At 36.6% G+C, this 72,089-nt stretch overlaps 4 protein-coding genes across 5 annotated transcripts; 2 read left to right on the forward strand and 2 right to left on the reverse strand.

The window, feature by feature from the left end:
• Window positions 1–12,016: 12,016 nt before the first annotated feature.
• On the reverse strand, window positions 12,017–20,018 carry LOC110704007 (mediator of RNA polymerase II transcription subunit 15-like). Of its 2 annotated transcripts, XM_021881797.1 has the most exons (6): window positions 19,438–20,018; window positions 13,162–13,728; window positions 13,024–13,078; window positions 12,531–12,934; window positions 12,255–12,364; window positions 12,017–12,143 (listed from the first exon to the last, which is right to left on the reverse strand). In XM_021881797.1, the coding sequence occupies exons 2-4, from the start codon at window positions 13,722–13,724 to the stop codon at window positions 12,677–12,679; spliced, it is 876 nt and encodes a 291-aa protein (XP_021737489.1). In that variant the 5' UTR covers window positions 13,725–13,728; window positions 19,438–20,018; the 3' UTR covers window positions 12,017–12,143; window positions 12,255–12,364; window positions 12,531–12,676. The 2 variants fall into 2 exon arrangements, with proteins under 2 accessions (XP_021737489.1, XP_021737490.1); XM_021881798.1 differs by lacking the exon at window positions 12,255–12,364.
• LOC110704040 lies at window positions 16,577–18,082 on the reverse strand. The gene has a single exon (XM_021881829.1). It carries the CDS (start codon window positions 18,080–18,082, stop codon window positions 16,577–16,579), a length of 1,506 nt encoding a protein of 501 aa, XP_021737521.1.
• Window positions 20,019–24,398: 4,380 nt separating the features above from the next.
• LOC110704041 lies at window positions 24,399–38,245 on the forward strand. The gene is made up of 4 exons (XM_021881830.1): window positions 24,399–25,078; window positions 36,709–37,162; window positions 37,271–37,619; window positions 37,770–38,245. The coding sequence occupies exons 1-4, from the start codon at window positions 24,399–24,401 to the stop codon at window positions 38,243–38,245; spliced, it is 1,959 nt and encodes a 652-aa protein (XP_021737522.1).
• A 7,811-nt stretch (window positions 38,246–46,056) lies between these two features.
• LOC110704008 (beta-1,4-mannosyl-glycoprotein 4-beta-N-acetylglucosaminyltransferase-like) lies at window positions 46,057–48,513 on the forward strand. The gene is made up of 2 exons (XM_021881799.1): window positions 46,057–46,416; window positions 47,076–48,513. The coding sequence occupies exons 1-2, from the start codon at window positions 46,324–46,326 to the stop codon at window positions 48,171–48,173; spliced, it is 1,191 nt and encodes a 396-aa protein (XP_021737491.1). The 5' UTR covers window positions 46,057–46,323; the 3' UTR covers window positions 48,174–48,513.
• The last annotated feature ends 23,576 nt before the right edge of the window (window positions 48,514–72,089 follow it).

Consider the following 72,089-nt stretch of genomic DNA (forward strand, 5'->3'; position numbering starts at 1 on the left):
ATGAAATGGCTTATTCTGAATTTCTTAGGGGATTAAGGCATAATGGTTTTAAATTTAACCTGGTAAGGAAAAAGATTCGGACATACGCAGGTGTTTTGCGAGAAGCCGAAGCTTATATTGAAGCGGCGGACTTTTTTTCGCTCACAAAATCAGAAGCGCTGGCCAAGGGGGCTGAGAAGAAACAATCTTCTCAGCAAGACTCGGCCGGCCAAAAGAAAGAAGGAAAAAAGAGAAAAGAAGTCTGGGTGGCCGATGGCCAGCCGCAGAAGTCCAAGAAGGTCAAGACGTACGAGCCCCAGTATGAGTTCAACAAGGATTGTTATTCTATCTTGATGGAAATCACGGATAAGTTTGAGTTCGAAAAGCCACAGCCGCTGCGAGGCCCGGCTCAATACAGGAACAAGTACAAGTACTGTCATTACCACAAGGACTTGGACATGACACAAACGATTGTATCAATTTGAAGAGACTATTGGACAAGTTAGCCGAGAAAGGCATGCTGAATTCTTATGTGATGAAGTCCAAATTTACGTACGAATGGACAAAAAACACGTCCGAGAAAAGGTAGAAAAACGATAAGAACAAAGACAAGAAAGATGATGGGAATAACACTGATTTGGGCTTTGTGGCCGTGATATCAGGAGGATTCGCCTCAGGCGGCCCAACCATGAAAGGGATCAAGCAAGACACCTGGAACTAGGGAAAGGTGAAGCAAGAGGATACAGTAAAGGCCGAGCCCTTTCCCGAAGTAATCATCAGTGAGGCCGGCCGGGGTGAGGTCAAAGCCCTGCACAATGATCCCATGGTATTCATTATGAACATAGCCAATTTGAAGGTCGGACGAATATTTATTGATACGGGTAGCTCGGCAGACATTATCAGCCTGGCCGCCTTGAAGAATCTAAGTTCCTAGAGGATGCTCTTCAGGACATCACCCACCCGTTGGTAGGATTTGGGGGGAATGTTATCTACCCGGTGGGACGGATAGACCTACCCGTCCGCTTTGGGAAAAAAGGGGAAGGAAGAGATATGGTTGTCTGCTTCCTGGTCGTAAAAGAGCTGATTGGATATAATGTCATACTCGACCGTCCTACGCTGAATGCAGCCAAAGCAGTCATTGTACCTTATCTAATGCTGCTAAAGTTCAAGAGGACGGACGGAAAAATTGGGACAATCCAAGGTGATCAGAAGATGGCAAAGGAATGTAATCAATTGGTCGTTAAGCCTACATCACGTGGACCAAAAGTGTCCGAGCCAAAAGAAGAAGGAACCTCACTCCCAGCATACCAACTCGGCCAGAAGCGTAAGGCGGCCAAGATAGAACAAGAATTAGCAGCTAATGACTGTCGGTCGGCCAGAAGAGTTACGGCTCCAGCCGGCCGGCAGTCACCAAGATATAGTGCTTGACCCCGATCAACCAGATCGGACGGTTAGTGTGGGCACTATAGCTTTGGGTGTGCTTGGGGATTAGTTAATTCAACTGTTGAGAGAATTTAAGGATGTATTTGCATTTGACGTTGGTGAGATGCCAGGAATAAGCCCTGACCTGGTCGTGCATAAGCTGGCTCTAAACCCAGCCGTTAAGCCTGTCTGCCAGAAAAGAAGAAATCATGGAGAAGAGAGGAATCAGGCGGCCGCAGCTGAGGTAAAAAAGCTGTTGGACGCCGATTTCATTCGGCAATGTTATTACCCGGACTAGGTAGCTAATGTAGTTCTCGTGAAGAAGCCGAATGGAACTTGGGGAATGTGTGTGGATTACACCGATCTAAACAAGGCATGCCCTAAGGATAGTTTTCCCTTGCACAAAATCGACCGCCTGGTTGATTAAACGGCCAGGCATGCCCTGATGAGTTTTATGGATGCATACTCCGGATTCCATCAAATTCCCTTATGGGGAAAAGATCAAGAGAAAACAGCGTCTGTAACTGAGCAGGGGTTGTACTGTTATAAGGTTATGCCATTCGGCCTCAAGAATGCTCCAGCTACCTTTCAACGACTAGTTAATACAGTCTTCACAGATCAGCTCGGCCGGAACATGAAGGCGTACATTGATGACATGATTGTCAAGTCAAAAGAGTCGGCCAACCACCTGAAGGATCTGCGAGAAACTTTTACCGAACTCAGGCGGCATAAGATGATGTTAAATCCAAAGAAATGTGTCTTTGGTGTTCAGTCCGGTAAATTTCTCAGATTTTTTATTGATCAACGTGGAATTGAGGCCAACCCTGAAAAGATTCAAGCTATCCTGGACATGAAGTCATCAAGGACGATTAAGGAAGTACAAAGATTGAGGTTGTTTAGCAGCACTTGGTAGATTTCTGTCAAGATCAGGGGATAAGTGCCGTTATTTCTTTCAAACCATCAAGAAGAAAGCCATGTTTGAGTGGACAGAAGAGGCCGAGGAAGCATTCGTACAGCTAAAAAGCCACCTTCATACATTGCCTGGGCTCGTCAGTCCACTCAAGAATGAGAAGCTATTTATCTATCTTGCCATCTCTGAACACTCTCTAAGTGACGTCCTACTTGTTGAACGGGACGGCCACTAGATCCCATTATATTTTATTAGCCATGCACTTCACAACGCCGAGCTGAGGTACCCCCCCATTGAAAAATTTGGCTTGGCATTGTACATGGCATCGAAAAAGCTCCGGTCGTACTTCTTGGCACATTCAATTGTGGTCTACACAGACCAACCTCTGAAGAAGCCATTTACAACTTTACAGGCAAGTGGTCGTATGCTCAAGTGGGCCTTGGAAATGAGAGGCTTTGACATTACGTTTGAGCCAAGAAAATCAATCAAGGGACAAGCCTTTGCTGATTTTTTAGCTGAGATGACTCGGCCTAATCTTCGGCCGGCCGGAGACCAGGTCTGGAAGGTGTTCGTGGACGGTAGTGCAACAGCTACCGGGTGTGGTGCAGGTGTCATATGTCAGTCTCCCGAGGGAGATAAGTTTGAGTATGCTCTGAGATTTCAGTTTCAAGTCTCTAATAATGAGGCCGAGTATGAAGCCCTCCTGGCCGGCCTTAAAATGCGTAAGGCGGCAGGAGCAACAAAAGTGGATGTAACCTCGGACTTCTACTTGTAGTCGGCCTGGTGAATAGAGACTTCGAGGCAAGAGAGCCGGCTATGATGAAATACCTGAAGAATGTCAAGAAGGAGGCTAAGGGCCTAGATCATTTTACTCTGCAATAAATTCCTCGTTCTTCTAATCATCAGGCGGACGCCCTCTCTAAATTAGCATCCTCAGCATCATGTGATACCCCCAGGTCAGTATTTTGGGAGGTAAAGGAAAGAAGGAGTATTGATGCCGAGCCGGTACATATCATTGATAGAAGCTCCGCTTGGATGGACGGGATCATTTCTTATCTAAAGGATGGATTACTTCCGGTCGATCCTAAAGAGAGATGGCTGATGAAGAAGAGAGCGGCCTGGTTCGAAATAAAGCTGGGGGAGTTGTTTAAAAAGGCCATTTGTGAAGTCGTACCTGAAGTGTATTACTCCTAAGAAAGGGCATGATGTCCTGGACGACCTTCACCAGGGGCAGTGCGGCTCTCATATTGGAGGACGACCCTTGGCTGAAAAGGCTGCCCATCTGGGCTACTATTGGTCGTGCTTAAAGTCGGGCGCCATGAAAATGGTAAAAAAATGTGACAAATGCCAGAGATTTGCAACCTTGATCCATCGCCCTGCTAACAGTCTATCGGCCATAAGTAGTCCGCTCCCCTTTGCCAAATGGGGGATGGATATTTTAGGACCGTACACGATAGCATCTGGTCAAAGGCGTTATGTGTTTGTAGCAGTAGACTACTTCACAAAGTGGGTGGAGGCCGAGGCTGTACGGGGCATCAAGTGGACAGATGTTTCAGCCTTCATATGGAATAGTATCATTACACGTTTCGGCGTTCCTCAGTCTATGGTGTTCGATAATGGACCCCAGTTTGAAGCGCCTCAACTCAAGGAATGGTTGGAAGACCAGGGCATAGCTCATTGCTTTGCTTTAGTTGGCCGACCACAAGCCAATGGCCAAGTAGAAGCATACAACAAGTTGATCTCCAATGGTATCAAGCGCAAGCTTGAAAAGGCAAGCGGCCTATGGGCTGATGAGTTGGTCAATGTATTATGGTCCATACGAACAACGCCAAGAGCTCCATAGGGGAAACTCCATTCTTTTTGGAACAAGTTTTAGGAACTTGTAAACCGTTCACGAGGTGAAGGTTACACCCCTTAACGATCCAAGAGATCGTCAACTCCATAAAGTCTTGAACCAAATAGGGTTCGGAGATGAAGGTACAAATCCAACCTAAAAGAGATTGAACCTGCCCTAATAATAGGGATCTACTTTATTCTGATCGTATTCATGTGCGCTTTCGGACTAACATACAATCAATAGGATTAACCCTAAACCTGTTTAATCTATGTTGGTTGAATATTAATGCACAAATAAACTATTATTGGCGATCACTTGAATTATAATCATATTAACCCTAAACAAGTTTAATAATTATCTTATATGAGCGTGATTACAAATACCAATTCCCTTTAAACATTCATAAAAGGCGTGATCAAGCAATAACAATAAAAATCAAGCAACATAATAATAATCATCATAATAATATTATAATAATAACGATTATAATTAAAAATAATAATCATAACAATAATTATAACAACTATAATCATAAATCATAAAAATAATCATAATAATGTTAAAGCATAATAATAGCAAGATCCTAGGCATGATACTAACAAGATTAATAACAAACCCTAGCATGTTACTAAACAATAAAAATCAAAGCTTTAACCCAAACATGATACTAACGATCATAAATATTAGGAAGAACATAAAAGGCATCATAACAATCATATTTAATATTAAAGTTACCCTAGACATGATACTAGGAATATCATAATAACAACCTAAGAATTATTCCTACATCATAACATCAATAAAAACCATTAAAGAACTTACTTGGATGCCTTGTATCTCTTTCTAATAACAAAATACACACATTAGTAACTTCAAGGAAAATAATAAAACAAACAATTAAATTAAATAATTGAAATAAAGATTTGGGACCAAACCCTCAGAAATTAAACCTTTCACGTCTAGGGCGAAGGCAACTTCGAATATGGCTAGGTGTATCTAAGTCTAATGAATGCGGAATTTTTACATTTGAGAGAAGGCTAGTTTAGAAAAGAGAGAGAGAGAATAATCAAGAAAATCTTGATGAGAGTTGGTGAAAATTGGTGATTGTTGACGGGGTTTTTACGACGTTATTTATAGAGAAAATCAACCAAAAAGATAAAACAGAGTTCTGACGCAAAAAACCAAATTAGCGCCAAACGCTGACCTTGGCGCCAGACGCAAAGGCTAGCGCCAGGCGCCAAGCGTAGCGTCAGGCGCTACAGCTGGCGTTTGGCGCTGACTCAGAAATTCACGCGTTTTCTTAAAATCAGATAGAAATTGACGTACAGGAGGATAAAATTGTATTTTTCCTCAAAAACGTTCTTCGATTTTAATTAAAACTCTAAAAAGTCAACAAAAGTCAATTTAACAGTGCTAATTAAATTAGGAATGAAAAGAACCTTCTAGAAGAATCTAGAAGACTAAAACCATTCGTAATTGAATTAAGAATGATAAATCCATATTAGGCCCTCCTCTAGATCATTGGGCCGCATATAAGGTTCAAACCAGGCTCAGTTCAGTAATTTGGCCATAACTTCCTCAATATTCATCGGAATTGGGCTTATAATATATAGTTGGAAAGCTCTTTTCAAGCCCTATCCAACTACACTACTATTGGACCCATATCATGGACCAACCAAACTGGATTGACTGCTTTCTTAAAATAGGTTTTCAAAAGCAAAGAGAAGAGAAAAGAAATTAAAACTATCCGCAACACTAAAATTTCCACACTTTCACTTCATTCGATTATGATTCGACGTGAAAGGCACTCATCACTAGGTTTGGTTTTGGGGAGACACAAATGGGTGTCTACATCGCCTAAGGATGACAAGGGCATACAATCGCCGAGTGTCAAAGCGTCCGCTGAAAATGGGAGATCTGGTCCTAAGGAAAATGGAGGTTGTGGGCCGAGAAAATGAAGATGGAAAGCTGACCCCGAACTGGGAAGGGCCGTATCGAATCAGGGAAGAAGTCCGAGATGGAACTTAACGTCTCAAAGCCATGAACGGTCGACTTATTCCGCGTACATGGAACACTGACAATTTGAAGAAATATTATGTTTAAGTATTTTTTTAGAACTTAGCCAAACGCTGTATATACAGCTAGGTCTGTTGACTGAGCAATGTAAGTCGTACAACCACAACAATGTAATTTTGTCAAATTAATGAAAAGTTAAACATTGTTATATTATTTTCCATTCTACTTATGCTTATTTGCACTTTCATAGTCTACGCAGAAACACCGCGTGAAACTTATAATTAGGTTGCTTGCAACACAGCAACCCGGTTGTAAAAAAAATAAAATAAATAAATAAATAAATAAAAACGAGTGACTTGACCTTAAGTCACATGTATACGTTCGTTCCTCACTTAGACGAACAGAAAAGGTAAGGTATCCTATGAAACCCCTCTAATGGGGCAAGGGCATACCTAGGCATCCTAGCCCATCCAAACTTAGGAATTTTAAGTTGAGATAATACTTGAATTTTTTTGAGCATGTCCGAGCGATAGTTTCAACGGACAACTCGCATAAAGCCAATCAAACGACCAAATAATATGTTGATTTGGCGTATCACCTAGTCCAAGGGCAATCATTACTATGATTTGATTAACTTACTAGTAGTCATACCCCCCAAGGTATAAATTCTACCAAGTCAATCAAACCATTCAAAAAATGGACTAGGCGAACGCCGAATAAAGGGGCATACCCCCCTCATTGTACAAAAATGCAAAAACGTGCAAAAACGTACGCGTACGAAAAGGCAAAACATGCTAAAAGTATGTAAAATTTGCGAAGTATGAAGTAAATAGAAAGGAGAACTTGAATTAATAAAAGACCGCTCAAAGGGCGGCAAAATATCTTACAGAAAACCGCTCAAAAAGGCGGCAAATAAAGAAAATAAAAATTGACCAAAAATGGCAGAACAAAGAGCTGATATTAAGGGGCGATTGGGGCAGAAGTTAGATCCTTGCCTAGGACGGGCTCTTGAGAGGCGACAAGGTACGCGTCCTCAGTAGGCGCCTCCTTGCTCTACACTTCACCGTCATTGCCGGCCGCCACTTCTTCATTTTCCTCATCCTCTAAGGTAGTTTGTGTGACGTCCAGCTCAAGAGAAGGTTGCCCGGCCTTCTTAGCCTCTTCCTTGAGGCAGACAAAGTTGAGGCGTTTGGTGAAGCGATCTTGATAAAAGGTCGCCTCGCCCTCGTCCACCATGAGCTCGAACGCCTCAAAGAAGTGGCTCTTTAGCCTATCCTCAGCATTATGTTCAATGCAGACGACCTCATCCGCACTAGGGGCCCGAGGTGTTTTCAGCTGTAGAGTCAAGTCCTCAACGGACTTCTTTAGAGTTTCCACCTCGGCCTTAAGAACGTCTGCCTCGTCCAAGGCCTCCTTCAAGTGTTTTTTGGCTAAGGCCACTTCACTCCTAAGATTTCGGAGGCCTCGAACCCTTCTTTCCAACGCTGGTCGTCCAGGAGGGCCTAATCCCTCTCCTGTCTCATGGCGTCCCTAGCCACAGACTCTTGCTCCAGGGCCTGGCCAAACTTCACCAAATCTTCAGCTTACCGCGCTGCCTTGTCAGATAGCGCATTGATTTGGGTTTCAAAGTATCGGCGCTGGACGGTCGTTTCCCCAGTAATGGCATCCTGGGTTTTCTGAATCTGATCCCAGGCATGCTTCAGCTTTTCATTCTCCTTGTCCTTCTATTCAAGGAAGGCATTCAATCGTAGGAAGAGCTGCGTACAGGGAAAACGGGTTAGCTAAAAAAGAGTGAAAAACTAACTAAGTGTGAAAGTTGAAAGAAAAATTACCTCAGCACTACAATTGATCATTGGGCCAAAGAAGCCCTCATGAATCCCCCGCAGCTTGTCTCGCTGCTCAGCAGGGACAGCCCTGGCCATGGCCTCCCTCATGGCCTTCCTGTCCGCGCCCGTAAGGGATTGGCCGGGCAGCTTCATGTGTAGCTCCTCTACAATATCTATGCGCGGGCGCAAAAATAAAAGTTTAGCTTAAGCTCAATTGGGCTTATAAAAAATAAAATAAAATATGCAAAGTTACTCGAACTGACCGTCAAAGAAGCTCGAAGGGTTAAGGGGATTGAAGGTGAATGATGGGGGCGGGGCAGGCTTGTCACCCTCCTCACCCGTACGGCCAGGCTGGTCGTCGGCCGACTGAAAGGATTCAAGCCAATCAGATTCTCAGACTCTTTGTACAGGCGGAGTCACTTCTGGCCCGGTCGATTTTGCCGGGGTCGACTTACCCCTACTGTCCAATTTCTCGAACCTATCATGAACCGGCGTAGCCGCCGAATCCATGGACTTGGAGACCCCGCTATCACCCAGCCGAGGTTGTTCTCCTTTGGACTGCTTAGAGACAGTCCGCGACGTAGTTTTCGCGCAGTGGTGGAAGTGGTCTTTGAAGCGACCGTCTTCCTTTGTTTGGACGCCTTCCCGTCCTTGTCCGTCTTGGAGGCAGGGGACGACTACTTCCGCTTGGACCTAGGGGTCGGAGTCGATAACTGAAGAAAGGCAAAGGTTAGCGAAAAATGAGTAGGACACTACATTAGTGTCCGTGTCTAGCTAGGAAGGAGACCCCTCCCATCATGCCAACACGGACACAATGATACAACCGTGACAGCCTAGAAAGGAGGACCTTCCTAGCATCCCAACACGGATGAAAAGAAGAGAGCACTACAAGAAATTCGACTTTGGGCAACCACTAAACTCGAAGCCCAAAACCAGTATTTCGTCGCCCAAACCCTTGGGCAACGAAATGGGTCTAGACATGGGTCCGAAGCCCTAAGGTCGAAGCCCATTACATATTGGGCGACGAATTTTTATTTCGTTGCACAAAGGTTACTTTGTGCAACGAACAAGTTAGTTGCCTATGATCTGTTCATTTCGTCGCCCATAATATTTTGGGCGACGACCAAGTTCGTTGCCCTATATTTGATACTTTGGGCGACAAATTATTTTCGTTGCCCATAATATTTTGGGCAACGAAATTAATCGACGCCCATCTTTGCCCCAATGGCCCAATATGCGTTATGTCGTTGCCCATAGTACTTTGTGCAACAAAGTTACTCGTTGTCCATATTTGTCAGTATCGATCATATGCTTTTTAATAGGGTCGAGTGTTTTTATTATTTTCTTACTATGGGTAGTACAACCTATTAAAAAACAAATAAATCTGAAAATGAATTCAAATACCAAACATTTTGAATAATTATTATATGAAATAGTTTAATTTATAAAAACATATTAAGAAAATGTGTAAATTATAAGATAATCCCACTTTGTCAACAAGGTACATGATCCTTTAAAAATTAAATAAAATAACACTAATTACAAACTTAATTACATCGACCCCTTCTCAACGCTGCTCATATATACCACCTTCAATAGTTGCGATCATCCATCTTTCGAATTCATTGCTAGCCCATGTTATTCCTATGTAAGTGAAACATAAGTTAGTAACATCAAAATAATTATTGAAAGCATCCGATATTTTAGTATATAAATCATGCAATCATTTTCACAAAAATATATACTAGTTATTTTCACCTTGCGAATGAGGATATATCAAAGGGGATGCAAGAAGAATTTACATTTCCTTTCAAAAAAATAATATACCTTTGTCCTACAAAATTTGAGACTCAACATACCTCAGAAAAATTCATTCCAAATGATAAAGCATACCTCACGAAAATTCATTGATGATGAACACGGGCCTCCACCCAATGCTTGCCTAAAAAATCCACAAGCTTTTTTCCTGAATCTAGAATTCGACACTCAAAATGTATACTACTAAGTTGCCACAGGATCAGTTATAGGTTTGGTTATGTTATCAGGCTCTAGGTCAAGCTTTTTGACCTGAGCCAGACCAACGCACAATAGATATTGACTAGTTATATCAGGTTTTTAAAACCGGTCTATATTCAGATGAAGCTATAAATTTTGTGACTGGCTCGGAATTAAGCTTGGTAAAGAAGCTAATATGCATATGCCCAAAGATCCCAATAATAGAAATCAGATTTAAAACCATTTATCCCTACATCACACAACAATATCTTTGAACTGAAAGGGTATTTTATCAGTACTCTAACACCAGAAAGCTTGCACAAACAACGACCAGAAACCAAATCTGATGTTTGGTACAAACGCCCAGACAAATCAATCCCAACTCTAAACACATGGCACATTAACAAATTAATCTTGTTAATTACCACAGCAGCAACCCTAATAACAAATGATAAGGAAAAGAATGCTAAACTATGCCAAGTTTCTACATAAATAAAAAAAAGCAAGTACTGAAATGAAAAGTGTTATGCTAAACTATACTATGCTAAATTTTGCCAGAGCTTTATTTTTCGGAAGGGAAAGGGGATAGCATATGTACTTCATCAAAGGGAGAGTCACAAGTTCCTGCTTCAATTGTTTATTCAATTTCTAGGAGAAGAATATGATAGCACAATCAGAAAAGTAATAGTTCGTATTGCAAAATACACATCGACCTATAAAAAACTCTTTTTTATGTCAACTAATAATTATCCCTCTTTCTGAACAAGAGTTGTCTTATGTTATTGAACATACGTTAAGTGAATCAATGGAGTTTAACATTACTAACAAGCCTCATGTGTCTAAGATCGATAAGATTATCATACATAGTACTAATTGATTAGAATTTACACTGTAATTGTAAAATGGCAATAAATTACACGGGAATAACTTCATCTTCCGCCAGTATAGCTTGTAAGTTACCAAATCTGATGTTTCTAAAACTTCCTATGAAAATACAAGTAATGCAAAACCAAAGTTGCAGATAGAGGAACACAAAGGCGAGAGGGGATTCTGCATACTCAGCCGACAACTTAAAATACATATAGTCGGCTGAGCAGAGGAGTCATCTATTAACTCTACTCTTTCACAAGTTCATATAATAGCTCCATGCACTTATCTCCAGTTAAAGTTGTGGTGATAGTCAGGACAATGAGATGAACACAGTCGTGGTAAGGAAAAATAAAGGACGATAAAATATGAAGCAGAATCAACCAGCAGTGCTTCTCAATGTCCTAATGATAGTAGGCTTGTAAAGGTCGAAAAGAGGCAACAAAAGAAAAAAAGGAAAAGTTCGAGGTTTAAGGATAAGACACGTGCTATGCTAAAAAGGATGTAAGAAAGAACCCAATGCTACAGAAACAGTCAGGCTCTACAGAGGAGAGTGATGGGGATGATGATAGACACCATAGACATAGTATACAAGGACTAGGTCCAATTCCAAGAAAGAGTCAGATCTTGGAGATATTATATTTTACATGTTTATAGAAGTGAATTATATTTGACTGCATACTCCATCCAACTATTCAGTATGCTTGCTTCATAAACTTCATAAAAAGCTAATAGACACTACCAAGAACCATAACAGCAACAACACGCAACAACATATTTTTTTTATAATAACTAAAAATATATATCTCAAATAGAAGATGAGTAAGTGTCATACCTAAGTTGCTCAAACATTTTCATCATATCATCTCTGAGCTTCTTTTCACGTTTCTGAGCTTCTATGTTGATTCTAGATACGGTCGCTTTAAGCTCATCATTTGATGCTATAAGCTCTTCATTTGAGGTTCTAAGCTCTTCATTAGATTCCTTCAGGGATTCAATCTGAGATACAAGTACACCCTCACGTGTTGCGGCATACTCTTTTAATTGTTGAATCTCAGCTGATAATTTCACTCTAACTTCATTAGTTTCTCCTTCAACTCTTCTTTTCTTAGGTGGACGAGCTCCAGGACCAAGTCCCTTGACATATCCAGACTTTAGTTTGAAAACCTCCATGTATGCTGCTTTGACACTTAGTGTATCTTCACCATGCTCTTTCACTTCTTTTTCATGAAGGTTTCTAAGCGCTTCATAGTCTTTTTCAGCATTAGGTTCAAATCCCTTGTCTTTATGCCTAGCATATTAATTCAAGCACAAGAATAAACAACTCAATTCAATGATTTATAAAATTGAAAAAACTTATATAAAAAATACTAAAAAAAACCACCAAGGGACTATTGATTACTTTTTAGTTTTCTCAAATAAGGTGATGTACAGAGGATCCTGTTGAGTTTCAAGTGGATTATCTGATGATCCTTCATGTTCTTGACTACCTTGAGTTTGTTGCACATTCATCTGCATTTATGATAAGCAATGCCAAATTATACAATGAAATGTGATCAGTGCTCAAATAATAGTTACAGTCCAAAAGCTAGCAGAACTAATCTACCATGAAATTATTCATTTGCACCACTTTAAACAAATTATTATATAAATCATTGTAAAAATATTAAATCCGTACCAATTCATGGAAAATTCTTGCGGTAGACCTTGCACCATTTGCAGGAGTTTCAGTTTGCTTAAGCTTATTATCCTTGTTAACTTTACTAATACGCTACAAGCCATAAAAAAACAAGGCACTATCAGATTATCATAATATAAATTCAACTAATGGTCAGGTAAAAAAAGAGTCAAATGGAATTTTACCTTTTGCTTTTCATCATTCCAATACTCACATACTAGCCATGTCCATTGGTTAGCATCAATATTATCTGGTCTGCTATTTATAGCATCTGCAATAGACTTGTTTCTAAAGTATTTCTCTTTAAGCCTAAATCTCCAATGTTTATACAACATGGAGCACTGAAAGCTCAACGCATCAGTAACATCAGCACCAGCAACTTTATCAGGTAAATCATATTTAGCCTGCCAACGTAAATCATAATAAATATGCATCCATATATGCGAAACACATTCAGACATTTTTCATGGTCTCAAATACTTCCAAAACTTACTCGAATCTTTTTATACAGCCTCTCTTTTGCACCTGAATCCATTTTAGTCCAATTCCTGTCATGAATAAAGTAAATTTAGAGTCATAAAATTAACTTTAGCAGCATATATTCAAAAAACTTGTAAGTTAAAGCACATACAATGACTTGAGGGGACAAAATTCTTTCACCCAATTGCTACAATCACATATGAATTCATCTGCCTTTTCACCAACCACCCGTCGAAGCTCATCCATGAAATTTATTTTAATCTTTTCTTCAGAATTAGGATTCCACATCTTAGTAACATATTTCTTACCCCTAGTTGGCCCACGCCTCTTACGATCAGGAAACTTTAGTCGATGTTCAGCTTGTTCAAGCCTTCGTTTCTCCCGGTATGTCAATCTTTGCTCTCTGGACTGATCACTAGTTGATGCTTCTGCATCATGCTGCTGCTCCTGATTCGGTTGTTGTTGCTGCCCCACAATCTGCTGTTGTTGCTGCTGATGCACATTCTGCTGTTGTTGCTGCTGGACAGTTTGTTGTTGCTGCCCCACAATCTGCTGTTTTTGTTGCTGGACAGTTTCTTGTTGCTGTTCTGCATTTTGTTGTTGTTGCTGCTTTGTATTCTGTTGTTGCACATTGTGCACATGTTGCCTTGTACTTGACGCTTGCCTTGTCTTAGGCAACTGTGATGCATCCCGCTGCACTTGCTCAATTGCCATTTTCCTATAACAATTTCTTGTGCATAATATTAGTGATATTCAAATAAGTATAAAAGCAGCATAAAATTATGAAAAACTAAACTCCATCAAATCCAATCTATGTAAAGAAACATATAAATGAAAAGACTTACTCAACAAATTAGCAGTTGCATTGCAATGGAGGGAAGACCCCAAACAAGAGAGAACAAAACAAGAAAAGCAAACAAATTGAAAAAAGAAAGCTGCTACTAAACAAAGAAACTAACACAAATAACAGACTAAAACAAAGACTAGAGCTAGTTTATGTCAAGTGATTAACTTGTCACCATATTAGCTGAAAACCACTAATGCATAAAAATAGTTTTGCAAATTACTAACTAAGAGCAACAAAGATTTGATTATAGATTGTAGTAGCGCCTAAATTGCAACATTCTCCGCGGATGCTGGGTAACTGCAATTATACCAATACAATATATTTATTAATGTAGAAAAAATGATTTAAGTGACTCATTTACTTCATTTTAGTTTAGAAAACATCAATTACCAGAAACTAAGAAGGGGAATCTGTAGAACTATCGCTGTCAGATTCTATATCCTCAAGATTCTCATATATCTCATGCACGCTAGAGCTTGTATCAAGATCGTCTTCATCATCCTCTTCACTTTCCTCTTCTTGCTCATCGTCATTATCCGTGTCAACAATGTTATTAGTACATTCTAAGATGACCTCTGCATCAACCAACTCTGGTTCAACATCATCTCTTACCATATTGATTTCCTCATCACTAAGTGCAGTGAACTCTTCAAGGTTAGTTGCTCCTTCTTCCACAATATTCCATAGATCTTCATTTTGTTCAGCGTCTTCATCATTAGGGAAATCAAAAAAGTTACGTGGCTTAACTTTAATTACATATTTCCAATGTCGCTCATCATGAGAAGAGATAAAGAAAACTTGTTCAATCTGAAAGGCTAATGCAAAAGATTCATTTGTTTGCAATGTACGAGAAACATTGACAAGCGTAGACCCAAATTTATCCTTTTTAATCCCTCTTTCGTCGCTGAATACATCAAACCACTTACACCTAAACAATACCACCTTAGGACTTGTTCGGTTTTCTAAGGCATCATACTCCAGAACAATAACTTCATCTAAAGTCCCGTAAAAGTCCTTCCCTCCACTCTCTGCATCCCCTAATACAACAACGCCACTATTTTGAGTTTTTCGATGTCTTTGACGCTTTTTAGTGTGAAATCTAAACCCATTAATAACATATCCATCAAAAGTTACAACACGCTTCATTGGCCCTCGTGCCAAGCACAATAATTCTTCTGTAACTCGTTCATCCTTATCTTCCCAAAGTTGTATAATCTAATTATTTTCAATATAAATACAAATAAAAAATGAATATATGTGCAGAATTTAATGTATTTATGTGTGTATATATATATATATATATATATATATATATATATATATATATATATATAAATAAAGCACTATCTTACTCTATTCTCAAACCACTTGCAGAATTCAACATCTCGATGGCCTATGTCATTCTCATACTCACTACGAACAAAAAAAAAATGTTTAGCAACATTTAGTCCGTATAATCGTATAATAATATAATTATAATTTTATATACTTACTCAAAAAAAGGTTGTGCTTCTTCACAATTCTGCAAAACATACAATTGAGCTTTTCTCCAATCTTCAATACTCAATTGCTTTAAATTTGGCTTCCCCAATGTCTTGCCGGTGTTATAAAACACCGAAAGACTATGAAGTTGTGGATAGTTCATATCCTCATTTCGATCTAAACGATTGAATTGTGTCTCAATCTTAGAGAGATATCTAGCACAAAATACTAGTAATTCCTTCTGAATATACCCTTCGGCAATTGAACCTTCAGGATGCGCTTTGTTCCGTACAAATGATTTAAATGTCCGCATTGCTCTAATAATAAAGACTAGAATAAGTGTAATAAAATTCACTTTATTTTTAGATATTTAGACATACAATAAATTAAACTTACCTTTCAAATCGATACATCCAGCGATAATGCACAGGTCCAGCCAATTTTGCTTCTGTAGCTAAGTGTATGGGAAGATGAATCATCACATCAAAGAAAGCCGGAACAAAGATACGTTCTAGCTTACATAATGTGATTGCTATATTTGCTTCCATTCGTTCCAAGTCGGCTACTTTTAAGGTCTTAGTGCAAAGCTGCTTAAAAAACAAACTAAGCTCTCTTAAAGGTTCTAAAACTTTTTCATCTAAGACACCTTGAAAGGTCGGGGTAAGCAAATCTTGCATGAAAACATGAAAATCATGAGTTTTCATTCCTATGATTTTTCCATCTTGCAAAGAAGCACATCGAGAAATGTTAGATGAATAACCATCGGGGAATGCTAATTTCGATAAAAATGTGACAATTTTCCTCCTTTCATGTAAGGTCAAGTTGAAAGGGGCTCGCGGTATTTGATACTTGTCCCTTACTTTCTTCGGTCGAAGATCATCGTGCATTTTCATGGCTTCTAAATCCAACCGAGCATTTACAGAGTCTTTGTTCTTTCCAGGTAAGTCAAGCAATGTGCCTAATATATTTTCACAAACGTTTTTTTCCACATGCATCACATCCAAATTGTGTCGAACTAACAGATGTCTCCAATAAGGCAATTGAAAAAAAAACGCTAATCTTTTTCCACTGGTGAACAATATATCTTTCCCCTCTTTTTCGTTTCCCTTTATTATCTTTACCAAATTCCACATTAGGGTATCCATGTAGCTGCTCCAAAGCATCATTCCCTGATAATGGATTAGGTGGTGCGCGCCTTTCAACTTTCTTATTAAAGAACCTCTTATTAAGTCTCCACTTATGATCTGGTTCTAAAAAAAACACGATGACACATATAACACCATTTGTGGCCATGTTTCAACCATTCGGAATTTGTGTCTTTGTGGCAATTAGGGCAAGCCTTCGCCCCTTTAGTGCTCCAGCCAGACAAATTGGCATATGCTGGGAAATCACTAATTGTCCACATTAACACTGCTCGCATATTAAATGTCTCCTTACTATGGGCATCAAAGGTTTGTACCCCACTCTCCCATAATTCCTTCAACTCATCTATCAAAGGTTGCAAAAAAACATCTATGTCATTACCAGGAGATTTAGGGCCGGAAATTAATAATGACAACATCATGTTGTCACTTTTCATGCACATCCAAGGAGGTAAATTATAAGGTACTAACATAACAGGCCATATGCTATATCTACTACTCATGTTCGCTCCGGGATTGAACCCATCACTAGCTAAAGCCAAGCGTACATTACGTGCATCTGCAGCAAATTCGGGATATAGCTCATCTAAAGACTTCCACGATTTTGAATCTCTTGGGTGTCTCATAATATTGTCGTCATCATCACCAGCATGTCCTTTATTATGCCACCGCATGTGCATTGCGAGCTTGGAGCACATGAACATCCTTTGGAGCCTTGGAATAAGTGGAAAATGGCGCAAGACTAATTGAGGTACTCGTGTTTTTCTATGGACACCCTCATCTTCATCGTCTGAATTCTCATCATCTTGAGAAATATCCTGCTTCCATCGAGGTGCTGAACACTTAGGACATTTAACTTCATTTGCAAACTCCTTTCTAAATAAAACACAATGGTTGACGCATGCATCAATCTTAACATAATCTAACCCTAGCGCTTTAGTATATTTTTTTGCGTCATAAGAGCTTGAAGGCAAATTGTTATCATAATTAAACGCCCTATGCAATGCATTCAATAACATTGAAAAAGACTTATCACTCCACTTGTTGCTAACTTTAATGTGCAACAATGACATAATAAACTCCAATATCTTAAATTTTTTACATCCTGGATACAAGTCAGCCTCCATATCCTCCACTAATTTTTGGAGCAACATAGGAGTTTCACTAGTGCCACTACTTGATCCTATATATGTGGTTCTTTCATTTTCATTGATTGATGTAGAGTTTATAGAATTCCACGCGCTTGTTGCATCGAAAACAAATGGAGCCATGTCATCAAAAGGACGATCCTCACTCTCATTATCTGAAACCTCTGCTACATACCCTTGATCTTTATTTTTATCAATTTGCTCTACACTTTCTCCGTGACTCAACCATGGGTTGTAACTACGATCAATGCCATATACTAGCAAGTGACATAGCATGTTTTTACGAGTTTGTGACATAACCAATCTACAGTTAACACAAGGACATTTCAACATTGTTTCGCCACTTATTCCCCTAAAAGCAAACCGTAGAAATTCATTAACACCCGCTATGTACTCCTTTTTTTGTCTATCCTTTACACCATTATGATTCATCCAACTTCGATCCATATTCATTCTTACAAACAATAATTAAAAAAAAAACATTAGCGACAAAAAATGATCACATTAGATAGTTTAGCTATTAACCGTGTGAACAAGAAAATCTTACATCATTAGATTCATCACAAAAACAAACATACCAACACAAGTGATGAAAAATTTGGAGGTTTTAATTTTTTATATAATAGGAACTTCAAGTTAAACTTGAAACTTTATTACTTGCATTATTTATATTGGTCTGTTAAAGTTTAGACTTTAGACTAACTAATACTAAATCTTATGGAATGATGTCGTGCCAATTTAATTGTTTCTTAAGACATTTCTAATTGAATATTATAAATTTGGTTTAGTGCCTAGTATAAAGATATTTGAATTAAAGGGAAATATATCTTTTGAACCCTTTAGATGTAACATACCTAATTATCAATGCAAATATTAATATGGTTATTATGTTATAGTTTTAACTTTTTTTTGACACAAAGTTATAGTTTTAACTGGAATGAGATTGTATAGTGAAAGAATTATGGGGAATCTTTCCTTCCTCAATTCATTAAGCATCCTTGGCTTATATACAAGATTACAAGCGTGAAGTTAGGCAGAGTATACAAACTGATTAGCTAGGAATTAGCTAGAGTATACAAACTGATTAGCTCTAATTAAGGGATACATCTAAAGCTAATTATACTCCTAACATATATAACAAATATACAAAGTCAGAATATATCCCAATATATTCTAACATATAGTTTAAAGATTCTTAACAAGCAGCAGCTCAATTTTTAGGCAAAGACAGCTCAATTACATCAATCTCATTCCATTTTTAAGTATCAAAAGATTGTGCAGGTAGTCAAGTTATCCATCTTTTCTTTTAATACTTTAAATTAGACCCACTGTATGAGAAAAATCCCAAGATATGTCCAACAGAATGAATATTATCAATGCAAATATTAATCTGATTATGTAAATTACATGTAATGATCATTTTAAGTATTGCCTAGATATAAAGTATAATCAATCAACTAAAATTGCAAGAAATTCTCAATGAAAATCACAATAAAATTGTAAATAAAACAACAATACAATTTACTACAAAATTATCAAGAAACTAAACATATCTGAACCAAAAACACATAATCGCAACAAAATTGAAAGAGAATAAACAACGAACCAAAACCATTGTTAACATGATTCATTGATTAATCAATCGAATTTTATAAAAACGCTCAAATTTCCTATAATTCGACAAATAAAATGGGATTTCTACCTTGCATGTTAAATCAATCGACTCACATAGCAGATTATATCAATTCAAAGACCAAATTTCACCCAGAAATGTTAAAAAAAAAACCGAATTTGTAGATGAGAATTACCTGAATAGATACTCTTTAGATGCGAGTGTAGTGTAAGATATTGTGTGCCGCGTCGGAGAGAACCAGACTAGATCGGAGCGGCCACCGAAAAAACCTGATTTGAGGAGAAGATTATGCAATTAGAGGTAGAGTACGAGGGTTTCGTTTTAGGGAGAATATTGAATTAGAGGTGAGGTGGGAGTTGAATACCTGATTAATTAAGAGTAGTTCATTTTTTTTTTTGAATAGAATTAAGAGTTCATTAGTTTGGGAAAAACCGCGAGAGAACTCTATACTAATTTGTGAACGTGGGAAATTACAAAATAAAAATTAAAATTTCCGCCTTATTTTTAAGTTTTAGGCGACTGTAGAATTAAATTAATTTGTCGTTTTATTAAATTTGGGCAACGAAACAAAAACTGGTAGCCCATATATATATACTCGTGGCACAAAAGTCATATTGGGCTACGGGATTGTATTTCGTCGCCCAAAATATAGATTTGGGCAACGAAATTGGATTAGAAGCCCATATTAACATTTTTGTGCAACGACAACATATTTCGTTGCCCATACTAATGAAGTTCGTCGCCCAAACCCGTTTTTCTTGTAGTGGAGGGAGGAAGAAAAGATGTTCTTACCCCCTTAGATTGCTCGTACAGCTTTTGACGAGCCTTGTAGCGGGCCAAGTCGATTTCAGCCATGCTCACCTCCCCCTTCTGTTCTGGGTCCAGCATCTTGTACGCCTCAGCTGTAGAAGAAAGGGAAGAAAGTGTTAGAAAATTTTTCAAGTTCAAATAACGTATGTACATGCAAAAACTATATATGACCAAGCGTCCACCTTGGGGCAAGTTCTTGTATAGGTCGTAGGCCGACATGAACGTAGGGTCCCGAAGCCAACTAGATAAAGGGACCCAATTACTCGGAACGCGCTCAGTTTTGCCAACCCTCTTCACCCTCTTGACCTTGAAGTATTCAAGCTGATGCTCTTGGCTGGGATGGACGGGTGGCTTGTCAGTCTTGAGCTCCCCGCGTCCAAGCTGAATTGGTTCAGCGTTAAACCGGTTCATCCGCAGATTAAATTCAACATCTTTGGTTTTGATGCGGTAGAATTGGTGCTTCCAATCACGCCATTTGGAGACGCGGTCAACCACCATCATGTAGTCCCTGTTGGAACTCAGAATGAGCCAGCCTTCCATGTCCGCGTCCAGCTTGGTTAGTGAGTGCATCTCACAGAAGAACGCAAAGTCTGGCTTGAAGCCCTTGCAGATGCACGTCACCAAATACCCAAAAATGTTCAACCAGCTGTTCGGTATCAGTAGGAAGAGGGCAATGTCATATTCGTCCAAAATGGTGCGGACGAAGGTGTGGAGAGGGAAGCGCAGTCTGACGTCTAGGGCCGCCCTATAAACGCTAAAGGATCTTTGGCATGGCCTCTCTTCCTCCCAAGCAGCCACAGCATGTGACTTCCGTGGGGGCTGAATCTCAAATCCCTCCCCAAGGTGGAGTCATCAAACTTGTCATTTAGGTAGCCCAAGGCCGTGCTACCCACCGTACAGGTTTACTGATCCTTAAAGTTATCAACGTTGGCGACGTCTTCCTCGGCCGCCGCCTCGCCCTCAACCGCTTTCTCGACCTCTTCCTCCTCCTCTTGTCCAGATCGGCTGCCTCTGCTAAGCTGCGGCCCCTAGAGCTACGGCCGCCCCTGAATGAGGGAGTGTCTTCAAGAATTAAGGGGCCTTTCCCCTTGTCTCTGGCAGTGGCCGCCTGACTCCCTGTAGGAGGGGCACTACGAGGAGGCAAGTCGGACGGTTCATTAATTAAGATCCCCGTCCTTGGCCTGTCCGACCCGCCATATCGGAGATAGAGTTCGGAAGCAGATGGGACGGACGGATCAGCGTCCGCCCGGGAAGATGAAGGAGGTCCTTCACGAAGTAGAAACTCGGCCGCATCCATGACCGAGTTGGCATATTGGGGGAACATTAATCCCAGAGTTCGCCCGGACGTTCCTGCTGTGGCCGAAGCGCCCTGAGTTCTTTGGCGCTCCTCAAAGGAAGAAGTTACTTCCACGGCCGAGCAGTGAGTGCCTGTGGAAGTGGTCGTAGGAGTGGTGAAAGGAGTTTCTAAGTCTGTGTTGTTAGGGTTATAAGGAGGCCTAGGGTGCACCAGACTACCGTCTGGGTTTCTGGCCGCATGACGATCATGCGTCTACATTGTTCTTGCCATGTTCGACTGCAGGGACAGAGAAGAATAGGTGGAAGTGATTTGGTATGCACTGGGAATGGACCCACTCCATGAAGGAGACAACTCGTCTCCGTCCACTCTAGACTCCTCAGTCCCAGGCGAACGGTCGGCCTCATGAGGAGAAACGGACGACGCCAAGTGTTGAGCCAGATTTAAAAATGAAGAATAAAGAAATAAAAATGCAAGTAAAGGAAAAGAAAACAAGCGGCCTACCTCTGTACGTGTAGAAAACTTGAAAAGTCTTGAAGGTTGACCGAAAAACTCAAAAATGTGCCCGGAAAATGCAAAGGCACGGCGGAGCTCTCGAAGATTCAAGGAGGAAAGGCACTTTCTCTCTCTAAAAGCTCTGGCTTCTCTCTAGAATTCTCAAGAATGTAAAGTGCCAAAATGAGGTCAAACCCCTTATATTTATAGGCAAAATTTATGAAGGTAGGATGGTAAATTCACCTTTCCCGCCTAAAAAGTTGAACGGTTATAATTTGAAAATTTAACATAGAATTTGAAAGGGTGAAGGACAACGTCGTTAGAATAGGAAGAAAAGAAGACGACCTAATGATGGCACGTCCAAAAATAAACGGATAAGAAGGCGGAGCTAAAGCTCCCTCCGCAATGGCTAGACGGCTGATTTTCCCAAAAACGAGACGGCCTACCGTTGTCTGCGCCATCCGCAAAGATGGGCGTTCGCTTTAAATTTTTAGGCGGACAAATAATGTACCCATACGCACCAAGGCTAGTTAAGGTTAGAGGAGGCGGCCAGTAAGCGTACGAGCCACCACCTCTGAAGGCCAAATGTTGAGGGTAAAAATACCCCGCACACATGGACCAGTCCCATAGCGACACGGGGCCCAATTAGAGGGCGACACGTGTCACTATGGGAAGATGTCACGCGTCCAGCTTAAAAGCCCTCAAAGAGCTTTGGCCAATTCTGTAGCGCCACGTGGCCCAATGAGAGGGTGACACGTGTCGTTACAGGAAGATGCCACGTGTTTAGGGCATACATGGCCCCTTAGATCAGCACGTAAAAGAGGCCTAATTACATCAGGGCCCAAATCCCGAGAGATATCATTGAAAGCCGCAAAACGGCGCTCCCAAAGCAACACGTGGCATTCTCCGATTGCGTAGCCAATCACGTCACACAATTTTAGGGTGCAAACCCTAAAATGGGGCACAAGCTCCACCCCTATAAATACCCCAATCATTTATGATGGGAGGGGTGGATTAAGACATTAGAAGGAAAAGAGCATTAATAGCTCCAACTTCTCTCTACTTTCTCTCTCTAGCCTTTTCCGTTTCCGATCACTGACTTGATCGTCGGAGGCTAATATTCCGACAACCGAAATATTCGTTGTTTTGCAGGTGTATCTGTCTCATTGCCAGAAGAGCGTGACAAGTATACAAGGAAATCCAAAAAATACCCGAAACTGCAGCAACGAAGCAGGGGGTAGCGAAGCCAGGAGGCCGAGAAAAGGATGAAGAAGCAGCAACACGAGCCCTGAGCAACGTCCTGATTTGTTCTATAATTGGAGTTTTCTCTTCTCTCTTTAAGATTATGAAATTAACAATGTTATATATTGTTGATTGTGTTCTCTTAATTTCCATGTCTAGCTAAATTTCCTTGTTCTAGGTTAGGGATGTAGTCTCTTATTATCTATCAATGAATTGAATTATATTATTTGGATTTGATTTATATGATGAAATTTGATAATCTTTTTTGATTTCGTATGTTTAATCTGGCCAATTGATTATATGTTTAAGGTATTTGATTATTAGCGGGGGTGAACTTTCAATACTAGTTCGTGGGATTATCAAACGTCAAGTAGTATAATTTTAGGAATAGTTATACACTTGGGGTGGTCTTATTGAATTTCTATTATTAATGAGTTTATTTCAATTGTTTTGATCACGGAAGTAGACATGAGATTGATTTAAATATACGTTTTCTACCTTGGGAGAGGAGATTACATACTATTGGTAATTTTATCATTGCTAAACTATATTTATTCAACCCTGCAATTAGTTTAATTTCATTGAAGAGAGTAATTGGCGAAACCCGAAACCTAGACTATTTCTCATACTTGTTTGCAACTTTAATCATATCGTTTATACTTTTAGTAGTACTTTTCTCATATTTTCTGTCGTCTAAATAATATGTTAGTTTCTTAACTTGGTAATTGAGTAGACCTCCTTGTGGATACGATACCTTGCTCACCCTATATTTACAGTAATTGACCCGTACACTTGCGGTAGATTTAGACCCGACCAAGTTTTTGGCGCCGTTGCCGGGGAGGCAATAATTTAATATCATACTATATAAACTTTCGTATTAGTTTTGACTTTATTTTAATTTCTGCCAGTATTAGACCGTATTTTTTTCTGCTAGTTGTTTATTTTGTGTTTTTTTTTTGTCGTTTAAAGTCTGAAAAAAAATATGCTAATATTTTTTATTCTGTTTTCTGTAATTTGCAGTCTGAAATTTTTTTACTGTTACTACTACTGCACATAGCAGTAGTTTGCAGGAGAAAAAAAAAATTATGCCTGTTCTAATTTTCTGTTTCTGATTTTCTGTTTCAGCATTATACTCTAATGTTATTTTATATTAGTGTATGTCACGTACTAATCTTTCTTTAATCCCTTTTGATCCAGAAATCGAAAGAACATTGCACGCGTTAAGGAGACTCTAGATTTCTGAACAAGAACCTTCAATTCCTAATTTGGAGTCACTTTTCTGTGAAATTGAAATCATGGTAGAACCACCAACTAAGATGTTGCGTGAGTATGCAATGCCCGATGCTAGTTCAACCTTTGCAAGTATAGTAAGACCTTCTGTCCAAGCTAATAATTTTGAACTTAAGCCTGCTTTAATTCATATTGTTCAGCAAGATCAGTTTGGTGGGTCGCCTATTGAATGTCCATTAGAACATTTAGCTAATTTTCTTGAAAAATGTGATACCATTAAGCTAAATGGGGTAAGTGAATATGCTATTAGCCTTAGGTTGTTTTCATTTTCACTAATAGATAAGGCAAGAAAATGGTTGTCCTCTAAATCTTCTGATCCTTTTACCACTTGGACTTCTTTATCTCAAGCTTTTCTGAATAAATTTTTCCCACCTGCTAAAACGGCTAAATTGCGTAATGATATTACTAATTTCACTCAAAATGAATTAGAGTCATTATATGAGTCTTGGGAAAGGTTTAAAGATTTGCAACATCAACGTCCTCACCATGGAATACCTGATTGGCTACTTGTGCAAACTTTTTATAATGGCTTAAATCACTCTAATAGAAGTACTATATATGCTACAGCAGGTGGTGCTTTAATGAGTAAGACTACTGAAGAAGCTAATAAGTTAATAGAAGAACTTGCTTTTAATAATTATGGTTGTTCTAATGAAATATCGGTCGCTAAAAAGAGTACAGGGATGTATGATGTGGATGGTGTTTCGGGGTTTTCTGATGTCCTGCGGGAGAGTTACAATTCCGAGACTGGAACCGGACGCCTGTACCTGCAAAATAACGGAGACTCCTGAGAGCTCCGCCTCCAACGGTCAAGTTAGTACCTGATTAAGGAGTAATTAATACGGAAATTAAAGTAATAAGATCTCTCTAGGTGAGAGTGTTTAATGTTGGTAATCTGCTTTGTTAGCGAGATCCACCGGTTATATGTGTGTTCCGTAACGTTTCTGTTCTGTTCTTCCGGTGAGATTAATTGCTTCTTCCCCTTTAATGAGGAGTAATTAAGTATTTATAGTCTTGAGAAGCGTGCCACTCTCTAGGTTTAGGGTAAACCTAGGGCTGACCGGGCCTCTAGACAGGATTGGGCCTTGTTGGCCGGTTTTCCCATTTGGCATGGGTGGACACGTGGCGTGTCTCAATTGGTCCGTAGAGGACGTATCTGTGATTGACACGTGGCAGGCTCCTATTGGCCTACGTGAAGGACACGTGGCGGAACCTGGTTGGTCCACTTGTCAAACGGTGATTGGTGGATAAAAATCCCCTAATCATTTGCCCCTCACAGGTGGCACGTGACTGGTCACGTGTCGCCTGTGACAGGTGTCGCACGGTGACAGGCGACGGCCTGCTACATGTGTCACCTTGCAAATGGCCGAGAGATTTTCCCGCCCAAATTTTGAATTTGGAAGCGACCCTTCGCCTTCTCACTTTGCCTATATAAGGAAGTGTTGACTTCGGTCATTTTCACATTTGAGAACTTTGCGAGAACATTCGGACCCCTGAACTTGCTCTGACATTTCGGACCTTTTCTGCCTACCGCCTGTTCTGACAAGCCGACTGCACCGGATTTCCAGAACTTCATCAACCGTCACTCGTTCAGGTAACTCAGTTCTCTTACTCTTAATTTTCTTTTTATTTTTTGAAATGGCACCACGGAAGCACACGACACGACCTAAGTTAGTGATCAGCCGGTCACCGGGGACGGCTGAATCTAGGACTAGGAGTGCCGCCTGCCCTTTTCTGGACCCATCTTTGCCCTTTATACAAAGTCCGACTGTATCTGTGTCTATGCAGAACGTGATGGCCAGAACAAAAAAGACTGCTATGATCTCAAACTCGGACGGCTCCTCCCAAAGGGTGCTCATTAGTGAAACATCTGACCAGGCGCCAGATGTAGAAGTGAAACGAGGCGGCTGCCAAGCCGACAGTTCTGAGAGAGGGGTCAAGGTGGTCCCTTCCCATTTTACCGTTGAGATGTCTAATTTTCCTCCTGCTCCTTCTAAGGGAGAGGAGGCGGGCCCCTCTGGGAGAGGGGAGGAGTCGTCCTCTTCGGACTCGTCAGAGGACGAGTCCGAGTCCAGCTCTTCTGGCCACGCTTCTCCAGGCTTAGAAGAAAGAAACAGCCGCCTACAAGAGGTGAGGCTTTCTCATGCAGTTGAGAAGGGGGACAATTGGGCGGAGCCGTCCGCCTCTTACAGAGAGGAAAACACCCCCTACTACTGCACGGTACCCCGGGGCCGGATCGCAACCATGCAAGACAAAGTGGAGAGCTTTATAGCTAACCACAGAATGGGCCCGGAATTTTTACTGTTCGTGCCGGATCCAGAAGACACTGTCGTCTGGCCGGCTGGTACCAGCTATGATGACGGCTGCTTTGGCTGCTATGTGGCGGCCATCAAAGCTGGACTGCGCTTCCCATTACATCCGGCTGTTCAGCGGATTTTAGATGGGTATGATTTGGGGTTATGGCAGTTAGCCCCCAACTCTTGGGTAAACGTACTCGGCTATGTGGCCGGGTGCGAAATGTACGGGGTGGAGCCAAGCTTTGAGGCTTTCGCCCACATGAACTATCTCAGCCGGACCCCTAAGTCGGGAGGTACCGGCTGGTATCAATTAACAAGCCATAGGGGTTACCTCATGACGAGAGGTAAGGCGAACAAATGGAAGGATTGGCGGAACACCTTCCTTATCATCGAGGGTTCAGACACGAAGCTGAACCAACGCTTTAACAAGTGGAATAGGGATCCGCCTCTTCTCGCAGGCGGCCGCAGCATGCCACCTGTTCCCCCAAAGGCTAAAAAAGAGATCCTAGACAAAGGACTCTTCAAAGTAGAGACTAGGGTGAACTCTACTTCAGGGGTACGAGAGCAAGTACCCCTAAACTGCGTCCCGAGCTTCAAGTGGCTCTATGACGAGTACTTTTTGGCCGCCTGTGGCCTCAGCAGTCGGTGCTCTAGAGGTAGCCGGCCTGATAAATACTCTGTTTTTTTCACGCTTTGTTTACTTGGGATCTTTACTAACTTTGCTGTTTATTTTTTGCAGCTGACGCCATGAGTAAAATAACAGCATCCAAGACTGCGGCGGCCATGTTGCGGGCCTCTCTCATGCAACAGTCTTGTACCGACTCCCCCAACAAGGGGGCACCCTTGGTAGGCTTCGAAACTCTTCCTCTTTTAGGAGTTGTCTTATGCATATACTAACTCTTCCTCTTTTCAGTCGGGCACTCCAAGAGCTTCTTCCTCGCAACAGCCGGACCCCAAGGCCCGGAGGACGACTGTTGCAAGCTCTCCTGGGTCTTCCAGGAAAACAGTGGCAGCTGAGAAGCAGCCGGCCACTTCTTCTAAAACCCCGGCGGGGCCGCCTAGAAGTATGGACAATTACTTGTAAAAGCTTTTACACTTGCTTCCTTCTTGACTAGGTCTAACTTGCTTTTTTACGGTTGATGCAGCCGGCCCTCAGGGGCTTGACTTGGTAGAGGTAGCCAAGTCCATGATCAAAGTAGTTCCTCCATCTAAAAGGGAGGCGGTCAGGGGTGCCGGCACCCTTGACCTTGATGGGATTGCAGGGGTCCTTGCTGAGGTATACTTCTTGAGTATTTGAAGTCCAGGACGCCTGTTATCTTTTTTGTTTGGAAACTGACGCCTGTTTTTTTATACTTAGGCCCTGCTCCGAGTTAACAGCCTTCGCAAGCCGCTTGATCGGAAAAACAAAGAGGTAAAGGCTGCAAAAGCTATGGCCGCCTCTAACTGTGATAAGGCAATGTTTCAAATTGCCCAAAATGAAGTACTGACCATTGATATTCTTTATTATCAGGCGCAGGCTACCGCCGCTGTTTGGGCTCAGTTAGAGGCGGCCCAGAAGAAGAATGACGAGCTGGAGGCGACCATCACAAATCTTAAGGCCGAGCTGAAACCTCTTCGCCAAAAAATGTACTCTTACGAAGCCATGGAGAAATCCTTGGCAAGCGTAAAAGAACGCCTGGTGAGCCAAGAGAAGAGTCTTACCCAAGAGCTCTCGGAAAAGGCCGAGCAAGAGAAGAAAGAGCTCGTCCGGGAGATGATGGAAGACTCCGCTCAAATCCAGCGCATGACTTGGGGCCGCCTGTTCCCCAATGCCGACTTTGCCTCTTGGGAAAGAACGTACCGCCAGTGTTCAGAAACATATAATCAAGAGATCCTGGCGGCTGCTGAAGAAGAGGCGTTGGGAGATGCGTTGGAGGAGGAGGAGGAGCCGGTTGTGGCACTTGTGCCAATTGGGGGTGAGGCATCAAAAAAGGATGCAGCTGAAGCCGAGTCCAGCAAGAAGAGTGCTGACCAGGCGGCAGCTGCTAATACTGAACTGCCCCCTTCTTAAGCTTAATGTATTTTTTCCACGGCCTGCGTGCCGTTTGCTTTGTATTTACCCGGCCAGGGGGCCGGGGCTTTGAATATTTTGCTGGTCTTTAATGACCGGCTTATTTTTAATGAATTTTTATTTTGCTTCAAATTTGTCCAAGTATTCCATATCTTATATCCCATTGTTCACTAGACCGACTGTTGTACATGGCCGAACGTTGCAGACAGGTACAAATAGTTAGTACGCCGCCTATGCCCCTGGACGACTGGTTGTCTGTTTCCAGGATAGACGATCAGTCGGCCATTTATTCAATCGGTATTCGAACTATTTTGTCAGGATCCTTTTTAGGCAGGCGTGCCTGTCTTTTTGTAATTTTAACCAAGTAGGAAAGTGGTCTGACCAAGTAAATAGAGTATTACCTAGTCGCCAAGGAATTAAGTGGTAGAGATAACAAGCGGCGGGTACCGGTTGTTTCCCTTTATTGCCAATGTTGGCTTTTAACTCATAATTTGTTAACCTAGCAAGAGTAGTGGTTGAGAGTCCCTGTTTGTTAAAAACAGGCGGACGACTCATACCTTTTAGGCTCCATACTAAGTTTGAGTGACTGTTAAGTTAACATAGGAGTTACTTAGTCTTCGTCACAATCTAGATTGAGTAGTAGAGGTACCAGGCCGGCTGATCCTCTTGATTTGCCAATGTTGGCTATTAACTCAATAGGTTACCTAGTAGGAATAGGGGTTTGAGTGCCCTTGTTTGTTAAAAACAGGCGGACGACTCAAACCTTTTAGGTTCCATACCAAATTTGAGGGAGTGACTATGAGTTAACGTTGGAGTTACTCAGTCGCCGTCACTTTTGTTTGAGAAGTAGAGGTACCAGGCGGCGTAGGCCGGCTAGACCCCTTGATTCGCCAATGTTTGTTGGCTATTAACTCAATAGGTACCCCCTGCATTTATCCCAAGTAATACAGGCGGTCATCTGACTCAGATGTCAACTGCTACCACTGGTTTGGTTAGTGATAGAGTTATCCTTGTCTCAAAAACGGCTACGTGGTTGCCCTTGGGGACAGTCGTATAGGTGTCGTGTAATTAGTTTATAGAACAATGTTCCACCCAAAAGGGAGCTGCTCTCTGCGACGAATTTCATCCGGAGGGATGCCGTCGGACGCTTGCTATGATGTTGGGACAGGTCGTATTAGTTTTGTAGATTTGATCAGTTGGCTTGGCGCCTGGTCTGATCATTCGGCCGGTGGCCTTGGTAAGTTCTTGGTGAACGTAGGTGCTAAGTAAAAGAAGGGTAGCCGCCTGTTAGGCACAGGGTCGGCCAGGCCCTAATCTTTTTAGCTAAGTATTGTGAGTAAAATACTCAATGGAGAGTAGCCGACTGTAAAGGTACAGACGGCATGCCCCTCTGAAGATAGAGTGAAAAACTCAATGGAGAGTAGCCGACTGTAAAGGTACAGACGGCATGCCCCTCGTAATACAAAATTGAATAGTAAGTGCAAACTTTATTAAGTAGCTCTTTACTTTACATCATTCAGAAGAAATATTTTTTAAGATTATCTACATTCCAAGTTCGAGGCAACGGTTGTCCGTCTGGTGTTTCCAGACGGTAGGTACCGTCCCTGACTTCCTCATAGATTCGGTAGGGTCCTTCCCAGTTGGGAGTTAGTTTGCCAGACTCATTAGCCCTACCAACTGCTTCCATTTTTCTAAGTACAAAGTCCCCTACTTTGAGTGGACGCCTGTGTACTTTTTTGTTGTATGATCTAGTCATTCTCAGGCGATAGATCTCATGGCGCAAAACAGCATTGCCCCTCTTTTCAGGAAGTGAGTCTAATGCCAGGCGCATGGCTTCCCAGTTTGCCTCTTCGTCATATAGCATTACTCGAAGAGTCGGCTCGTAGTGTTCTATTGGAAGAACAGCTTCCGCACCATAAGTTAGGAGGAATGGAGTTTCTCCAGTCGCCCCTTTTTCAGTCGTCCTAATGGCCCAGAGAACATGTGGTAGTTCATCCGCCCATAGGCCACCTGCTCGTTCAATCTTTTTCTTGAGACCGTCTGAGATGATTTTATTAAAGGCTTCTACCTGGCCGTTTGCTTGTGGACGGCCGACAGATGCAAAGTAGTGTGCAATTCCTTGGTCACCCAACCAGCTTTTGAGAACAGGCGTCTCAAATTGGGGACCATTATCAAAAACCATAGACATGGGAACCCCGAACCGAGTGATGACATTTTTCCAAATGAATGAAATTACATCCTTCGTCTTGATTCCCTTTACCGCCTCCGCCTCTACCCATTTAGTGAAGTAGTCAACGGCAACAAGTATGTACCTTCTGCCGCCTGTAGCAGGCGTATATGGACCCAGAATGTCCATGCCCCACTTAGCAAACGGTAGTGGGCTGTGAATGGTAGTGAGGTCAGTAGCCGGACGGTGAATTAGTTTGCCAAACCTTTGGCACTTGTCACATTTTTTCACCATCTCCATTGCATCTGCTTCCAAAGTAGGCCAAAAGTAGCCCTGCCGCCTTGCCCTTTGAGCAAGCATCCTACCACCTATATGAGAAGCACAGTAACCAGAGTGAAGATCATCTAGTATCTCTCGTCCCTTTTCTGGAGTAACACACTTTAAGAAGGGTTGAAGGTACCCCCTCTTGTGAAGTTCTCCCTTAATCATTTCAAAACAGGTGGCTCGTTTTTTCAGTGCTGCCGCCTGTTGAGTATCATCCGGCAGTGTACCGTTTGTCAGATATGCCCTGATTGAATCCATCCAGGTTGAGCTTCTGTCTAGGATTCCAATAGGGCTTTCCTCGATGCTTCTCTTCTCCATTACTTCCCAAAAAACAGTTCGAGGAGTATCAGAGGAGGCGGATGATGCTAATTTTGACAGTGCATCCGCCTGGTTGTTTTCTGATCTCGGCACTTGGATCAGATGGAAATCCTCAAGGGAGCCGACTGCTTGTCGGACCGCCTGTAAATACTTGATCATGGCCGGATGGGTGGCTTCATATTCGCCATTGTACTGACTCACTATCAATTGTGAATCGGAACAGGCGTCTATTTTTCTTGCCCCTGCCGCCTTGCACATGCGGATCCCGGCTAGTAAAGCTTCATATTCTGCCTCATTGTTTGAAGCCTGAAAACTGAAGCGTAGAGCATACTCGAACCTGTCGCCCTCTGGAGACTGACATACGACGCCTGCTCCACAACCATTTGAAGTAGAGCTTCCGTCCACATATACCTTCCATACTTGGTCTGGAACTTGAGAGTCAGGAGGACGAGTCATCTCTACAATAAAGTCAGCAAAGGCTTGCCCCTTTACTGCTTTTCTAGGCTCGAAAGTAACTTCGAGGCTCTGTATTTCTATGGCCCATTTGATCATTCGGCCTGACGACTCCATGATGGTCAGCGGCCGCTTGATAGGTTGGTCTGTATACACGACGACTGTATGTGCCAAAAAGTAGGGCTTCAATTTTTTAACAGCCATGAAGAGTGCAAGACCAAATTTCTCCACTAGGGGATACCTCAACTCGGCATTTTTCAGTACGTGACTGACAAAGTAGACCGGGAGCTGACAGCCGTCCCTTTCAGCAAGGAGAACAGCGCTTAACGCATGATCAGAGACGGTCAGGTACATGTAGAGAACCTCTTTGGGCAAAGGGCTGACCAGCCTCGGCAAGGAATGCAAGTGAACTTTTAATTTCTGGAAGGCGGCCTCAGCATCCGGCCCCCATTCAAACCTTGCCTTTTTCTTAATTGCCTGGAAAAAGTATAGGCATTTGTCGCCTGATCGGCTTAGAAATCTTCCCAAGGCCGCCAGACAACCTGTTAACTTCTGAACCTCTCGGATGGTACGAGGCGACTGCATGTCAATGACCGCCTGCACCTTCTCAGGGTTCGCTTCTATTCCTCTCTGATTGATAAGGAATCCGAGAAATTTCCCAGACTCAACTCCAAATACACATTTCTTGGGATTGAGCATGACATGGTGCCGCCTGAGTGTGGCGAAAGTTTCTCGGAGGTCCGACAGATGATCTTTCTGAAGTTTAGTCTTGACAATCATATCATCAATATATGCCTCGACGTTTCTCCCAATCTGATCAAAGAACACTGTGTTTATCATTCGTTGGAAGGTAGCCGGGGCATTCTTAAGACCAAACGGCATGACCGTGTAACAGTATAACCCCTGATCAGTGACGAAGGCCGTCTTCTCCTGATCTTTCTTCCATAAGGGAATTTGATGGAAACCAGAATAGGCGTCCATGAAACTCATCAAGGCATGGCCGGCTGTTGAGTCGACCAGGTTATCAATTTTAGGCAGAGGGTAACTGTCTTTGGGGCACGCCTTGTTCAAGTCTGTGTAGTCTACACACATTCGCCAGGTGCCATTCGGCTTTTTAACAAGCACCACATTTGCAACCCAGTCTGGGAAGTAACATTGCCGAATGAACCCTGCATCAAGTAATTTTTTAACTTCGGCGGCTGCCGCCTGACTTCTTTCTTCGCCATGGTTCCGCTTCTTTTGCCGTACCGGCTTCTTTTTCGGATCCACAGCGAGTTTATGTACCGCCAGATCAGGACTAATGCCTGGCATTTCATGGACTTCAAATGCAAAGATGTCCTTGTATTCTTTCAATAGGTTGTGAAAGTCGTCACCAAGGTTTCTCAGAGCAGTCGTCCCAACTTTGACTGTTCGGTCAGGACGTGAGTCGTCTAAGATAAGGTCCGCATGTTCACCAGCCGGCTGAGGGCGGAACTCATCCGGCCGCTCCTCTGCCAATGATTGCTATTTTCTCGCTTTTCTTGCGGACTCTGTCTGGGACGCCTTTCTCTTTTTGCCGCCTGCTTCCTGAACAGGCGCATTCTCCTTGACATTGTCAAGGTCTGTTTTTTCTCCACTTGACCCAGTGGCCATAACAGTGGGCTTGACATCCGAGAGATAGCACTCTCGGGCCATCCTCTGATCTCCCCTTAGGGAGCCGACTGTTCCATTATCCCTCTCAAACTTGAGCAACATAAGAGACGGGATTATAACAGCCTTGGAATTATTCAGGGTTGGTCGACCCAGAATCATGTTGTAGGCCGAGAGTTCCTCTACTACTAGGAACCGGACTACCATGTGTCGTCCTTCCCCTTTTTCGCCCAGGCGAATGGGTAAATCTACTCGTCCCAGTTGGTGGACGACTCCTCCTCCAAACCCTATTAAAGGGTGGGAGGCCGGATGTATGCAGTCCGTCTGATATTTCAGCTTCGAAAGACATTTTCTGCTGATGAGATCTGAGGAGCTCCCGGTATCTATGAGGATTCGGCCAACTCTCTGGTTGGCCACTTTACATTCAATAACTAGAGGGTCGTCATGCGGCCCCCTTACCCCTCCTAGATCCTCTTCAGTGATGACAATCTCAGGAAATGTATATTTGGACGGCCGTTCTTGGTGAACGGAATTTACATCTAACCGCCTTATATTATCTTTGTTGCCCCTAATAGTGGGGCCGCCTCCTGAGAAGCCGCCTGCAATGGTGTAGACGACTGCATCATCTGTATCGGAGCTGTCGGCCTGTTGATTCTTTTTAGCCGACAGCTTTCTTGAGGAAGTGTTCCCCGTAGATTTTTTGACATAAGTGTCAAGATCACCTTGCTCAGCCAGGCGGTCTAGGTACCGCATGAGACTGATGCAGTCATTGGTGTGATGACCAACGTCATCATGATAAGCACAGATTTTATCTTGGTTCCGGTTGTTTGCAGAACCCTTCATGGGGACCGGCTTCTCAATTGAGATCCGTCCCTTTATTTCTTTTAGGATAAACTGGTTATCCTTGTTAAACGCATACTTTGGGGAGTATGGTTTGAATTCTTTTTTCTTTTTCTGGGCCGGCTGTTTAGAGGAATCAGCCGCCCAGACCTCTTTTCTTTTCTCATCTTTGTTTGACGACTGTTTCTGTCGTCCTTCTCTTTTGTCGAACCTTTTCCCATCCGACTGTTTTATCGTACACAGATCAGTTGCCTGTATATAGGCTTCTGCTTCAATCAAGGCCTCTTGAAGAGTCGCCACCCTTTTTCGAACCAAATCAAATTTGAAGGTAGACCCATCTTTGAGACCTCTAAAAAAGTCGGTATAAGCTACCTCATCCGGTAACCCTTGAATCTGTATTCTCATCAGGTTGAACCGCCTGATGTAAGAGCGAAGCCCCTCCTTCTCGCCCTGCTGAATTGTTCCCAAATCTAGGGTCGTTTTCTTCGCAGGGATGTTCATGGCGAAGTTGGAGGCAAATAAGTAAGCAAGCGTCCTGAAGCTATTTACACAACCAGTCGGCAGGTTGCCGAACCATTGCTGTGCGATTCCTTTGAGAGTCGCTGGGAAACACTTACACCAAGTGGGATCATCCAACCCTTGAAGGTACATCAGGTTGGTGAATGCCATCAGATGGTCTTCTGGGTTAGTAGTGCCGTCATAGGCGCCTACTAGTACATTTTTCACTTTGGCCGGCTGAGCAGCTTCAGTAATTTCCTTGGAGAAGGCCGACGGCTGTTCACCAAGTCTAAGCAACCGTAGCTGCCAGTCCATAGGTTGGACGTTTTTTGCTGCAGGTCCACCAAATGGAGGTGGCTGCATAAAATACTGTTGCGGCACAAATGGTAAGTTGGGTACCGCCTGGGCACTATGAAAGCCGGACTGACGGGAGGTGCCGCCTGACTGACTCTCATGGTACGACTGAGTATGCCTCATCGAGGCATTTCGCAAACTGTCTTGAAAGTCTGAAGTAGAAGCCGACTCTGACAATCGGTCACTCTTCTTCTGCTCTAGTAGTAGCCGAGCATCTGTGAACGTTTGCTTTGACCCGTCCGCCTGAATATGACGAACCGGTTTCCTATTTCCTGTAGGATAACGGAATTTTGTGAAATCAAGGGCAGGTGGCTCCCGCTTCCTAGATTTAGGATGAGGAGTCGCCTCTCGTCCTTGAACTGGCTTCCTCTTCAGTGAAGTGGAAGGTTTCTTGGCCGACTGCTCCTTGACTGAAGCAGGCGGCTTCTTGTTGATCAACTCTTGAATCTCTCCCTTGAAGTCCCTCATGAAGGTCATGAGTTCGTTTCTTGTGATGGGAGCAGACCCATCAGTCGGCTGTTGCCGAGCAGGCGGTGCGCCTGCTTGCCCGCTTCCTGTTTGAAGATGCTCCCGTTCCCTCCTTTCGGTATGACGGGTACGTCGGGCCCTTAGGGTCCCGTCTGGAGCTGTATGAGTTTCAACTTCAAATTCACTTTCGGTGTCATGGTCCGACTGAACTTGAGGGTCGTTTAGGGGACGTCTCTCTTCAGGAGTCGGTACAGACTTGGATGCCATCTCTGAAGTACTCTCCCCACAGACGGCGCCAAATGTTTCGGGGTTTTCTGATGTCCTGCGGGAGAGTTACAATTCCGAGACTGGAACCGGACGCCTGTACCTGCAAAATAACGGAGACTCCTGAGAGCTCCGCCTCCAACGGTCAAGTTAGTACCTGATTAAGGAGTAATTAATACGGAAATTAAAGTAATAAGATCTCTCTAGGTGAGAGTGTTTAATGTTGGTAATCTGCTTTGTTAGCGAGATCCGCCGGTTATTAGTGTGTTCCGTAACGTTTCTGTTCTGTTCTTCCGGTGAGATTAATTGCTTCTTCCCCTTTAATGAGGAGTAATTAAGTATTTATAGTCTTGAGAAGCGTGCCACTCTCTAGGTTTAGGGTAAACCTAGGGCTGACCGGGCCTCTAGACAGGATTGGGCCTTGTTGGCCGGTTTTCCCATTTGGCATGGGTGGACACGTGGCGTGTCTCAATTGGTCCGTAGAGGACGTATCTGTGATTGACACGTGGCAGGCTCCTATTGGCCTACGTGAAGGACACGTGGCGGAACCTGGTTGGTCCACTTGTCAAACGGTGATTGGTGGATAAAAATCCCCTAATCAGATGGTATTAACATTTAAATGCTAAGGTTAATAATTTGACTAAAATTTTCAGTAAAATGAGTAATGTTAGTCTTATTTCTAGTCTTGATTTCTCTTGTGGTAATTATGGGGGTGCACATGCTAGTAATGATTGTCCTAATTTTGAACAAGCTCAATTTGTTTCTAATTATAATCGATCACAAAATGACCCCTACTCTAATACTTATAATCCTGGCTGGAAGAATTACCCTAACTTTTCATGGAGAGATCAAGGAAACCAAGCTAATAACCTTAGACCACAAAATCCTCCTAGTTTTCCTCAAAGACAACAACAATCACAACAAGAGAGACCTTCATGGGAATTGACTATTGAAAAACTTGCTAATGCTACTTCTGAGATATTTATAAAATTAGAAAATAAAGTTGATCAATTAGCTAATTCAACCAAAAATATGGAAGTTCAAATTGGACAAATAGCTAATGCTATTAAATTTAAAAACCAAGGAATTATGCCTAGTCAAACTAAGGTTAACCCTAAAGAGTAATGCAAAGTTGTAACCTTAAGAAGTGGTAAAACCCTTGGTGATGTAAATGTTCAATCTAAAACCAATGAGCTCATAAGTGAAAATGCCAAGAATGAAAAGCAACTTGAAGATAACAACGATGATTATTATAAACATGTTCCTCTTAAGCCATATGTACCTCCAAATCCTTTTCCTCAAAGACTTATGCAAAACAAAGTGGAAAATCAATATGAAAAGTTTCTTAAAATTTTCAAACAATTGCATGTTAATATCCCCTTTGCTGATGCTTTGATGCAAATACCCTCTTATGCTAAATTTCTCAAGGAAATCACGTCTAAAAAGAGAAAATTGGAGGACTATGAGACTATTGCTTTAAGTGAAGAATGTAGTGACGTAATTCAACAAAAGCTTCCCCCTAAATTGAAAGACCCTGGCAACTTTTCTATTCCTTGCAAAATTGGTGAGAATAATTTTTCCAGAGCTTTAGGTGATTGAGGTGCAAGTGTCTCACTCATGTCATTGTATATTTACAAGAAGCTAGGCTTAAATGATTTAAAACACACTACCGTTTCTTTACAACTTGCTAATAGGTCCATTAAATATCCTTTAGGAGTTGTGGAAAATGTGCTAATGAAAGTTGATAAGTTTATCATACCTGTTGATTTCATTATTCTTGATATGGATGAGGATGTTAATGTCCCTATTATTCTAGGAAGACCATTTTTAGCTACTTTTGGTACTATAATAGATGTTAATAATGGTAAGTTAACTTTTAACATTGGTGAAGAAGAGGTGCATTTCGATTTGTCTCAACCAACAAAACATTCTCTTGTTTCTGATCATGTGTTTAGAGTTGATGAGATCACTGATTTAGATAGAAAATCAATAGATTATGTTTCTGAAAATACCCTAGAAGTATGTCTAACAAGTGCAGGTACAGTTGAAGATATAAATGTAGACTTAATAGAGATTGCAAATGATATTGAAGCATGCTCGCCATGGAAGGAATATGCAACTGTGAAGTTCTGGAGGAAGCTTGCTTACAATGCAACCCTTACTTGGTTGGTGAAAGGGAGAATGAGATGATGCCTAAAGAAGTGTCTGACTTTTTAGAAGACCCTGGCTAAGAACACTCATGAAAGTCAGGCTTGCGACTTAAAACACGCGCTACTTGGGAGGCAACCCAAGTTCTTTTCCATTTCCTTTTATTGGTTTTTGTTTGTTTTTCTCGCTCCTATTTTATCTTTTCTATCTATTTATTCTATTTTCTTGCAGCTTAGAAAATAAGATGGTGATCTAGACACTTCTAAATGAAGAGAAGGGAATTACTGCTCTTTGCTGTTTCAAGGATGTGGTTGTTATGTGTCAAGAGGTTTAGCTGCTGCTGACCAGAGTAGTTTTTAAGCTGCTACAAACACCAAGCCTCAAATTCTATCAGGTTGTCTCTTTCTATGCTTAGTTTTCTTTGTTTTTGTGTCCTTGGCTGCTATAAATACTCCTACTCTTTGCTTTTCAGCTCTGTTTATTAACGTTGAGGACAATGTTTGTCCTTAAGTGTGGGGGAGAGGTCTTAGAAATTTGAAATTTTCTACAATTGCCTTTTCTGTTTTAATATGATAGTTCAGTTTCTTTGTGTTGCAATGTATGAAGCATGGCTGGGATTTTGTGCAAGTTTTCAATGAGTTTAATTTTGATAAATGCCCGTTTCAAGGAAAGTGATGCCAAATTTTCTACAGAATTTTCATAAGAAAAAAAAGGTTTTGTTATGATTTTCACTAATTGACTTGTTTCTGATCAATAAAAAAACTACATGGTATATAAAGATAGCATAAGTCCTTCATTGACATTGATTGTGACATTTTTTGTGACTTTGTGGTAAGATGGATTGCTTTTCCCTTATGGGATGAATCTCGAAAGGAGGGCCACGAACCTCGTAAGACTCAATTGTCTACATATTTATCCTTCTTCTTGATTGCTCAAATTGGGACTTGCATTTTAGCTTCCTAAGACCAAAGACTAAGGTGTATGAGAAATGATGAAGGCATTATTTTTCTTTCATGATTAGAACCTTCAAAATTTAGGCTCACTCATTTTTTTTTCTTTTACATATTTACCCGTTGCTTAGCCCTGTTGTGTTGTAATATCCATCTTTTGGATAATCCTACATTATAAGCTTATGGCCTTTACCTATGCCTTGCTAAAAGGAGTGATGTTATTATTAAGTTATGTTGTAAGTTTTGTAATAGAAGAGGGAAGAAAAAAAATTGAAAGTATGAAAAAAAAGAAAAATAAATGAAAATGAGCTCTGAAAGAAATGAAAACAAGGGTCCAAGGAAAAAAAAAGCAAAAAAAATTATTGTACAATAAAATAAGTTGAAAATGATGAATGTATGATGAAAAAAAGGGGTATAGTTTAAAAATTTGGAGTACGGTGATGATATAATAGTAAGAATTGAATATGACCTCCATATCTAAAGGTTGTGCACTACTCTTTTAGATTGGCATTTTTACCACCACATTCTTAAATATTCACACCCTTAACCCTAGCCTCGTTTCAACCATATGAAAGTCCTTTTGATCTATATATGCTATTGGTCTACGAATTGGTGGAGGGTTAGATTTTGTGCAAGTCCTGACGAGGGTCATCAAACCAAAGAGAGGCATGAGCTAAACGGTTGATGAGCATCCCTAGGGTGGATTCAAATATAGGGGAAAGAAGCGGTAAGAATGATTGGTCAATGAGAGTGTTAATTCTTGTTTCGTATCATACTTGATCCATTCTAGCTGACTGTCACCATAATCTTATTTTGGAATGAAATCGAATTTGAAATTTTTTATTTGATATATTATTATTTGCTTGAGGACTAGCAAATCTCAAGTATGGGGGAGTTGATAAGTTCTTATTTTATATACTTTATTAGATCATATAATACTATTTTTGAGTATAAATTATGTTCTTATATAGGTTTCAATGGTTTATTATGAAATTTACCTTGTTAAGCTAAATTAATAACTTTTACCTAATAATGTTCATAATATGAAAATTTGACTAAGGAACTACTAAAATTTCATCTTTCTTATTGTTACAGGTTAATTGCATATGTGACGAAAATAACAAGTTCAACTTTAAAAAACAAAAAGCCCACATTTTACTCTTTCATGTGAGGTGCATCACTAAACAAGGATTAGTGGGTTTTCAACCCATTAACTTTTAATTTCCCAAGAGGAAGCGGCAGAACTAGAGGAAAACCCTCAAACATAACCTACAGTATAAAGAGGGAGTGGCAGCGACGCAGCAGGGGGTAGCGAATCCAGGAGACCGAGAGAAGGATGAAGAAGCAGCAATACGAGTCTTGAGCAACGTCCTGATTTGTTCTATAATTGGAGTTTTCTCTTCTCTCTTTAAGATTATGCAATTAACAATGTTATATATTATTGTAGACACCCATTTGTGTCTCCCCAAAACCAAACCCAGTGATGAGTACCTTTCACGTCGAATCATAATCGAATGAAGTGAAAGTATGAAAAGTCTAGTGTTGCGGATAGTTTTAATTTCTTTTCTTTTCTCTTCTCCTCTCTCTGGTTTTGAAAACCTATTTTAAGAAAACAGTAAATCCAGTTTGGTTGGTCCATGATATGGGTCCAATAGTAATGTAGTTGGATAAGGCTTGAAATGAGCTTTCCAACGATATATTATAAGCCCAATTCCGATGAATATTGAGAAAGTTATGGCCAAATTACTAAACTGGGCTTGGTTTGAGCCTTATATGCGGCCCAATAATCTAGACGAGGGCCTAATATGGATTTATCATTCCTAATGCAATTAGGAATGGTTTTAGTCTTCTAGATTATTCTAGAAGGTTCTTTTCATTCCTAATTCAATTAGCATTGATAAATTACTTTTGTTGACTTTTTAGAGTTTTAATCAGAATAAAAGAATATTTTTGAGGAAAATACGATTTTATCCTCCTGTACGGTAAATTACTATCTGATTTTAGAAAATGCGTCAGATATTTAATTAGCGCCAGCTTGGCGCCTGGCGCTAGCGTTAGCGCCTGGCGCTAATGTCAGCGTCTTGCGCTAACCTCGTTTTTGCGCGTCAGAACTCTATTTCGGTTTTCTATCTTTTTGGCTGATTTTCTCTATAAATAGCCTTCTAAAAACTCCGTTTTCATTCACCAATTCTCATTAATATTCACCAACTCTCATCAAGAAATTCTTGATTACTCTCTCTCTCTCTTCTAAACTAGCCTTTTCTCAAAATACAAAATTCCACATTCACAAGACCTAGATACACCTAGCCATATTCGAAGTTGCCTTCGCCCTAGACGTGAAAGGTTTTAATTTCTGAGGGTTTGGTCCCAAATCTCTCTTTCAATTATTTAATTTAATTGTTTTAATTTTTATTTTCCTTGAAGTTACTAACGTGTGTATTTTGTTATTAGAAAGACGTACGAGGGATCCAAGTAAGTGCTTTAATTGTTTAATTGATATAATCATGCTTAGGTTGTTATTATGATTCCTAGTATCATGTTAGGATGTTTTCCTTAATTTGATGTTTAGGGTGACAACAATAAATTCTTAGTATCATGTCTAGATTTAATATCAAGTATGATTAAAAGTATGATGCCTTTTATATTCTTCCTAATATTCTTTGATTGTTAGTATCATGTTAGGGTTAAAGCTTTAATCTTTATTGTTTAGTGACATGCTAGGGTTTGTTATTAATCTTGTTAGTATCATGCCTAGGATCTTGCTATTATTATGCTTTAACATGATTTATGATTATTAATTATGATTCATGATTATGGTTATGAATATTATTATTATTATTATTATTTTATTATGATGATTATTATTATGTTGCTTGATATATATTATTATCATTGCTTGATCACGCCTTTTATGCATGTTTAAAGGGAATTTGGTACTTGTAATCACACTTAATAAGATAATTAATAATCTTGTTTAGGGTTAATTTGATTATAATTCCAGTGATCGCCAATAATAGATTTATTTGTGCATTAATATTCAACCAACATAGATAAACAGGTTTAGGATTAATCCTATTGATTGCATGTTAGTCAGAAAGCGCACATGAATACGATCAGAATAAAGTAGAGGCCTATTATTAGGGTAGGTTCAATCTCTTTTAGGTTGGATTTGTACCTTCATCCCCGAACTACCAGTCATGGTTCCAGACTTATTGGAGTCAACGATCTCCTAGATCATTAATGGATGTAACCTTCACCCTGTAAACGGTTTACAAGTTCCTAAAACTTGTTGGCGACTCTTTTGCTCTAGCTTCCTTCCCTTTGGACGCCACCGTACTTTAGTTTATGATCACAGTGGGGTTCAAGCTAGGGGTAATGCTTGAAATATTCCCTACAATTATTGATTGTGTTCTCTTAATCTCCATGTCTAACTAAATTTCCTTGTTCTAGGTTAGGGATGTAGTCACTTATAATCTATCAATGAATTGAATTATATTGTTTGGATTTGATTTATATGATACAATTTGATAATCTTGTTTTATTTTGTATGATTAATCTGGCCAATTTATTATATGTTTAAGGTATTGGATTATTAGCGGGAGCGAACTTTCAATACTAGTTCGTGGGATTATCAAACGTCAAATAGTATAATTTTAGGAATAGTTATACACTTGGGGTGGTCTTATTGAATTCCTATTCTTAATGAGTTTATTTCAATTGTTGTGATCACGGAAGTAGAGATGAGATTGATTTAAATATACGTTTTCTACCTTGGGAGAGGAAATTACATACTATTGGTAATTCGATCATTGCTATACTATATTTATTCAACCCTGCAATTAGATTAATTTCATTGAAGAGAGTAATTAGCGAAACCCGAAACCTAGACTATTTCTCATACTTGTTTGCAACTTTAATCATATCGTTTATAGTTTTAGTAGTACTTTTCTCATATTTTCTGTCGTCTAAATAATATTTTAGTTTCTTAACTTGGTAATTGAGTAGACCTCCTTGTGGATACGATACCTTGCTCACCCTATATTTACAGTAAACGACCCGTACACTTGCGGTAGATTTAGACCCGACCAAATCTATAAGCACCGGGAGTTCCCAACTCCTTCAAAGCAACTCTTGGATTAGCTCCCATGCTTCCTCGATCCTCTTCTTCTCTTTCTTGATGAATTTCCTCTCTTGGAAAGCTTGGACTTAAAGAACGATTAGCAACCCTTACACTTGTTATGGTTCTCTCAAGGATATGGATTAGAGGAACAAATGTAGTTAAATGGGACAGCAGGCGGGTTACACGTTCCACTGTGTATTCTCAGCATCCGGATTCTATGCATCTATTATGCATACAAAAACTCAAAGCAAATATCAATAGCACTGCTACAAATGTAGCCTAAAAGGGAAAAATCTTTTTGTATTTTTGAGATAAAGTGAAATAGACTCAACAACAATAACAAACTACTACAACATTCCCCGGCAACGACGCCATTTTTGATGCGGGTCGAGACTAGGTCGTTGAAACTAATCCTCCCACGGTCAAAACTAAATTTGTAAACACTTAACCAACCCAAATACTAGTATAGAGGCAAGTCAACGGTCAAACCCAAGGGAATTGGGGGAAGTTAACTATTGCTAAAGTTAAGCTATCTCGAAGCGTAAATGGGAATGTAGAATGTCTAGATTCAACTAAACAAACAACGCAAACACAAGGTAAATCAATATAACAAACACTAGGGGTTTAGGATCCACATATTCTTGCAATAGACACACTCTAATCGGGTTGGAGATTGATCAATTCGAGTATTGCGAAGGAAGATAGATAATGTAATCAAAAGAGCTCAACAAGCTATCTCCTAGGGGTCTAACTAGCGCCAACTACAAAAGACTCTACTAGGAACGTCAAAACCAAGCTCGGTCGATAAATGTAAGCTACAAATCAATGGTCCGTATCAATGTACGCACACAATGTAATCTAGTATGACAATTAAAGTTAGCTACTCTTTAATTAATCAAACACATGCACAAAATCAATCAACCAATTTAATCACAATGCTAAATCAATTAAAAGCTCCCAATTAGATATGATCAATTACTCAAACATGCTTCACCACATCCCTAGCAAGTAAACTACTCACTATACATGGAAGAAATCAAAATCAAAACTAAGCTAATCAACACATTCATCATCATCATTTCAATCAAACAAATTTAATCAACTAATAATAACAATTGAAATCAAACAAATAAAGATTGCATTAAAGTAAAATAAATCCTTACAAACTTTGGTGAAATCAATCGAAATTGTTCTTAGAATCATCAATCATCAGCCATGAATTTCTCTCTCTAAAATCTAAGAACAAGTGTTTCTCTTTCTAAAACTCTAATTCTAATTTCCTAATCATCTTTTCTCTCTAAAAATCCAGCTGATTCTATTTATACAAAACTAACTATAAGGAAGTTAGTTAGACGTCCTAAAAATAACCTCAAAGAGCGCGGCCACTAAAAAAAGGGTACAGAGCTGGGAGAAGGAAGGGGTGCGGCCGCACATAAGCCTGGCGCAGCCGCTCCTCTCTCGTACGCGCTCACGCAGCTAGAGTAGGGGAGATCCCTTGGGTGAGGCCGAGCTTGTCCTCGTGAGCTCCGGATGAGCCATGATGCAATAGGGAGAAAGTTGAGCACTTCTTGGTGGGTTTGACACCACTCCTTCATGCCCTCACGGCATGAAGGCGCAACTTAAATGACCAAGCTCTTGAACTCCTTTGCTCTTGGGCTTCAAATGGAGAACACTAGGCCTCCTAATCAATGCCAAACTTTGGAAGGGATCTTAAGAATCTTTGGATAGCGACCCTAATCTGAAAACAAACAAATAAAAGGGAAAAAGACAAGAAAAACCAAGAAATGCATGAAAATGGAAAATGAACTAAGTAAAGTGCAAACTAAAGAACTAAACTAAGCAAAAAGGAAAAAAAAAAAGAGCTATAAAAGCAATTTAAAATCATCCTAAAAGAGAACAAATGAGTGTCATAAATGACACTCATCAAAGAGAGCACCTGAAATCAAATATGTCATAAATGCCTCCTTACATTAGGAGGCCCAAAATACTATAATGCCGCAAAACGGCGCCCCCAGAGGACATATGTCCTTTGCTGATTGCACAACCAATCAAGGGCCTTAAATTCTAGGTCACTTACCCTAAGAGGCACAAATCCTCACCCCTAGAAATATCCCAATCATTGATGATGGGAGGGGTGGACTGTGACATAACATTCAATAGAGCACTAAAAGCTCCAAATACTCTTTACTTTCTCTTTTTACATTTATTCCGTTTCTGGTCACTAACTTGATCGTCGAAGGCGGATCTCCGATCACCGAAGATTCGTGTTTTTGCAGGTGTCTGAGTCCCGTTGTCAGTCAGAGCGCGACTAGTATCCCAAGGGATTCTAAAAAAAACCTCGAAACAGTAGTGACAAAACCTAACAATCTCCCCGAGATCTATAGATAAGATAACTAGAAATATTAAAAGGAAAATGAAATAACCATTAATTACATTAATCGACTTGTGACTTTGACATTAATCAACACTATTTTAGGAAATACTTTAAAGGTTTATCTAACACTCGGAACCTTCATTGAACAGCTTGGTTCAACCTTTTAGTACTGTAATATACATAAGGCGGATCGGCAGCGCGTTCATCGAGCTCATCAAATCGCGGGAGAAGCGACAATTAATTTTATTTGCTTTAGTATTAATATGTAATTTTAGTATCCTTTGTCAAAAAAAAAAAAAAAAAAACCTAATGAAACAATTATTGTTTATTTTTATTTTTTATTTATTTATATAATGATGATTATTGATAAATACTTGTTGTCTCTCCCTCTCCCTCTCCCTCTCCCGATTCTCAACCCTTGTTTTAAGATTTTAGAGAGAGAAAGTAACACCAAACGGCTATTATTATTGACGGTTCGAACTCCTCTCAACCTGCAAAAACACCCCACAACACACACCATCTTCAACGGCTCAAAAACCACCCCAATTACCACCCTTTTTTCTCTCTCTTCTCCTGTTTTGCTTCCATTTTTCACACAATTTCTCAACTCTGTCAATATTAACAGAAACAGGTGATTAATTTTTGGGCGCCCATTTCATTAATTTCTGGCAATTTTATGGATTTTTGTAATTTGGGTTTTAAAATTATGGCTGAGGGTTACTATTATTCGAAGAAAACTGATGCTATTTGTAATGATATTTGTGGCCAGGTAATTTATCCTATTCCCCCCCCCCCCTCTTTTTTTGTTGCCATTGTTCAATTGACGCTTCTTTCTGCTGTATCTTATTGTTTTGTTGGTGATGAAGTTTTCGTGTTGATTTTTGCTGATTTTGGTTGAGTTTTGAGTTTAAAATTAGAACTTTGGACAGTTTTTGGTTCATGGGTTGATTTTGCATGCCTTGAATTGTTCGTTGAAAGCTTATAATTTTGGAATTTAATTTTATTCCATGTTAAACCCAATGTTATTAAATAACATTTTTTTTTGGTGATTATAAATTGAATTTATTGTGATTTTTTATGGCTTTTTAAAAATTGCTTGATTATATTTGTTTCCAATTCTAATTTAGTTTTTGGTGATAGAATAAAATGTGAAATTTATTGATGTATATATTAGTATTGAAGTGTTTATGTTTAAATATTTGGTATCAACCCTCTTTTCATAATCCAAGAAATAAATTTTTGTGGCCGAGATAGTTGGGTTGGTTGATATAGTTGGCGAAGAGAAGCAGAATATTTGATTAAATTGAAACCTTATTGTTATATGTTGATAATTAAACATGGTAGGTGGTGTTTGTTAGACTAATATTGTAAGAAAACTGAATGAAGACAATGGAAGAGTCCTTATATCTAATGAATTCATCTGCACAGGGAATTCGAGGCGGGGCAATGATGTCAAGATTAAATTGTATTGTTAGAGGAATTGATATGAAGACCCTTCTTCTAAGTTTTGTGCTGATCCCACTGTGTATATTTGGTGTTTATCTTCATGGTCAAAAGATTACATATTTCCTTCGACCGCTATGGGATCACCCTCCGAAGCCTTTCACTGAAATCACTCATTATTACAATGAGAATATGACAATGGATACTCTATGCAAGCTTCATGGTTGGGGAATTCGTGATTATCCTCGTAGAGTTTTTGATGCGGTTCTATTCAGCAATGAGGTGGATATGTTAGAAATCCGTTGGAACGAATTGTATCCTTTTGTCACTCAATTTGTTCTATTGGAATCAAATTCTACCTTCACAGGCATACCAAAGCCGTTGTTCTTTTTTATTAATCGTGAAAAGTTCAAGTTCATTGAACCAAGGCTAACTTATGGTACAATAGGAGGAAGATTTAAGAAAGGGGAGAATCCTTTTATTGAGGAGGCATATCAAAGAGTTGCTCTTGATCAGCTTCTCCGAATTGCTGGCATTGAGGAGGATGATTTGCTAGTAATGTCTGATGTTGATGAAATTCCTAGCAGACACACGGTGGATTTGCTGAGGTGGTGTGATTATGTTCCTCCAATTCTTCATCTACGGCTCAAGAACTATTTATACTCATTTGATTACCACGTAGATGACAATAGTTGGAGAGCTTCAATCCACAGGTACAAACCTGGAGTCACTAGGTATGCACATTTTCGACAGACTGATCTTCTCTTGGCAGATGCTGGGTGGCATTGTAGCTTTTGCTTTCGGCACATATCAGATTTCATATTCAAAATGAAGGCATACAGTCATACGGACCGTGTCAGATTTTCACATTATTTGAACCTTAAGAGGATTCAGGATATTATATGTAAAGGGACAAACCTGTTTGACATGCTTCCTGAAGAATATACATTTCGCGACATGATTGGGAAATTGGGTGCAATCCCTCGCTCTAATTCTGCTGTTCATCTTCCTTCTTACTTACTACAGAATGCAGAAAAGTTTAAATATCTTTTACCGGGAAATTGCATTAGAAGAAGTGGCTGAGTTTTCAAGGGAAAACTAAGAAATTTTTGTGTACAGAGAAACTATGCAGTTTATATGTGTTTCATGTTGTTGCTGACATGTTCTGAATGCTGTAACTCATCGCATGACCCCTCGCATCTTGTAAATTTTTAGTGTTAATACTTGTATTACTTAGGGTCTCATTCTATATTTGACGCTAGTGTTGAGGAAGTTTTTTTTTTTTGGGTACATTTGGTTGATTGTTGTGATGATAGAATCCACATTCTCTGTGTTTTTTTCATCACATTGGGAGGATTTGATTTATGATAAGAGTCTGATTTATTCATTTATGCATGAATGTGACTTGATTTTTTGAACCTTATTTCATTCTGATTTAATTTACAGTTAATTTTAGTTTGATAATTTACAAGAGTTGGCTGAAAACCATGCTAGGATATTTAAGTCAAAATTTGTGAACTATGGAGCATTTCCAATGAGTTTTACATCCATATTTTACTCCTCATCTAAAACTAGTTGTGAAATAACTTGATATGAAATCTAGTGGGAGATTACTCACAAATTGATAAACAAATTTTTTTATCACAAATAGATAAAGGCCAAATTCGGTAAGTGAATATGTGTCAATGAATTGATGGCCTACGAGCGTGTAAGGGGAGCCTCGCTGTCAAAGAGCGCCTTCACCATTGCCACATTGCTGCTGAAGGTCTATGTCAAACTTGTGGGAATGCAAGTGAGACAATTATTCATGCCTTGTCCAGTTGTCAGGACGTTACTGCGATTTGGGCACAGTGCAATTACTGGTGGATGCCCCTGCTACATCCTTCAGTGGGTTGCTAGAAGACTTGACGAGAAAGAGTGGAGCTATTGCAGAAACAAGAGAATACACCAAGGGAGTGTTGCTGACCCTGTGCACATCGCTTCAAATTATGCAGCACGATAACAGGGAGTATGCATCGAGGGTCTTCAAACCTGCTAGGCCTGCTGGGTCGGTGATGTGTGAAAGTTGGTGCTGCCCCGGCTGTTGGTGCGGTGAAGATTAACTCAGATGGACACATTGGTGCTGACGGAAGCGTGGGGCTGGGTGTGTCCATCAACGGGTGTATTATTGTTGCTGCAGTGCAGAGGGTAGATGCGAGGTGGGATGTGGAGCTTGCTGAGGTTGCAGTAGCAAGGATGGGTGTCCGAATTGCTAGACAAATGGGGCTGCTAAAGGTCAAATTGGAGTGTGATGCTCACAACGTTCTGCATAATATTGTATTGGATACCCCCTTTTGATGTTGGTGTATGATGATATTAAGTCGATGTTTGTATAATGTGACAATTTCCTCTAAAGTTTCTGAACTTTGATGGAACTCGATTTGATTTAATAATATTTAGTGTTCGCCTAACGAAAAAGAAAATATAAAATGTTTCAAGTTTAAATTTATTAAGTTTCTCGAAAAAAATAATTAAAACTATTAAATTTCCAAAAAACAAATCATATCATATCATATCATATAACTAATATATAAAACTAAACTTTTAGCCAAATCGCGAGGCAGCGACACTTGGCATTTCAACTTTTCGCCAAGTGTCGTGCCTCGTTGGATATATTTAAGTAGAATTCATAAGATAAAAAAATTAGTTTAGAATTATATATGGATAGTATTTTAGGATAAAATTGTTAATTTAGAATTTTATTTTCGATAAAAAAAACCAATATTTCAGATGTACAAATTGAATTATAATTTTATTCAAAAAAATTATTAAATTATAATTTTCAAAATTTATCATATAAATTTTTTTTTTTATATCATAATATTTTTTTTGAGTGAATGAAGTAGTTCAAAGCATAAAACATCCATTTATAATATATACTAATCGGTTTAAATAATATACTTCAAAATCTAATAGAATTTTATTACTATGTAGATCTGTCAATTAGGGTCGATTTATGAGTCATCTCGGATTGAGTCACTTCAGATTATGAGTCAAGAAATGTTCAACCCTTACCCAAAGTTTTGGGTTCGGGTCAATCCAACTGGTTTTGTACATTTATTTAATTTAATTTATTTTTCGCTAATTTTTTATATTTTTTAATGTATTGAATCGAACATTTTGGAAAGAAAGTCAATGTTCTTGCCCCTGATTATAAAAATTGTCTATTTTTCTTAGACCCACCCGCTTTTTTACGCTTTCTTGCTCAAACCAAAATTTCTCTATTAAAAGTTCGCCATAAAGAGTACATGAATAGTCCATAAATCAAAGCATTACAGATACATAAGACATAATTTCTTAACATTTGTACAAGTTTCAAATGTTAAAATCAAAGGAGGTAGCATAATTCACTTGACACGTGATTTAATTCATCCAATAAAAAAATCATAAATAGCAATAAATTTGTAAAGCAATTGAAGGAAGACAGAGAAAATACCTGGATAAGAAGGTTGAGGCCAAGAAGGAGGCTGAAATGGAGGAGAATTAGGGTTTTCCAAATTACAAAGCCATATAACATCATCAACTTTCTTACCAATTTTGGGAACATGTAAATCCTCATTTGCCTAGAACTCTCATAAATTATCATATAAATGTATTTTTTGTATCATAATATTTTTTTAGAGTGAAGGAATTAGTTCAAAATGTACCGCATCCATTATTTATAATATATTCTAATCGATTAAAATAATATACTTCACATTCTAATATAATTTTATTACTGTGTTTTAACTAGTAAAGGTCAGGTCACCAGTTATTTCAGGCAGGGTTATTATTTCAGGTTACGGGTCAAGAAATATTTTTCACCAATATTATTATAATTAGTCATTACATGTCTACAAGTTTAAATCGTCACAAAAACACATCAATTCCTAACTAATTTTGTATCAATGATATGTTTTAAAATTTGACATATAGATTAAAAATATATTTTAAAATTCAATAAACAACCCGAGCATCGCACGAGCACAAAACTAGTAACTAATATATAAAGCTAAACTTATAGCCAGGTTACGACATTGCGACACTTGGCGTTCTAACTTTTCGCCAAGTGTCGCGCCACGTTGATAAATTTAAATAGATTTCATAAGATAAAAAGATTAGTTTAGAATTTTATTTGAATAGAATTTTATGATAAAATTGTTAGTCTAGAGTTTTATTATCGATAAAATATCAATATTTCATATGTACAAATTGAATTATAATTTTATCCAATGTATTAGATTATAATTCTCAAAAATTATCATATAATTTATTTTTTATATCATAATATTTTTTTGGAGTGAAGGAAGTAGTTCAAAGCGTAAAACATCCATTTATAATATACACTAATTGGGTTAAAATTATATACTTCACAATCTAATAGAATGAATATATGTCAATTAGGGTTGGGTCATGAAACATCTCGGATTGGGTCACTTCAGGTTATGTGTCAAGAAATGTTCATCCCTTGCCCAAAGTTTTGGGTTCTGGTCAATCTGACATGCTTTGAACATTTATTTTATTTAGTTTATATTTTGTTAATTTTTTTTAATTATTTTTTAATGTATTAAAGCGAATATTTTCACCAACATTATTAATAGTCATTACATGCTTATTCGATATCAAATCGTCAGAAAAGCACATCAGCTCCTAACTAATTTTGTATCAATGATATATTTTAAATTTTGACATATAGATTATTTTATTTTAAAATTCAATAAACAACCCGGGCATCGCACAGGGCACAAAACTAGTAAATAAATAAAGTAAACAAAAAAAAAGTTTTAGGGGGCGTTTGGTTCGCAGAGTGGTATAGGTTTGGAATCAGGAATAGGGTTAAGGTGGTATCGGGTTGGAACTTGATACTTAATACCATGTGTTTGGTTCAATTCTGGAATGAAATATCATCCCCTTAATTTCATATATTTGATACCTAAGGAAATGGAATGAGCCAAACACACCTTCCCCCTAAGGTTTCTAAACCCCATACCTCATGGGTTTGAGGTATGAGTTTAAAAATCATATTTTTGACAACCAAACATATAATATGGGTTTTGGTCATTCTAAACCCATACCTAATATCTATAATCCGCGAACCAAATGCCCCCTTAGAGTATATCAAGTTTTAAATTTATTCTTCAAAAAAAAAAAATTAAAATTTATGAACTTTCCCAAAATAAAAATATTAAAACTTATTTGGTAAACGCTTAATGATCAAGAGTTTTAATCATACTAAGTAAGATATAATGCCATTTACCGGAAGATTTACAAAAATATAGCTTTTAAAAAACTTATTTACGGTTTTGAGTTGGAATGAAACTTAATTACGAAAAAACAATTCACGACTCCACGTAGGCTTGGTAATACATTTGGGGGTAATTTTTTTTTTAGAGATAAACCGCTACCTTAGGTAGCGGTTTGTGTTTAGTACTCCAAATAAAGATACGGAGTAACAATTTATGAAGGGTAAAACCGCTACTTATCTGAGTCTACGTCGACAATAACTCCGTAAATAATTTTTATTCCGACGCAAAAGTGTAAATAAGTTTTATATTTACCATATTTTTGTAAATCATCCCCATTTACCCAAGTTTTTTGGTCTACTAGATAGATTTTCATATTTCTATTAGATGCTAATATTAAAATTTTCCATCTTGCGGTTGTGATAGCCTTTGTATTGTTGTACACCTTAAGGTTGGCTTTCCCCATAAAAATAAATTGGCCAAAGATTTGCGGCATCTAGGTCTATTTTTTGGGTATGCACTTCATAGATTGAACAATCAAGAGTCGCAAGATATTAATATTAAGAAGGAAATTGTCGAAGCGAAAGTTAACTGCCGAAACTAGGTTTGTTTTGTTGTTGTTGTTGTTGTTGTAATATATGTTTTGTTTTTAACCTATATCCTGTAATTTTTAGTGATATCCTCTACTATGTTCATGATGTCTTATATGTATTATGTGTATAATATGTGTATGAAACTGATGTTTTTCTTTCTCACGATGAGGTGCTTTGTTGCAATAAATGATGTCATTTATTCTGTTAATGATGTCCTATATTCTTTTGATTATTTCTTTTGTTATTATGATGATATCCTGTATTTTATCAGATGATTTCCTCTATTGTCTTGTTGATGTCCTGGGTTCTGTTAATGATGTTCTATATTCTTTTGATTATATCCTTTATTATTATCATTATATCTTCTAATTTCTCAAATGATTTCCTCTATTGTCTTGTTGATTTCTTGGGTTTTGTTAATGATGTCCTATATTCTTTTTATTATGTCATATATCCTGTTGATGATGTACTTTTTTCTATTGATGATTTTTATATTCTCTTGATGCTGATTTCTATTATTTAGATAGAGTCTTGTATTTGATTATCTAGTTAAAGATGTCCTATATTGCAATTAATGATGTCCTCTATCCTGTTGATTATGTCCTCTATTCTATTGATGATTATTTTTTTGGTGATGATGTTCTCTTTTACTTGGTTCATGTCCTGTAACTGTTTACATCATTTCCTATATTGTCTTAATGATATTCTACATGGTTTTTATGATTTCCTGTATTGAAGATGTCTTTTACACCGTTGATAATGTCCAAGGTTCTGTTAATGAAGTCCTATATTGTTTTGATTATGTCCTTTATTATTATTATGATATCATTTAATTTCTCAGATGATTTCCTCTATTGATGATGTCTTTTACATGGTTTATGATGTCCTAGGTTTTGTTAATGATGTCCTATATTGCTTTGATTATGCCCTTCATTATTGTCATGATATCCTGTTATTCTTCAGATGATTTCCTCTATTGTCTTATTGATTTCTTGGGTTCTTTTAATGATGTCCTATAATCTTTTGATTATGTCCTATATTCTGATGATGATGTACTCTTTTCTATTGATGATTTTTATATTCTTTTGATGATGTTTTTTATTATTTAGATAGAGTCTTGTATTTGATTATCCAGTTGAAGATGTCCTATATTGCAATTAATGATGTCCTATATCCTGTTAATTATGTCCTCTATCCTGTTGATGATGTCCTCTATTCTGTTGTTGACGTCCTCTATTCTATTGATGATGTTTTATTTTTTGTTGATGATGTCCTCTTTTATTTGGTTGATGTCCAGTAACCGTTTACTCATTTCCTCTACTGTCTTAATGATATCCTACATGGTTTTCATGATTTCCTCTATTGATGATGCCTTTTACACTATTGATGATGTCTAAGATTCTGTTAATGATGTCCTTTATTGTCATGATTATGTCCTTTATTATTATCATGATATCTCTCTAATTTCTCAAATGATTTCCTCTATTGTCTTGTTGATTTCTTGGGTTTTGTTAATGATGTCCTATATCTTTTGATTATGTATTTTACACTGTTTATGAAGTCCTAAGTTCTGTTAATTATGTCCTATATTATTATCATGATATCCTGTAATTACTCAGATGATTTCCTCTATTGATGATATCTGTACACTGTTTTGATGTCCTGGATTCAGTTAATGATGTCCTATATTCTTTTGATTATGTCCTTTATTATTATCATGATATCCTCTATTGTATTGTATTATTTTTTTCTTACATTGTATTTTATATTTCTAAAAACAAGTCAAACAATCTTCTGTGAAAAAAGTTAAACTTGATGTTGCAAAGCCTCAAAAAAGAAAGAAGTTTGAAAAACAAGATTTTGATTTAAGGTATTACATTGTGAAAACATTATTATATATAATTTTTATATCTTTGTATTTGTCTAATCAGTTTCTTGTTCTTTTTTGTTGTTCCAGTGATATAACTGAAGATGATATGAGAGATGTTACAATTTCTAGTCAATCTAGTGCACATTCAATGTCATATTTTATAAGTCTCTTATCTAAGGATCAGAAGTCTGATGTTGAAGACATTGGGTTTGGTGGACTTTTACATATGAACTTTTCTAGAGATCTAAATAGATCATTATATCAGCCTCTTGTTTTGAATTATAATCCTACAACTAAAATTTTGTTGGTTGGTGATCAGAATATTTCTTTCAACAGTGCTGATTTACACAATGTTCTTGGCATTCCTCACACTGCTACACCAGTTATTGAGTTGTCTAAAAAGAAGGTAGGTGAAAATCCAGATAAGGATATAATCAAGGAATGGAGAGACTATTTTGGTTTAGACAATGAAGAGGATGCTGGCGTTGTGAAGCCTCAGAAGAAGTTTTTTTTTTTTTTTTTTTTTTTTTTTTTTTTTTTTTTTTTTTTTTTAATCTGGAACAACTCCTTTAAAAGGAGAAAAAGTTAGTGACAAAGGTATTTATTTCCTTCATTGTGTGAGATATTATATCCTTTATTGCTTTCTTGATATTCTTTATTGTTTTATTTTTCTTCTTTATTGTTTTAATGATATCTTTCTTATGTATACTAATGAATTTTTTATTTTTTTTATTTTTAGCTCTTATATCTTCTCAGACAGGGAAGAAGTCTTGTGAAGATATACCTTAAGAGGAGGCTGGTGCAGCTAAATCTGTTGCCAAAAAAAAATATGTTCCTTTGGATGTATTTAAGGAAAAATTTCATTCTTTACAGAATGGTGGAGATGAGTTTAAGAGACTTTTTGTGGTTAATGCAATGACTAATTTTCTAGCACCTTATGGTGATAAGTCTCTGAATATTAGTTGTGTTAAATATTTGAGAGATGTTCATAAAATCAAAGATTTTGACTGGTGTGGTTATATTATAAGGGAAATGTGCAGTTCTATAGAGGATTTTCAAAAGTTTCTGCTTGAAAAGAAAAAAAAGTCCATAACTGGTGGTAAGCATTTGAAGAAGATTGATGGATGTTTGCCAGCATTATTGATTGGTTTTGTTCAAAAAGTGCATTTTGGAGAACATGCAGAAGTTAAATTTCCTTTTATAAGAAATTGGGATTTAGATTCTTTGAATGCTCGAGTGAAAGCTCAAAGTAAAAGCCCTTATCAATTTGGGAGTGGTATAGTGTTGTCAAATATTGTTGTTTCTAGCATAGTGATTGCTGAACCTTCCAATATTGGTCAATCTGAAAAGGAAGTTGAACAAATACAGAAGGATGTGCCTTTAAGTCTTGAATATAAAACCGATATGCCTGAGGTTTTTAGTGGATATAGCAGTAAGTTTTTAAAATATAAGATTCCTAAAGGCTTTCCTTCTGACAAAGAAATTCAATTAATGGATATATCAGTAAGTTTTTAATCTTTTTATGGGTTATATGTTTATAATATTTTTATATCCTGTATTATATATTACTTTATCCTTGATGTTGGGAAATATATCCTTTGCCTTCTGTATTATTTATATTATCCTTATTATCATATGTTGTTATTATTTGATCATATCCTTTATGGTGTGTATTATATACTCTGTTATGTGCATTGTATATTGTTTATTTAGTTTGATATCCTAGTCATTTAAAATATTATCCTCAATTTTATGAGTTGTATTCTAAATCTGTTGTTTCATTTATTTAAATGTTTTTATAATTTATTATATCCTGTATCATATATACTTTATCCTTGATGCTGTTAATTATAATTTCTGCTTTGTTTAAGATTTATATTATTCTTATTATTATATCATGTTATGATTTAATGATATCCTCTATGGTGTTTATTGTATCCTCTGTTATTGTATTATATCATTTATACCTAATTTTATATACATGCATTTAGAATGATATCCTCAATTTTATGAATTGTATCCTACTGCTTTTGTTTTATTTCACAGTAGACAACTATACATTTATTTTGATATCCTAAATATTTAAAATGATTCCTCAATTTTATGAATTGTATTCTACACCTCTTGTTTCATTTCTTTAAATGTTTTTATAATTTATTATATCCTGTATTGTATATACTTTATCCTTGATGCTGTTAATCATATCCTATGCTTTCTTTAGAATTTATATTATTCTTATTATCATATCTTGTTATGATTTATGATATTCTGTATGGTGTTTATATTTTGATATCCTTTTTGTATTTATAGATATCCTATGATTTATTCATCATATCCTGTGTACTTATTTTGATATTCTTAATTATTTAAATTATTTCCTTCATTCTTTTAATTCTATTCTAAGATTATTTTTTTGTTTTCTTTTCAGGATCTTGATAAGAAATTGTTAATTATACAACGCAATATTCAAATTGGCTCTGCTGTTAATATTGACTTGATTCATGATCTTAGGAAAGATGGAGAAAAATATCAGAAGAAGCTTCTCAGCAAGAGTCAGATTTTGACTTGCATGAAGAGTTTTTTCAGATGCTTGATGCAATAGAAGAGAATTTTGTGAAACAAAGAGAGATTGCTGAAAAGAATAAGGGATATCATGTGATTGTTGATAAGAACAAGACTTCAAAGGATTTGAATCAAAACAATATTTATTTACTTGAGTCTGGAACCCTGAAAGATAATTTACAGGTAGATGTTCAAGGGAATTTAGCTTCTTCAGAGAATACTTCTCAAGGTGATTTTGAATTAACTCCAGTTGTTAATTTGGAGTCAAATGAGAATGTTATTCCAGAAGTTGGTTTGGATTCTTTGATTAAACATATAACTTCTTCAAAAGTAACTTCTCAGGTTTTGGAATCAAGTCCAGCTGTAAATTTGAAGTCAAATGAGAATGTTATTCCAGAAGTTGATGTGGAAAATAGAATAAATGAATCTACTTCTGCAAATTTGGAATTAAGTCCAGTTCTAAATTTAAAGTCAAGTGATAATGTTACTCCAGAAGTTGCTGCAGAAGTTTCTATTGATTATGTAGTTAAAAAGATAGCCCTTGGTTTAAAATCTCCTAATTTTAATCTTTTAAACATTCAAGAAACACCTTCTCCTCCTCATCCAGTTTCAACATCATTTGATCCTGCTACTTCTACTCCTTCTGCTACTTGTGTAGTTGATGCTACTTCTACTCCTCCTGCTACTTCTATTGTTGGTGCTACCACTGTTGTTCCTGCTACCATAGTTTCTTCTGTTCCTCCTATTACTGGTGTTGCTCCTTTGACTATTGTTTCTACTTCTTCTAATCCTATTTATTCCTCTGGCAGTAAAATCCTAATGAGGTATCTTCAACAACACAAAATATTTTGTAATGTATTTATGATAAACAGTATTGTAAAATATCCTAGTGTTTTTCAGCTGTTTATGTAATTGATATTTATTTCAGAATTATAATTTTTTTTAATTTATTTCAGATATTATTGTTATTTATTCATTACAATTTTTTTTTCTTTTTATTTATGATATCCTCTATTTACTAGATTTAATCTTTTATTTATTATTTGATTTCATCTATTTTATTCTATTTCACTTTATTATATGTTTTACAGGTAATGCAGGTAAAGCGTACTAGTCAGATTATGCTAATGTTAATGCAAAAGAAAAGAAGTTTATCTGCTACTTCAGGACAAGGTTCTGTTTTATGTGCGTCTTCTGGTTCTGTTGTTGCTCGAAAGGTTTCTATTTCTGCTAGTAGTGAAGTTAATGTTTTTCAAGTACCTGTTTTTGTTCACACTGTGATAAGTTCTATTGGTGTTTCTGCTTCAAAAACATCTGCACCTGTTCAAGCTTCTATGCTACCTATTTTTGTTTGTACACCAAGTTCTTCTTCTGTTGTTAGTCTTGATACTCATGTTACAATACCTCTTCTAGATCCTGTTATTGTTAGTGTTAATACTCCTTTGAATCAAGCAGAACGTGAGGAAATATCAAAGAAAATTGCTGCTCATTCTGAAAAGAGAAAGAGAAGGTCAAAGGAATTGAAACAAAAAAGGATTGAAAAGAAGAATGGTAAAGTACCTTCTTTACCAATTGAAATACCTGAAGTATACAATGATTTCTTTGTGGCTAGGACATTGCAGGAAAGAAAGCAGGATTATAAATCATTTACTGCAGAAGAGAAGAAGCTATTTGATTTTATGTTTTTTTATCCTAGAAAAGAAGAAGAACCATTGGAGATTGTTGAAACTACACAAGGGAGACAAAAAAAAGCCAGATATTGACTTAGAACTTGAGGGAGATACCTTTGCAGAATTTTCTTGCTTAGACATTGATATTTACACCACCAAGTATGATATATTAACTTTAGCTCCTAACACTTGGGTGGCTGGAAATATAGTCAATTGTTTTGCCTTTTTGTTTAACATGAAAGAAATGGAACTTGAGAGTCAGTATGGTAGAAACTATCCAGCTGGGCAAAAGCGTATCCGTAAATTCTGGTTTACACTCAGTGTTTTTGTAAGTACATTTGCTATTTTGTTTTTAAATAAATGTTGTTTAATTCCTTTTATATATTCTTATTTTTGGTGTTTTTGTTTTAACAGCAAGAAGTTGATAAGAAACATAAAAGAATAAAGAAGTATAATAAGAGACGTCAGAAGGTAAAAGAAGCAGAGGATGTAATTGAGGCTTTGTGTAATGGTGATGATCATGCTGCTTATTTGGATGCAAAAGAGGGTTCGAAGAATTTAAAGTTGTGTTAGAGATACAAAGGTGGTGTGATAAAGTTTCAGGAATTAAGTTTAAGAAATTGGATTTGGTATTTTTCTATTCTTTTATTTATTTATTTCCTACATTGTTTCAATTATATCGTTTACTGAATTTTTTATAAGTGAACTTATTCAATGATATTTTGCATCTGATAGATGATTTTTTTTTTGTCTTTCATGATATCGTGCATATGATATACGATTTCCTCTATTTGTTATATGATATCATTTTTGTTATTCATTACTTCCTCAATTTCTTTTATTATTTCTATTTTTGATTTAAAAATATATTAGTGCTTTTTGATATCCTGTATTTGTTAAATTATTTCCTTTATTGCTCTCTTGATATACTTCATGGATAGATTAATTTTTTAATATGCATAGTTGATAACCTGTATTGATTTATGATATCATAAATTATGATTCATGATTTAGTCTATTTGTTTTTTGATATCCTTTGTTGTCATTTGTAATGTCCTCTATTTACTCTTTTGATATGTCCCATGTCATTGATGATTTCGTTTTACATTAATTAAATTTTTTTATTGTTTTAATAATACCGTATAATGTGTTTTTTCAGATATTTTTCCCTGTTCATAAGCACAATCATTTTGCAAATATTATTGTTAATACTATTGGAAATGAAAAAAGAAGACCTGCAGTGGAGATCATTGACAACCGAAGGGATAATATTATAAAATATAAGGGTAGAGATGATCTGTTGGTAAGTATTTTTCTTATGATATGTAGGTTATATGTTTTATCTACCATTATTAACTTTATTCCTTCATATTATATCCTGTATTGATATAGATGATATCATATTAACTTACACTATGTGTGCGTTTTTTTTATCTAAATTGATGATATGATATGTTATAGTTTAACTTAATTTTATTTTTATCTTTTCTTATTTTTTTTTCATTTTTCTTTTTTGCACAAAGTCAATAGAAAGATTTTTAGATGTATACAAGCTTTGGAGTTGGTATTTATCCCTTTAAACATCTATGCTAATGCTATTCGAGCGGATTGTAGAAATTTTTGTCTAAAGAAAAAAGACATTCTTGCGAAGCAGAAAATTCGAAAGAAAGAGGAAGATTTGTTTTATGCTGAGCAAGCAAGAATTGAAAGAGAAGCCAAAGCTTTAGTTACAAAACTTAGTAAACATCATAAATTTGAATCAGACAAACATTAAAATTTGTAATTTTAGGTACATATATATATATGTTTTTTTTTATTATAATTTTGTAATAGATTTTAATTGTAATTATGTTACAGATGAGGATATATTTTAATAGTTTGAGGGTATCATTTCTTTGATGATATATACAGAATATCTTGTTTCGTCTTACTGTTATGTGTTATAGTAAATATGATGTCCTTTATTCTATTGATGATGTCTCTTTTTTATTGATGATGTCTTTTATTTTGTTGACGAGGTGCTGTGTTTTTGATGATGCCTTATTTTTTCTGATGATGTCTTTTATTATATTTATAATGTTGGATATTGATGTCTTAAATTGTTTTTTTTTATATCCTTTATTACATGAATGATTTCTTCTATTCTCCTTATGATTTCATATTTTACTTTGATGATGTCCTCTATTATTTTTATGTTGTCCTACATTATGCCTTATGTATCCTCTATTTTATAAATGATATACATTTTACGTTAAATTATGTGTCAATTATAATAATCTGGGTTTGTTATATGATAAATATGATACAGAATATATATATTGTCAATTATACTATAAATAATATGTAATTAATTATTTTTTACATATATTGTAGTATAAATAATAGAAATAATACTATATTGGACAAAAGGGACATAGTTAAATGTATTATAATATTATAGAAATATTGCTCAAAACATATCTAAATTAGTTGTGGATTTGGAGTTTTTGTTCCAAATTCATTAGCATGTCTTGTAGCCGTCTTTCGCTTCTCAAAGTGACCTTTGATTCTCTTGTTTCTTCCACGTGGCCTTCCTTTTGTTTTTGGACGTAAAGGACCATGTAATGTTTTTCTTCTTTCCTCTTCTTCATTGATTTACTTGATCTTTTCTTCATCAGTCTGAAATACTTTCTTGACTGCCTTATACATTTTGTCAAGAGATTCATCACACACTTTTTTAGCATCATCATTTGTTTGACAAATGCATACTAAATTATAGAAATTTCTTGCAATATTGTGTCTCCATGGAGTATCTATCATGGTAGCAACTTCTTCAACATTTCCTGAAATTTTTTTAAATAATAATTCAGTAATCATATGAAATATTATTTTTCTAATACATAATATTATATTAATTACATTATTTTAAATAACATACCTTGTTTGTCTTCCCAAATACCTGCTTTTACATTTTTTGTCTATCTTTTCATAATGTATTGTGGATGAATGGTGAATACATTATGCATATGCATTACCCTAAGTATATGAAAACAAATAATACCTGTTCATTTAAACATAAGTAACATATTATATCATCATTAGAATATAAGATATCAAATATTACATAGACTACATTATCAAATAGAATAGAACACATCGTCATGATGATTATAATTTACATTATATAAGAAATGATAAACTGAATACAATATAAGGTAAATTAAAAATAAGGTTCATAATTAACATAATTCAAGAACCAAGAATATACCTGTTTCATTAAAACATAAGCAGGAACATGCAAATTCCTTCAGATCTGCATTGTAAAACACACTACTATTGTATTTGAAATCCTCATTCAAAGACACTTCAAACATCTTTAGACCAGCTGTCATTTCATTTGACACATCTTTAATATAGGATCTTATGCTTGTCTCATATTCCTCTTCAAAGTCTTTAAAAATGTTGAGAGTGTAAATATCAGCAACCTGTTTTAAGAGTTTGCATTTGGTCTTTGGTTTTTCTGTTCTACATCTAAAGTTGTCTGCCTTTTCATTGCTTCTCCATCTTTCAACTGTAGCTTCAAATATATGAAAGAATTCTTATAATGAAGTTGTTTTGTTGGCCTTGAATGATATTGCTCTATTTTTAACTTCAAATCTTTGGGAGGACAAATTCCAGCTGAAAAAATGTCTTTGCTAAACACAGGACACCATTTCTGTTTTACGTTATACAGTCTATCAAACCACTCCTTTTATTCTAATCCATACTTTTGAACCATATATTTCCAACATTCATCAAATTCTTTCTCATCATCACATCCAAATAAGCATTTGTCAAACATGTTTTTGAAATCGTCATTGCTTTTCAGCTGGCCAAATCTTGATATAAAGTTCTTTTGCAGATACCACAATCACAACCTATGTCTTGTGTTTGGAAGAACCTGAAATATTTATATAATTAAAATAATAAATTATATAATTTGAGGATATAATCTTTATTTTATAGGATACTATAAAGCCTTAAGAGGATACCATTAACATTATGGATGATATCACACTTTTTAGAGTATATCATCTAATGTCTAAATTTTCATTCATTTCCTATAGAATATCATATATTTTTTAATGATATACTTCATTCAACAGAAATTGATAAACTTCATTCTGCAAAAGAATTATATATATCATCTTTGAAGAATATCTTACCTTTTCAATTGCATTGGTCATTGCTTGATCTTGATCAGTAAAAATGGTCTTTGGTTGTGCTCCAGACATTGACTTTTTGAATGTTTCTAGTACCCATTCAAAAGTGTTTGTAGTTTTTTTAGTTGTAAAAGCACAACCAAACGTTGTTGTTCTCCAATGGTTGTTTACTCTAACAAATGGTGCACATATTAAACCATATTTGTTTGTTCTATATTTTGTATCAAATATTAATACATCTCCAAATGCTTTAAAATCTTCCAACATCATTGAATCACGCCAAAAATAGCTCACTATATAATCTTTTTCACCAAACATCAATCTGTAAAAAAAAGAAGGATCTAATTCTTCTCTTTGTTGTAGTGTGTCCAGGAAACTTTTCATATATCCTCCTTCTATTATGCTAGAAGTGTACCTAGTCACATAGTTTAATAGATCTCTCTTTGTGTGTCCTAAAGCTTCTTCTGATCCTATTTCTCTTTTAAGATATTCATAGCAATCCATTGGTTTAATTCCACTTTCTATCATCTTTTCAATCACCATTCCAATCTCTTCTTTAACACTTCTTTCAGACTTCAAGTGATGTCTTTCTGAAGGATTAACCAATTCATGATTGTGTTTTATATTGTGTTGAATAACACAATATTCTCCAGATTTTATCATCTTGAATCTAATATTAGCACTACAACTAGTTCTAGTTTCATTAACACTCCTTTCTTTTTTTTTTCTTTGATGATTGTTTTTCCTCAGCTATGAATTCTGAATTTGCTATCTCCTTTTATTTTTTCTTTCTTTATCTTATATAACCCTCTTTTGAGCAGCAAAAATAAAAATCAGATACTATTCCATCTGTTTTATTTTGCCTAACAATATTTTTTCTTAAACTGAATCCAATAACTCTTGGATGAGCTTTATACATTCGGAATGCATCTTCACAATTATCAACACGTCTTCCCATCAAAGATAACTTAATATTTTCATCATTATCATATTTATGATATTCCAAATCTGCAATTTGAAAACATTTAAATAATATACTCTATTGTATTGATCATATCTTCTATTCTATTAATGATATCCTCTATTTTACACAACATATCTTTATTGTATGTGAATCATATCCTCTATTTAACGCAGCATATCCTCTTTTAATGTGAACAATTTTCAATATATAATATCCTCTATTCTATATATTATATCATCTATTGAATACAATATATTTTCTAGTGTTGACGTCCTTTATTTTATTTTCTCCCATATTCATTAGCATTTATGATATCATTATTTTAACTTAGGTCACATGTATTACTTGTTATATAAAATAAAATAAAATTATCTATAATAATCTATAATAATCTATTTTTTACTGAGATTTTTTATCAAATTATATAATCTCCAAGTTCTATTTAGTACAATAAATTCATTACAGAATTATAAGCAATCAATTTAGATCAGAATACCTATTTTTTCAGATGTTACATTAGATTCATTAGGAGAACTTGTTGATGCTTTTCCGAGATCATTATGTGCTTGTTGAACATTTCATTGAATTTCTGGAGCATTTATATATGAATATTACAATAAATTCATTAATAGAATTATAAGCAAAAATTTTAGATTAGAATACCTGTTTTTCCAGATGTTACAGTAGATTCATTTGGAGAATTTGTTGATGTTTTCCATGATCATTCTATGCTTGTTGAACATTTGATTGAATTTCTAGATCATTTGTTACATTTTCTGCGATCGAGTTTGTACAATTATTTTAATGTTGATGCAGTAAAATTCGGTAAAATTGATTGATTCTGTTGATATGTTTTTGCATTTCGTTCATCATTTGCTGAGTTTTCCTCCATCGATTTGTTGATTTTTTTTTATCAAAAATGAGTAATAGCGTAAAAACCTAGATTATTGTTTTGACTCAGTTTCTATATATAAGTCCATGAACTTGTTTTGGTTTGGGCTTAAAACACGGGATTGTTTTTGTTATATATGTTAACTATTTGTTAAAAATGATATATGGTTTTTTTTATAAAATGTTTAAGAAATTACTGTTTTTAATTTTGGAAATATAATATCTGCTTCAACTTTTGTTATAAATACATTTTTATAGTCTTATTTATTTAATTTATCTAACGATTATATTAACCATATTAAGGAACAACATATTAGTTTAAAAATATACAATATATAAATTTAGGATATAATATTTTAGTGTAATAATTTTTTTAGGATATTCAACATATTATTAAGGAATAACATATTAGTTTTAGGATATTCAACATATTAATTGAGGATATTGTATACATTTTTTATTATTTGTCTAACTTTATTGAGGATGTAATTTATTAATATTTGAATTTGTTAACTGAATTGAGGATATGGTATATTATTGTTTAACTAAATTTGAGGATATATTTTTCTCTATTGAGGATATATTTTATAAATAATAGGAAATGATTTGTATGTGTGAGGTTGAATTTTTGTTAATTAAGTACATGCTTAAAACACTATATATTAAACTATACTACAAACATTAGATTATATCCTCCAATATTTTCTTAATATCCATTAAATAGAGTACAACATAATAAAAAAAACATCAATTTTAATACATCTAAAATAACATTAATCATACATCTTTCGAACATAAAATATTTAAAGATTTAATCATATTCTTATTCTTACTAGGTTTCAAGAGCACACTATGACATTGTTACTGCATTTTCCATACTTTTTCTACCCAAAACTACACATTTTTTGTGTTTGAGCCTGAATGACAAACCCTACAAAAACCACTCTCTCATTTCCCAAACTCTCTAACACATTCCTACTTTTAAAGATAGGATGTGTTAGAGACTTTGGGAAATGAGAGGGTGATTTTTGTAGGGTTTGTCCTAAAGGGTCAAAAATAAAAGATGTTGTGTTTCAGTTAAGAAAAATTAAAGAAATGCAGTCACTATTTCCTAGTGTGGAAGAGATACAATTATAGATCTACTTTGATGATTGACCAATCACCCTCTTATTTTTCTGCATGTCCTTTGAAATTTCTTCAGAAGCCTCTCCTGCAGCTTCAATATCATCTTTCCATGTTTTCTTCTTTTCCTCTTTAACATCACTTCTTTTGTTAATTCAATACAAAGGTTTTCCTCAGCATTGCATCGATCAATTGCTCCCTGTAATTTACCCTTGAGAAAACTTAATTGAATTTCCATTGATTTTATATCGATTTTTTCATCATCTATTAAATCATGTTTCTTTTTATTTTGAGATGATTTTTTGTTTTCCATGTTTCCTCTTTTTTTTTTTATTAAAATTAGATTTAGGGTTTTTGGAATAGAAGAAAAATGAAAGAAAATTGAAGAAAGCATAGATTTGGATAGATGAGAGGAAAGTGTACTATATATAGGGTGGCGTCAAGGTTTAAGTTTAAGGTTTTTTTTATTATTATATTTTTATCAAACAATGTGTCAGTTTTTTTTTTTGGTGAAACCACGTGTCGCTTAGTTTAGGATAAAAATCTTTGAATAATATTAATATTTTGTTGAAGATATTTTTAAAATAATTATATTTTATTTAGATATTTCTAATTTTCTGTACTTTTGAATAAAAGATGAAAATCATATCCTTTGTTTACATAGCAATATCCTGAGTTCATATATTTGTTTTTTTTAATAAAACTTATGCTGTTACATGTATAAAAAATGTCCTTTATAATTATTTATACAAAATTACATCAATGCTCTATTACGGAAAACATATCCTTTGATTAATAATTTATATCCTCTCATGAATTTATTATATTCTTAATTGTTATAAAATATATCCTTTTAATAATAGGATATAATAATATATTTTATTCTTTATTGTTATAAAATGAAATATGTATCCTTCTTATTGATTGGCAACCTATCCTTGTATGTATAATTTGTATCCTGTAATGTATAAATTATACTCTTATACTGATATTATCCCTTTATAAGTAATATATATAGTATAATTGAAGAGGTAACAAATGGTGCAATATTTTTGGAAAAGTGTTCTCCTATATTGGTGGTATTTTGTATCAGGTAAGTGCTTTGAATTTTTAACTGTCAATTTTTTGAATGTTATCTTTAAATACTACAACCTGTCTAGTATAATGCACATACTACAGAGGATTTATCTAAATCCTTTAAATCTTAAGAGAGTTTTAGAAGATACCATCTAATATTTAGAAAATATCATTAAAACTTCACATGATATCATTTACCCTATGTTTGGATTAAAGGAAATGAAGGGAAAGGGAGGGAAGAGAAATGGAGGGATGGAGTATCCTTTATTTGGATAACAAATGAGGAACATAGGGAATTGAAGGGGAGAGAAATTGAGTGATTAATTTGTGAGAAATTGATCACTCCAACAATGGAGATATTTGGAAGGAAAATTCATCCTTTTCCCCTCCCCTTCCTTTCTCTTCCCTCCCGTTCATCACCCTCTCCTTCTTTTCCCTCCCACTTAGTTATCCAAACAAAGCCTTAGTTTTACAAGGATATCTTTTTAATTTTGGAGGAAATGATCAAGTTTTTGAATGTTATACCTAGTTGTTAGAAAATGTCTATAAACTTTAAGGACATAATAATTATATCATGCAATATTAATAGGTTATCTTTTAATATTTAGAGGATATCATCCAATATTTAATAATATTTGAATATATCATCCACTGTATTGAGGATATCATTGAGTTTCACTAGGTTATCAACTACTTCTTACAGGAAATAAAACTATAACATGCTTAGACTATATAGATATCTTCTTACAATTGTTAAAATATATCTATATATTAAAGGATACCATCTAATCTGTCAAGGACATCATACAATCTTAACAGGTTATCAATCAATATTTAAAAGATATCGTCCAATAGTTACTTTTTTTACGTATATATCGTGACATATATTAAGGATTTTATTGAGTTTCACTAGGTTATCATCAATTTCATCGAGGATATCATTTAATATTTTACAATATGTTCTAATTTTTTGAAGAAATTATTAAGTTTTTGAAGGTTATCATCTATTTTTTAGAGGATATCATAAAGACTTTGAAATATACAATCTAAAATTTGAAAGATAAACAAAGCATTTGACATTTATTATTAAGTAATGCACAATAATAATCATCAACAATTATATGTTTAAAACAGCAGGAATAAGAACATAAATTTTAAAATGGCTATACATGCCTAATCAATTCAGTTATAATTACAAAGCAATGTCATGGTAGTGACAAATCCCTTCCATTTGTCACACACAAAAACCTTCTCTTCCATGACATTGCAATCTTAACATATTAATAATTTAACTACATCATAAACAATTTTAACAGAAAAACAAACTAAAAAAAGCTTAATACTAGCAGCTTCTCACAACAAAAACCATCAAGCTGCACCAAAAAGGCCCCCACCACCCCCCAACAAAGACATGCCCTACTGCTCCTCCTTGAAGAGTAATGGAAACCCATCAAAGTATGCAGTCATATCCTTGTTTACCCAGGCATGAAGGTCCCGACCATCGTTGTAAATGAGGTCATGGAGAACCCAGTCATTCACTGAGGCCCTAGGGCCGTTAAAGGGTTGTAGGTTGGCTAGGTGGCGAGTCATCCACCACAGCTTCCACCTCCTGCAAACTTGTTTCACTGTGCCCCGACTTGACCAGTCTAGCTTTGGGAACACATGGAGGACTAGGAGATTAGGGTTACTGAAAATTGGGTGAGCGTCTGTCAAAGCTTCCATACCTAAGTCAAGTAATGGAGTTAGAGAGGTTTGATTAAATTTTACTAACACCTTAAAACATATTCTCAAATATTGAATGATATCCTTGATGAAATTGATGATAACCTAGTGAAACTCAATAAAATCCTTAATATATTTCACGATATATACCTAAATAAAGTAAGTATTGGACGATATCCTTTAAATATTGAATGATAACTAATTAAGATTGTATGATGTCCTTGACAGATTAGATGGTATCCTTTAATATATAGATATCTTAACACAATTGTAAGAAGATATATTTATAGTCTAAGGATGATATAGTTTGATTTCCTGTAAGAAGTAGTTGATAACCTAGTGAAACTCAATGATATCCTGAAATCCTTGGATGATATATTCAAAAATCCTCTAAATATTGGATGATATCCTCTAAATATTAAAAGTTAACCTATTAAGATTGCATGATATAATTATTCTATTTAAAACATAAACAAATTTCTCTATCGAACAACACAATTATTATCCAAACACAATAATTCATATCATGACACAATAACCCTTGTTTTAATATCACATACACCCTGTTTTACTAGGACAAAAAGTACACTTTGTTTCCAAAAATTGTATTTTATAAAATAATTTAACGATCAGTCAATACAACAAACATTAAAACACAGAAATGAAGATAATGGTAATAACAACAACAACAACAACAAAAAAATCATTTTTACTAAAATTTTACAAAAAAATCAAAAATAAAAACAATATATATCGTGAAATATATTAAGGATTTTATTGAGTTTCACTAGGTTATCTTCAATTTCATCGAGGATATCATTTAATATTTGACAATATGTTCTAATTTTTAGAAGAAATTATTAAGTTTTGAAGGTTATCATCTATTTTTTAGAGGATATCATAAAGACTTTGATTTATATACAATTTAAAATTTGAAAGATAAACAAAGCATTTGATCGACATTTAGTATTAAGTAATGCACAATAATAATCATCAACAATTACATGTTTAAAATAAAAGGAATAAGAACATAAATTTTAAAATGTCTATACATGCCTGTTTTAAAATTCAAAAATAAAAACAAACCCTGTTTTAATTTTACATATCCCATGTTTTACCAGCAACAAAATTCATATTTTTTTGCAAAATTTCTACTCAAATCATAACCAAATTAAACAATCAGCCAACACATCAAAATTGAAAGACAAAAATGCAAGTCATAACAATAACAACCAAAACTAAAACTTTTTTTTTCAAAAATTTAGCAAAAAACTAATAATTCCATTATCTGTTCCATAAAATCCATAATTCTCGAAGTATTAAAGGCGATGAAGACAAAAAATTACAATATACCTTCTGGTGATTGTAATTGTTCTAAATGTTGCTTCTTGCACGGTATTCTGCAATTGCACTCCCACATAAAAAATGGAGGTTTTTTTGTTTTTTGAAGAGAAAGGAGTTCTCTGTTTCTTTCAGTATAAGAAAATAAATGGGGGGAAGAACCAATTTAAAGCAAAAACCTTTCCAATTCTCGCGCCATGTCAGATATAATGATACCTTTTTGATTTCAAAGAATCCATGTCACCTTTTTAATTTTTTTTAAAAGTTAATTAAAAAAGTAACCTGTTAAAAGAGGTTACTACCAAAGTTTACCTGCAATTATAGGTTGCGTATTCTCTAGAAACTTTTATAAACATTAGTACCTATAATTTGTATTAAGTCTTAATACATATATTCTAAGGATGTAATAACTATATTATATGATATAATAACAATATCTATGTATATAGTAGTTAAAGTTGTTTAAGTAATAATGTATAAAACATATTCTCTTATAAATTATATACATTATTATTTTTAAATTGTACATAATATACTCTTTGGAGGATAAAATTCAGAAAATGCAGGATATCATCCAAGGTTTTTTTTATTAAGTTTAAACATGTAATAAAGAGTTTGTTATTAAGATGATATTATTGAGTGGTTGAAGGATATCTTATAGTCTACAGAGGATTTCATACAGCTATTTGAGGATACATTAAAAATGAAGATATCATTTATATTTTCAAGATTTCATACAGCTATTGTAGGAAACAAATTGTGTTGTATTTTCAAGATTTGAGTATACATGAAAAAATAAAGATTTCATACAGCTATTGGAGGAAACAAATTGTGTTGTATTAGGATTACATTATCAAAAATTTAAAAGATATCATTTATATTTTCAAGGATATTATCCAAACTATGTAGGATATATTATATTGAAAGATTAAATATATATTCATTTATGGGTATGATCTAATATTTGTTGGTCATATTAGCCTTGACAGGATAATAAAAAGACATTAAAGGACATTAAAATAAAAAGTCAAAGAGAAAAAGTAATGAGTAACTGCAAATTGTTATATATCATCAGTTGAATTCTTTACAAAAGGTTTGTCATTGATATGACAATGTGTTACAATTTACATTCACATTGTCATCTACAATAACACATATTGCAGATACAAAAATATTGTTCAATTCATTTAATGATTATCATAAAAACTAAACAAATAGATTAATAAGACCAGCAAACAAAAAACAACATGGCCAAAAACCTACAACTTCCCACAAAAATGAACAGTCTTCTTCCTCAAATAAGAAGGGAAACCCATCACAGTAAGCCCACCACTCCCGAGACATCCCCTTCCAGAACTCAGACCCATCACTGTCTATCAGAGAGTCCAACGCCCACTTCTTAGTGGTCAACTCCTGTGGGATTGTCTCAGGATCCAAAGGCTTCTTATACCACATCCTCCTCCAATCCTTGCAAACCAGCTTTACACACACCCCATCCTTGGTATCTAGCCTTGGAAACACATTCTTGCACATCATGTCCTCCATGGACAACAGAGAGTGAGTGTTGTCAAGTCCATGACGTGATATCTTCCTCCAACCCCTGCACACACTTGTAATGCACTCACTGTCCATTGGGTCTCTCAGATGAGAGAATACATTCACTGTCAAGATGTTTGGCATGGACAAGAGCGGGTGTAGTTCATCAAGATCGGCCATGGTTTATCCTAAGTCATAAAAAGCAACAG

This window comes from Chenopodium quinoa, unplaced genomic scaffold (genome assembly GCF_001683475.1).
Source record: "Chenopodium quinoa cultivar QQ74 unplaced genomic scaffold, ASM168347v1, whole genome shotgun sequence".
Classification (NCBI taxonomy): Eukaryota; Viridiplantae; Streptophyta; class Magnoliopsida; order Caryophyllales; family Amaranthaceae; genus Chenopodium; species Chenopodium quinoa.

Excerpts from the sequence above, each read along its gene's own strand:
- LOC110704041 (XM_021881830.1), top strand. The coding sequence starts at position 24,399 with ATGGTAGAACCACCAACTAAGATGTTGCGTGAGTATGCAATGCCCGAT. Across the intron at positions 37,163-37,270 it reads TTATGCCTAGTCAAACTAAG|AATGAAAAGCAACTTGAAGA; the intron begins GTTAACCCTAAA and ends GAAAATGCCAAG. Across the intron at positions 37,620-37,769 it reads TTCTATTCCTTGCAAAATTG|GAGTTGTGGAAAATGTGCTA; the intron begins GTGAGAATAATT and ends AATATCCTTTAG.
- LOC110704008 (XM_021881799.1), top strand. The coding sequence starts at position 46,324 with ATGGATTTTTGTAATTTGGGTTTTAAAATTATGGCTGAGGGTTACTAT. Across the intron at positions 46,417-47,075 it reads GTAATGATATTTGTGGCCAG|GGAATTCGAGGCGGGGCAAT; the intron begins GTAATTTATCCT and ends TCATCTGCACAG.
- LOC110704040 (XM_021881829.1), bottom strand. The coding sequence starts at position 18,082 with ATGAATATGGATCGAAGTTGGATGAATCATAATGGTGTAAAGGATAGA.
- LOC110704007 (XM_021881798.1), bottom strand. The coding sequence starts at position 13,724 with ATGGCAATTGAGCAAGTGCAGCGGGATGCATCACAGTTGCCTAAGACA. Across the intron at positions 13,079-13,161 it reads TTTTGTCCCCTCAAGTCATT|GAATTGGACTAAAATGGATT; the intron begins GTATGTGCTTTA and ends TATTCATGACAG. Across the intron at positions 12,935-13,023 it reads GGCTGTATAAAAAGATTCGA|GCTAAATATGATTTACCTGA; the intron begins GTAAGTTTTGGA and ends TTACGTTGGCAG.